Source organism: Mytilus edulis, chromosome 8 (genome assembly GCF_963676685.1).
Source record: "Mytilus edulis chromosome 8, xbMytEdul2.2, whole genome shotgun sequence".
Taxonomy (NCBI): domain Eukaryota; kingdom Metazoa; phylum Mollusca; class Bivalvia; order Mytilida; family Mytilidae; genus Mytilus; species Mytilus edulis.
In genome coordinates, this window is record NC_092351.1 from 39,702,681 (window position 1) to 39,774,769 (window position 72,089).

At 31.1% G+C, this 72,089-nt stretch overlaps 3 protein-coding genes across 4 annotated transcripts in view; 2 read left to right on the forward strand and 1 right to left on the reverse strand.

The window, feature by feature from the left end:
- The first annotated feature begins 1,228 nt into the window (after positions 1–1,228).
- LOC139485531 (P protein-like) lies at positions 1,229–35,565 on the forward strand. Its single transcript, XM_071270078.1, has 20 exons — positions 1,229–1,316; positions 11,879–12,178; positions 12,773–12,929; positions 15,589–15,661; positions 18,924–19,057; positions 20,571–20,671; positions 21,385–21,517; positions 22,371–22,442; positions 22,977–23,099; positions 23,726–23,850; positions 25,731–25,872; positions 27,194–27,329; positions 27,729–27,873; positions 29,690–29,741; positions 29,909–30,017; positions 30,600–30,727; positions 31,395–31,556; positions 32,253–32,340; positions 33,066–33,159; positions 34,377–35,565. Exons 2-20 carry the CDS (start codon positions 11,931–11,933, stop codon positions 34,483–34,485), a joined length of 2,331 nt encoding a protein of 776 aa, XP_071126179.1. The 5' UTR covers positions 1,229–1,316; positions 11,879–11,930; the 3' UTR covers positions 34,486–35,565.
- Positions 35,566–41,170: 5,605 nt separating this feature from the next.
- Positions 41,171–56,572, reverse strand: LOC139485532 (WW domain-binding protein 4-like). The gene is made up of 9 exons (XM_071270079.1): positions 56,462–56,572; positions 53,406–53,478; positions 51,384–51,446; positions 49,298–49,369; positions 45,531–45,615; positions 44,938–45,120; positions 43,866–43,969; positions 42,904–43,004; positions 41,171–42,426 (listed from the first exon to the last, which is right to left on the reverse strand). Coding segments are annotated over exons 1-9 (1,047 nt in total). The 5' UTR covers positions 56,464–56,572; the 3' UTR covers positions 41,171–42,062.
- A 128-nt stretch (positions 56,573–56,700) lies between these two features.
- Positions 56,701–72,089, forward strand: part of LOC139485533 (MBT domain-containing protein 1-like) — a 19,606-nt gene continuing 4,217 nt past the window's right edge. The window contains exons 1-19 of one of the 2 annotated variants that reach the window (XM_071270080.1): positions 56,701–56,886; positions 58,135–58,150; positions 58,644–58,780; positions 59,419–59,590; positions 62,489–62,634; positions 62,912–63,002; positions 64,122–64,201; positions 64,561–64,672; positions 65,000–65,134; positions 65,615–65,703; positions 66,066–66,209; positions 66,642–66,738; positions 67,431–67,510; positions 67,863–67,964; positions 68,339–68,486; positions 69,161–69,240; positions 69,580–69,644; positions 69,958–70,127; positions 70,641–70,754. In XM_071270080.1, the coding sequence (XP_071126181.1) occupies positions 56,884–56,886; positions 58,135–58,150; positions 58,644–58,780; positions 59,419–59,590; positions 62,489–62,634; positions 62,912–63,002; positions 64,122–64,201; positions 64,561–64,672; positions 65,000–65,134; positions 65,615–65,703; positions 66,066–66,209; positions 66,642–66,738; positions 67,431–67,510; positions 67,863–67,964; positions 68,339–68,486; positions 69,161–69,240; positions 69,580–69,644; positions 69,958–70,127; positions 70,641–70,754 (1,981 nt within the window). In that variant the 5' untranslated portion in view covers positions 56,701–56,883. The remainder of the gene's footprint in view (positions 56,887–58,134; positions 58,151–58,643; positions 58,781–59,418; positions 59,591–62,488; positions 62,635–62,911; positions 63,003–64,121; positions 64,202–64,560; positions 64,673–64,999; positions 65,135–65,614; positions 65,704–66,065; positions 66,210–66,641; positions 66,739–67,430; positions 67,511–67,862; positions 67,965–68,338; positions 68,487–69,160; positions 69,241–69,579; positions 69,645–69,957; positions 70,128–70,640; positions 70,755–72,089) is intronic. The other variant, XM_071270081.1, reaches the window with a different exon arrangement.

Consider the following 72,089-nt stretch of genomic DNA (forward strand, 5'->3'; position numbering starts at 1 on the left):
GTGGATTACTTTATATAGCGGATTATCCCTTCTCAATGCCGAGGGCGAAAAACAATTATCCACTGTTTATCTCCCCTTTCCTTCATTTATACAGTGCAAACTATCGTTGACTGAGCACTAAACAATTATTCACAGTTTATCTCCACTTTCCTTCATTTATACAGTGAAAACTATCTTTCACTGAACGCTTCACAATTATATACTATTTATCTCGTTTTCCTCTACTTTATGGAGTGCAAACTATCGTTGACTGAGCGCTAAACAATAATTCATTGTTTATCCCCCTTCCTCCACTTTATACAGTGCAAACTATCGTTGACTGAGCGCTAAACAATTATTCACTATTTATCTCCCCTTTCCTTCATTTATACAGTGCAAACTATCGTTGACTGACCGCTAAACAATTATATACTATTTATCTCCCCTTCCTTCACTTGATACAGTGCAAACTATCGTTGACTGAGCGTTAAACAATTGTTCTCTCTTTACCCCCCTCCCCTCCTCCAATGTATACAGTGCAAACTATCGTTGAATGAGCGCTAAACAATTATTCACTATATATCTCCCTTTGGATCTCAATGCTCTTCAACTTCGTACTTTATTTGGCATTTTTAACTTTTTTGGATTCGAGCGTCACTGATGAGTCTTTTGTAGACGAAACGCGCGTCTGGCGTATATATAAAATTTAGTCCTGGTATCTTTGATGAGTTTATTTACAACCACTGGGTCGATGCCACTGCTGGTGGAGATTTATTTCCCCGAGGGTATCACAAGCCCAGTAGTCAGCACTTTTTCTGCTGACATGAATTATCATTGATATTGATATATTTATAAATTAACTGTTTATAAAATTTAAATTTTTTAAAAATATTAAGGCTTTTCTACCTCAGGCATAGATTACCTTAGGTGTATTTGGCAACACTTTTAGGAATTTTGGATCTCAATGCTCTTCAACTTCGTACTTTATTTGGCATTTTTAACTTTTTTGGATTCGAGCGTCACTGATGAGTCTTTTGTAGACGAAACGCGCGTCTGACGTATATATAAAATTTAGTCCTGGTATCTTTGATAAGTTTATTTCCTTCATTTATACAGTGCAAACTATCGGTGACTGAGCGCTAATCAATTATTCACTTTTTATCTCCCTTGTTTTCATTTATACAGTACAAACTATCGTTGACTGACTAAGCTTAATGATAATTGTCATATTGGTACACCTGATAGGGAAAGATAACGTATTAAATAACCACATGATAAAAGTAAATAAATAATTTATATTTTTATTTGAGGGAAGTTATGACATCTGTGGATTAAAGGTAGGAAAGCAGGATAAATGCGAGTTGAATGTCAGGCCAGTGCTTAATCTATCCTTATATTCCTTCCCTTAGTCCAATTCCAATCATTTATTGACTCATTTGGTCATGATGATAATAAATTAATGTATAATATGATGTGTAGGAACAAACAAAACCAATTGAATTAATTTTGTAAGGTTATACTACGATTCTTTCCGTTCAGAAAGGATATTCACGTAAAAGAATGTTTAAAAACTAAAAAAAAATCATGGTCATATTGATATTCTTTTTTTTTCTCTTTGTCGAGATTTTCTTTAAATAGTTTTCAAGCCTTATTTATATTAATTTTCATTTAATTAATATATTTTCTTCTGTCGACTGTGTAAAAGTTATTCAAAACTGACTATATTCCATGTAATGCACTATTCGTGTAGTTCAGCCCTTTTCGATAGCTGTAAACCACACTGGAGCTGTATAATATATAAATATAGCTTGAAAACAAATAAACTTAGATGATGGATATTTGTTAATGACCTCACGATCTAAAGTTGCAAGGCAATTTCTATTGAAATAACGAAGAAACGTGTTTTTTTCTCGACACATTTGTATTTGTGTTGAAATTGCCTGAGTTATTTACTATTAGACTTCAATTAATTAACAAAATTCCACTCGAAGTAAAACTTTTAAAAGACATCTTAATCCGAATATTGATCCGACACTTTAATGTTAAAACTGTGTAAATCGTAAAAAACAAATACAGTAACTACTTAACACCTATAATATCAAAAGATTCTTGTATGTTGAAAACATCTCATCGATTCAATTTACTTTTCCTCAGGTCTTATAGAACCTACCTACATTACCACTGTTACTGTAAATACTACCGTTCTACCTAAATACATAATAATATAAACATATTTATCTTATAAACAAGGTTGACAAGCAAAGATTTTATCTGTTTGTATCTCGAATCAAATTAAAATTAGTTGTTTTGGGAAATTACACTCCATGTTAACCTTCGTTGTCTGTATAAAATAGTTTTTTATGTGCGTTTTGGAAAGGGGATGGGGCTTAATAAATTGTATAGTATATTATTACATTTTTTCCCTCACTTTGGAGTTTGCGTTTTTGGGATTCAATGCAGGTATAACTAAATTCATCCAAAAAGAAAAGTTTATTTGCATCATGGTCGAGTTAGTCTCACTCAATTGAAAGAGACACACTCTAACTTTGTATTCAAGTATTGGAACCGACGTATCGTCTCCGAAAGCGTTACATCTTAAACAAAAAATAGACATGGACGCCGCAACGAGCTGTATTTCAATTATAACTTTTTGTTGAAAGACCGACTCTCCAGATATTTGATGAAAATAAATTAAAAATTCCGGAACTTTTGTGCCATTAACGTTATCTTAAAAAGTTCGACTCTTGGTTTTTATTTATCGCATCGAATGTTGGGTTTTAATGTAGTCTTGTACTATGTGGTGATTTTTTGCGGTTCATTTTATATCTTTTTATGCATTATATCAAATATGAAGAAAAAAACGACATTTAATAAAACACAACACAATTAAATTGACACTGATCGATACGAACGCCATCATTTACCAGGGATGAACTCATTTGAACAAATTACATAGAAATATATTAGTGATAAATTATGATGTGTTTTGAAATATGCACGTTTAGGAGCAAATTTGGTATGTTTAACATCCTCCTTAGTACTTTATTATTCCTTAATTTTCATATCCATTATTAGTAATTTACGAAATGATACTCTAGTAATTTGTGAGATAATACTCTACATTATAATTTATGTGATAAAGGAATAGTCCAGCGACATTTTAAAGACGTCGTCAATGTCAGGTTGCTAAATATATATGGGAACCCTTACTTCTTATTAGTTTAATTGTATATTCATCAAAAGTATTGTTGAAGTATATATCTAGGTACAACGGTAGTATTTTTTCCTTAGATTTAAGTATTGATAAAAACATTTCAAAAAAGAAGTTTTTAGTCGTATTTTTATTATTTTCTTTTTTCTTCGTCAAATTTAATCCCCAGCTTCGGAAAATATATATGTTCTTTATATATATATATATATATATATATATATATATATATATATATATATATATATATCTTTATTACCAAAGTCTATATAAACTATAGATATACATTTTGGTTATATCAACATCAATAATACATATAATACATACATACACAGACTATATGACAGCAGAAGGTGTTGTAATGATAAACAAACATTAATTTAACATTTCGGATCTAAGCTTAAAAGATCTAAATATAAATTTACCTAAATTACACAATTCTTTTACATTATTAGTACTCATCAGTTTACTTAATAAATTTGTACATCGACGGTTTTTTTCCAATAAAATGGCTTGATATAAATTGTTCTAAAACCTTGAAAACGTGGACATTTGAGGATGAAATGAAACTCATCCTCTATATCATTTTTACAAAAAGTACATATTCTATTATTTCTTGTTATACCATAAAATCTTCCATTTTTTATAGCTAAGTTGTGGCTACTTAATCTTATTTTTGTTATAAATTTTTTTGTAAACATTTAGAATTGGTTTGCATAAATAAAATTGCAGACAAAAATGATCTAACATATATTTATAATTAGAACATTTTGGAGACATATGCAACTGAGCATCAAGTTCTTGTTTTAGACAATCGTACAAACGTTGCTTTATGACAGCAAAATATACATCAGGCAAGTCACATTTGGCTATACCATACATCACCTAAACCAATAAGAAAAAGTTCGTTCTTTATAAGATACAACCAGTTACACTTACTATTTGGACATCTCTCTAATTCACAATGTAAGTAGTTATAACAATTTTTCAATATACAGTTTGAAGTATTTAGCAATTTAAACCATTATTTGAAAATCTTACATTTTCTTGCGAAAATAAGAGGCAATCTACCTAGTTCTTGATATATCATAACATTGTTTGTAGACAACTTAACACCAAGTATATTTTTACAATAGTTCATGTGGACTCTCTCTATTGCCGGGGCTTTATGTGCACCCCATATTTCGCTTACATAACTCAATAAAGAATTTATATAAGTATCAAACAGTGATAACAAAGTGACATAGTTTAAACACATTTTTTTTTCACATTTCTTCTTAAAGCAAACATTGCTTTTCTACCTTGTTCTGACAATTTCTGTTGTAACATATTATATTTGCCATTAAAATTTAAAAGTACACCAAGGTAAGTAAAATTATCAACAACTTCAATTTTCTTATTATCATAATACCATTTCTCATCAACATGAACTCTTCCACCTTTCCTAAATACAACAATTTTAGTTTTATCAATATTAACACTCAATGACCATTTTGATGTATACTCATTTAACGTATCAAGCATATTTTGTAACCCCAAAACAGATTCTGAGAAAATAACCATATCATCAGCATACATAAGTAAAAATAAATTCATTTCTTTCATCTCATATGGTATGGCATTACTATTAATGAAAGCCATTTCACAATCGTTAACATATAATGAAAAAAAGTAAGGGAGATAACATCTCTCCCTGCATCAATCCCAATTCATTGGTAAAGTATTCAGAATTAAAACCATCAACACATACACAAGAAGACACATTAGTATACATAGATTTAATTACAGTTAAAAGTTTACCTTGCATATCAATTTGTGATAATTTATACCATAGCATTAGCCTTTGAACAGTATCGAATGCATTTGTGTAATCAATAAAGCAACAATAAAGACGTTTGTTTGCTGATAGGGACTTAAAAATTAGAAGTATGGTGTAGAAAAAATGGTACCGTTAATGTTATTCCAAAACCTTGGCGAAAGCCGAACTTGGCGTCAGTAATGACATCAAAAGAATCGGACCAGTCGATCAAACGTTGATTTAATACGGAAGTAAATAATTTTGCGAAATTACTTACAAGACTTATACCTCTATAGTTATTTGGATCGTCTTCGTTTCTTTTCTTGAAAATAGGCACAAGTATAGCAATGGCCCAGCTAGTAGGAAATATACCGGATTGTAAAATACCATTGAAAACCTTGACTAATGTTGGCATAAACACATCTTTATACTCTATAAAATATTCATTCAATATACCGTCTACTCCATGACTTTTATTGCGCTTTAAATTGCGGATGGCTTTTAAAATCTCCTCCTCTGTAATCACTTCATCAAGTTCAGGATATACACACTCGCCATCAGTGTTATTAAATAAATCTTCGTCACATGTATTGTCTATATTAACAGAAGACAATTTTTTTAAAGTGTTCATAGAAAGATTGTAACGGTACATTATTTTTCTTTTAGATACTGCATTTGTTTGTTCAATCACAGTGTTCTAATATATCGACAAACGTCAGGGTTCTTAGGAAGTAAATACAACCGTTCCACATTTTAACTAAATACATTTTTATATACATATTCAATTGTTGTTGGGTTTTTTGTCATGCAATAAGATATCAATTTGTGTATAAACAAATGCTAGTAAATTAGAAATATTAACTGCATGCTAACATTAGATTTAGAAAATGTTCAATAAGTGTATTTTCCATTACTTTCGATGTATAATTCATACGACAAGAGCGTAATACCTTATCAAATGTTATAAATATATTATTTAAAAAATTTAAAAGGGAAATACTTTAATTTATAACCCTTCAAATCAAATGATCAAATCGGCTCCGAAGAAATCCGCGAAAAGAAAAGACAATTTTCGTTTAGACATTTGTTCTAACGTTTACAATTTTCTGTTTTTGAAAAAACTGATGTTTACTGAGGCCAAAGTCCGAAGTGAGTGTCACATTTTTTTTTTTTTCAAAAGTCAATTACACCACATATTTACCGAAACAAAAGACATTATTTGTTTTATTTCATTATACTAGAGAGGAAAATATGTGTTCAATAACAATTATTTACCGAAACAAATTGTAAGTCAAACATTTTACTATTGTCATACACGTAAAAGCAGGCGACGTTTTGTGCGGTGAATTTACTTTTTCAACAGGTGAATATTTATTCAAAATCAAATTCACATAGAAAAACCTATTAAAGTTTAAAAAATATGGAATAATCTATATTCTACTTTATGTGATGATATGTTAAAAGTTCAGCGATATTTTAATAAAAATCGTCAACGTCAGTTTGTTTGATAGATATTAGTACCTAACTACTTAATTTCAGTATAAGTGTATAGTCATCAGAATCGTGTTGAAATCTATATTTCCAACGAATTTAAATGTTCATATGAATTATATCCATTCATTTATTTTGTTTGTCATGCAATAGCAAAATCAATTTATGTATAAACAAACGTTAGTGATAATAGATTAAACTTGTTAACTGCATGATAATCACGAGATTAAGAAAATGTTCAATATGTGTACTTCCATTACGTTCGATGTATAATACATAATATACATATATTATTTAAAAAACGAACAAAACTTAACAACCCTTCAAATAAAATGATTCAATCGGCTCCGAAGAATAATATCACAACAGCCATGAAGACGTGCAGGACGATTTTGTTTTTACACATTAAGGAGATACAAGAAATTAACGGAGTCCGGAGAACAATATGATCTTTTTCACGTACCAAATATTATCCATTTTGTTTTATGACTACATGATTTTTTCCCTATGTAATTATTTTTTTCCTTAACTAGACCAACTTATTGATAATCGCAAATGACGAAACATTTCACTTAAATTGTGCACTTACAGCAAAAAGCATAGTGTAAATCATTAACAGTATTCTTAGGCCTTTACTTTCAAATCCAGACTTGGTAATTTATGTGATTATACGCTACATTGAAATTAGTATAATTATATGTAAAGAGTTCAGCGACATTTTTAAAGAAGTCGTCAACGTCAATTTGTTTGAGATATATGAGTACCCTAGCTGCTTAATTCCAGTTTAATTGTAGAATTGTATAGTCTTCGGAAGGGATGTTGAAAAAATATATTTTCAACAAAACAAATGTTCATATACACATTCATTTATATTGTTTGTTATGCAATAACATATCAGTTTGTGTATAAACAAACGTTAATGATAATAGATTAAACATGTTAACTGCATGATAATCACGAGATTTAGAAAATGTTAAATATATATATTTGTATTACGTTCGATTATAATAAATATACATCTATATTATCCGTTTTGCTCTATGATTACATGATTTTTTTGTATGAAATCAGTTCTTTCCTTCACTAGACCCACTTATTAAGAATCTCAAATGACGAAACATTTCACTTAAATGGTGCACTTGCAGCAAAAAGACTAATTGTAAATCATTAATAGTATTCTTAGTCCTTTATTTTCACTTGGTTATACTACATTAAAATTAGTATAATGATATGTAAAAAGTTCAACGACAGTTTTAAAGAAGTCGTCAACGTCAATTTGTTTGAGACATATGAGTATCTTAGTTACTTAATTCCAGTTTAATTGTATAGTCATCGGAAGTGTTATTGAAAAACTATATTTCTAACTAAACAAATGTTCGTATAAACATTTATTTATATTGTTTGTCATGCAATAACATATCAATTTGTTTATCAAAGTCATATGAAACGAGTGATCGGTGAAAAATAATGTTATTCAAATTCTTGAACCAATGCATAAATATATCATCAACTTAGTCTTCTTTGCACGATTTTATCTTTTTTTCGCATACATTTCGTAAAATCGACGTGTTTTGAAACGAAAGTTTAACGATTGTCATCCCATTTGTAAACAATCAACAAAGAAGCATGGATATTCAGGTAAGAACGTGTATAAGAGGTACAATAAGATATAGTTTATCTTGATGTCGTCACGATGTTTACGTTTGGGTTTCCATTCGCACTTGCGTATTGCGATCACCGGATTTTTACGAGAAAGGTCACGCTGTATGTGGAAAACTTGTCGGCGAATTGTTTGCAGGAATTGCTTTCCAGCAAGCAATTAAAATAAAGTAAAGTTTTCTAAATTTGGACAAATTATAGAATTTTCTTGAGAAAAAAGTATACCTACATAAGTTTTAAAATAAAAAACTAGCCATTTAGTTATAAAAAAAACATATGTACAATTTTTTTTTCAAGTCAAGTTTCATATGACTTTAACAATAGTTAGTGATAATAGATTAAACATGTTAACTGTATAATAATCACGAGACTTAAAAAATGTTCAATATACTAGTATGTATTTTCCATAACTTTGGATATGTGATGCATAAGGTATGACAATCAACTGTGTATAGTTAATTAAAATAAAACGTAAAAAAACGAAAAAACTAAAATATATAGATATAGGAAGATGTGGTGTGAGTGCCAATGAGACAACTCTCCATCCAAATAACAATTTAAAAAAAGTAAACCCTTATAGGTCAATGTACGGCTTTCAACATGGAGACTTGGATCACACCGAACAACAAGCTATAAAGGGACCCCGAAATTACTACTGTAAAACCATTCAAACGGGAAACCAACGGTCTAATATTCAATCTGCTCCCTCCTAAAGGGACTTTTATTTTATATAAACCTTCATCAACAGCTATGCAGGCATGTAGTGTGATTTATGTTTAGACGTCTGTTACAATGTGTATAAATGGACATATAAACCGTTTTCGTTAAGGAGATACAATTGAAAATCGGAGATAAACTAACAAATTAAAGCCATGGCTAAAAAAGATAAAAACAAACAGAAGAAAAATCAATAGTATTCAAAACAAAAATAAAAACGACTAAGGAAAACGAACCCCATTAAAAACTGGGGACTACTTCAGGCTTTGGTAGGGTAAGAAGATCCTGCTTCATATGTGTTGCTCATGTTAGTACAAACTCGTCATTTATGAACTCAAATGACCACATACTTCTCTTAGTTAAAATACTTAAACAATCATTTTATATCCTTAGGATACACGTGGTAGGTTTAAATGATGAATACAATATTCTCATAGTAACCTAGGAATGTATTTGCAACCATCATGTGGTCTTGCAGTCTTCAATAGGATTACTCGTACCTTCTTAATGTTTCATATTTTACATGTAGGGTAAAAGTGGCTTATATTTCATACAACGTATGAACTATCGATTATAAGTTATAGAGTCAGTCAACTTTTTGTAAACAGACATCGATTTTAAAATAATACATAGCGGTACAATGGACATATAAATACCATTATGACTGAGATATACATGTATCATTTTTACTCGCATCTTTTTTTATACATTTCCTATATTCTTTGATTCTAAATCAGTCACTGAAAATTTCAAAATTGTAAACTTTTGTTAGTACGACTTTGTTTTAAATCATGAAAGACTTTATCAACGAACCGAAGAAATATAGAAAACAGCTGTCATATTCCTAATTTGGTACTGACAATGTCCGAAGAAACTGGTGGGAAAAACTTGGTTTTATAGCTAGGTAAAATCTCCACTTTTTTCACAGTTTTTTATAGTTTCGTTATGCTGACAAAATTGAGTGAGCAACCGAAAACAATCACAATAAAAGACAAACAAAAGAAATATTGGAAAATACTATTAGCCATCCCAACTCATGCTTTCTTTCTCAACGCTTCAATCCTTATCCATTATTTCTTCTGTATATAATAAGAGTGACGTTAAGATATTTTAGCAGTCATTTAGAAAAACAGCTTTCAAATTATTACTTAGTCGACTCATCATTCACGAATATTATTCTGTCGAGACATACGGTAAGCAAAATTCTTTTTAAAGGCAAGGTTTTTAAACATTGTCTAGTAATTCTAAAATTGAAACACAAATAAAAACAAAGTAACCCAAAGACATCTAGAGGTCAATAAACACTCTCTAACAATGGATAGGCGCATATACAATATATTTAGAGCTAAGTTTTACAATAAATATGGAAATGAATTCAACAGAAACATTCAGAGATTTGACATTTCAACACTATTTGGCTTATCTTTTCCCCCGCTCTCTTCCAAATAAGGAAAGCATTAACGTTAAGACACGGGACAACCAATAACAAGGATCTTGCGTAATGAGAGGCATTTGAAAATGTGGCTTAGTTTTTGAGATTTGAAAAGACTGAGTCATATCAGCACGACGCCTTTTGTAAGTAAGAGAAAAGAAGCTTAGTTATATAAATGTTATCAGCATTTTATCTGTACATATAAAATAGTACGCTATATGCCATTCTGCCTTTTGAAATAATATCGTTAATTGAACTGAAACTATATCCAACTCGGAATAGTTCATACATCCAACAACTGTAATGACCAGTGGCGTGCACATTAACTATCATGTAGATACTTTTAATTAGTCATTGCATAAATAGTTATCCCCAAGTCAGGAGCCTCTGGCCTTTGTTAGTCTTGTATTATTTTAATTTTAGTTTCTTGTGTACAATTTGGAAATTAGTATGGCGTTCATTATCACTGAACTAGTATTTTTTTGTTTAGGGGCCAGCTGAGGGACGCCTCCGGGTGCGGGAATTTCTCGCTACATTGAAGACCTGTTGGTGACCTTCTGCTGTTGTTTTTTCTATGGTCAGGTTGTTATCTCTTTGACACATTCCCCATTTCCATTCTCAATTTTATAAAGTCATGCTTTTTTCATACTAATTATGACATCTTCACACTTAAACCATTCGATATGTACTGCTTGACATATCAGTCTAGGTATCGTGGTTTTATATAAGATTAAAATGGAATTAGAGCTAGAGCACTCATCAAGTGTAAATTGGTAACTCTTTCGATTGTTGTTCTTAGTTTACTTGCTTAGTACCAATATGATGTGTAATTAAGGCAACAGTAGTATACTGCTGTTCAAAATTCATAAATCGATTGAGTAAAAAAACAAATCCGGGTTATAAAACCTATGCAATTTTACAGTTTGATCTCATGTTGTGTTGACAAAAGTCTGAATTATGCTGTACATTCTTTGTGTAAAGTAATTGACTCTAATATTTCGAATGTTTTGAAAGCCCGATTAAATAAAATGCTTAAATAAAGTCTGATAACTCATTCAACGAAGAAATAAATTTCGACAATTTTGATAATTCAGAACTGAAATTTAGATCGATGTAAATTTTTTTTGATCGTGTCAAAAAAATCCCTTCTAAAGAATAATTTCTCCCATTAAACCCAACTTGTTGCGACTAACGAGAAGCATGATCGTCACATAATCAAATGAAGGGAAGTAAGAATAATTGAACACACTCATGACGTGTTATACTCATACGGTTTATGACGTCTTAAAACTAAATTTGTTGAAGTAACATTGATAAACCTTTATTGTCTTGTAGAGAATATTTATCTATTAGATGGAATTGGCTCGAAAGGTGACGTGTTAATGTTCATAAGTTTGATATGTGGTCTTTAAGGGTTCGTTGTCTCATTAACAATCACATAACGCTACTTTATTTTTATGCTAACTACAGAATTGGGTAAAAAGCTTTAAATATGAAATGAAAGTACACAATATGTCTTTAATATGTAATCACCAAGTTTTGTTACTATTACTTTCTGTTAGATTTCATATAAGTGTGTACATTTGTTTTATAGTTTGAAGAGTTGATGACTTTAGCCTAACCTGACAATGTCCTGACATGTTACAATGGCTACAACAGTTCAACGGAAGACTAGACAATTATCGTCTAGCGACCTTAGAAACTTGGTACACTACAATTCTGAAAGACCAAAGTCCACGCCTATTGAAATAGACAATCAGGATGATGAGTCTACTTTTTCACGCTACGTCAGACCTGCTTCTGTTGTTCCACAACTTTCTCATAGTAATGACTTAAAAAATGAAAAGCCAGCAACCATTGTAGAAACAACACCATTGCTCACAGAAAGAAGAGAGTAAGTAGTTTTTTTCACATATGTTTATAATAGATATAACCCAATGTATTTCTGTCTCGAGATGAAGCCTTGGTTGCCAAATGATCTAAGTAATTGAAGAATAAAAAATGGTAACTACTGTGTTGTTACAGCCTGTCAGCATTGAGGTTATGAGTCCAAATTCCACATGCAGCAGTTTTGCTTGTCTGAAATTGAAACTGAAAAGAATTGTCGTTTTCCTACCGAAGGTGGTGGTTTCCTTTGGGAACTCCGGATTCTAATACAAAAAAACTTATCACGAGGAAATAGCACAATAACGATGAAAGTGGCGTTTAAAACAGAAATAGTGCCTCAAACTCAAATTTACCGAATGCGTAGCACTTTCAGAAGTTTTATAGTCTTGTTATCAAATTGATACATTATTACATTATATGGCAGAAAAATCGCTATACTATCTTGCTGGTTTAATTGTCAAAACCTGAACATTTTGATGATTATAAATAACACTTATATCTTGATAAGACTTCCATATCGTAAAATCTCAATCGTCATTGTTTTCTTTCAACTCATTTCATTTTTTGTTTGGTTGGCTATTTATTTTTGTTTCTTTTCCAGGTCAAACCTCACAAGTTCTGTAGAGAGTATTGATAGCGTTTTTTCATGGACTAATTTTAAAGAAAAAGGAAAAGGATATTTTAGTTTTAAAAACAAATTTGAAGTTCTGAACCACCTGAAAATTGTTGTGTTATTAGCTGTAGCAATTGCTTGTTTTGTAAGTAAAAATAACTATATATGATTTTATCATATGTTTAGTAGTAAATACAGTAGTTTTGCATATTTGATAAATAGCCTGCTGTTTAATCCATATCGCGCAACTTTGATGCGCACCCTTTATCGCATACCCTTTATCACACCCTACCCTTTATCACACCCCTACTTTTTTTTTTTTTTACATAGTCAGTTTTGTTTTTTTTTGCTAAAGAAAAATTTTCCTCAAAATAGGTCAATTTTTTGAATGACGTCATTGTTTGGTATGTGACGTCACGAACGTCAAGTTTTCATATTGTATGTGACTTCACGAACGTCAAGTTTTCATATGGTATGTGACGTCACGAACGTCAAGTTTTCATATTTTTTTGGCACACTAAATGCAACTATAAAAAATACAAAACACAAAAATAAATACAATAATAAACAAAATATTTTTAAAACAACAGCACGCAAATTGTAAGGTAACCCAGGTGCTTCGGATAAGTAATTGAGCAGTTCTTTTAAGGCCTTTGAAACAAGACAAAAGTAGAACTCAAGGTAACCCAGTGCTATGGATCAGAAAACAGTTCATATAATATAATACTCTTCTGTTAAAATATATGATAAAGCGTATAATACATGGCAAAATCCTTATCACATGCCGTATCACCCTCGACTAATATCATCCCTCGGGACTAAAGGCCCTTGGGCTGATATTGATATCTCGGGATGATACGACATATGATACGGATTTTGCCATGTATTATTCTCTCTATATATATTGTATAACGAATGATAATCAAGTATAAGTTTCATTTGAAATATAAGTCTGATTACGGTATTGACAAAATCAAGTCAGGAACTTGTCTTTCTTTTAACATCAGACGTTTTCAATCTTCAGAAAGAAAGAAAATTTGCAGGTGAAATATAGGAGCGTCAATTAAATTATTGACAATGGGAAATGTAATCTTTGATCGAACGTATTATGAAAATGTCGTAATTTATTTAGTAATATATTTCAGGACAGAACAACCAAATTAAACCAAGTTAAGATATCTCTTTAAGAAGGAATAAAAACTATATATGAACGTATGCAATCACCAAATACTTAACACGTTTAAAATCATGTTTGAATATTATTATTGCTAAAAGGGACAGACTCTTTTTTGGGTCCGGAAATAGTAAGTCTACTGTTAAAAAATGTTAGGTAAGAGACATAAGATCCTAATACAACATTGATTTGTTGCCAAATAATTGCAATAACTTTTTTCATAGGCTTATTCTATTACAAGTAAGTTATCAATGAATTATCCTTTCAGCAGAATTATAAAGAATGAATTCTACTCAATATGAAGAATCTGCTATTCATGTATACGAACTTGTAATGCTATTCATATGCAACCCGAAGATGATGAATAAGATTGTTTTATCACATCATTAGTTGATAATTATTACCTTAGTCTACGGAGAGGAATGTTATAAAATAAAAATCAGAAACAGAACACAATGTAAATCCGCTTTACATATTTTTTTACACAAGGAAATCCTGTGTTTTATTGAAATTGTAGACAAATAATAACTTCATTGTCAATTCATTGATGATACAGCTTATTTGAAATTCAAATTATGTAATAGCAATATGTTCATTGTCAATATGGTGATCGTTTTCACAAGAAATGTCAAATTTACAATTAACTGTCATGATTTCGAAATTGATTAGGACGATAAATTTCCATGATAAATATGGACATAAATAGGCTTAACATAAACAAAAAAAGTTCTGTATTAGCATAGAAAACTAAGTTTTAAGTTCATTGCACACGTTCGACGTTTGAAACATGCTTTAAAATTGCGCACTTTACAATGGCCATAAATTCATACATTCATATGATAATTTCTGTGGTAATCGGAATGATCTATATATCCATAGTTGTTTGTCTGATTTTAGTCTATCCCATATCATTCCTTTTCCATTATCTATTTGAATTGAAATTCTTTAATTTCAAAACTTTAGAGGTTTCAATTTACTTAAACAGATAGAAAATTTCGTAGAAAGTTCATCAGAAAACCAAATACTAGTACACTGTCTAGTAGCATTTGGTTCTCATTGCTGTTTAAAACTAAAATAAAACTTCTTTGAGAAAAATTTGTCCTTTCGTGAATCAATAATGAAAAAGTTGCTGTTGCAAGATATTAGATAACAATAAAAGAACTATTAGATTATACTTTAAACAGGATTTGAAGAAATAAAGGCTATAAAAATATGACTATAGATTAGTCTTTATGTAAGGTTGTTGTTATTGAATACGAATTAAACGGAAACACATTAAAAACGCATAAATATGAACATGCGTTTATTAATGTCATAATGATTAAGAAGAAACGTAGAACAGAAAGATTTAATACTGTAAGCATAACAATGACTTCGATTGATCATTACTATTACATAATGTTTAGAGGATTCTTGTCTGTCGTTATAATGTATTTGATGAGATGCTAGTTATCGTATATAAGATAGTTAAAAATAAAAGATTTTACATAATAAAACTTCCTGGTATACATATCGCTCAGTTTATTATATTTTACTATTTTGTTTTTGTCTGTTAATAACAATGTAAACTTTACAAATTCTTTTGAATATTCTGTTGTTCTGATTATCAATTTACATGCTATCTATTTAGATCGGAATTATAATCAAAGACGAGAAAGACGAAGAGTGGCATCTTATATCGGTTGACAATGCACATTTAACTTGTAAGTAGAACTGTTGGTGTGTTGAATCGCCTGTAAATTAGTCAGAGATTCTAACCTTAAGAGTTTCGGCGAAACGACAAATGATCAAACAGGGCTATAAAGTATTGAAGTAATGTCCAATATTTGCGACGTTCCTCACGACTATTTACCATTTAGAAATGCCCATATACATCTGACAATTGACAAAATGTCCACCAGCAGTGGCATCGGCATATTGTACTTATTTAATTCAATGATTGAGGTAAAAACAGGGATTGGAGCGTAGTTGAAAAGATTTAACTCCAGGAAATCTTAAGACAGTTATTTCGTCAATGTTTTTTCGTTATATTTTAGTATTTTGTATCCTTTCATAAAATATGGAATATGATATGGCGGAATTTCTGGTGGCCTCTGTTTAATTCACCATGTTATGACTCTTGACAATTAAGAAGTAAAATAACAAAAATACCGAACTTCAAGAAAAGTTCATATCACAAAATATAAAAAGCTCAAACACGTCAAAGAGCTTGACATATATTGTGTTGAGTATTGCCTATTGTAAACAAAACTGTTTTGTTGACTCCTATGTGTTTTGTGATTTGTTTTTGTCTTCTTCTTGGTTGTAATCATTTCTTTCACTACAATTCAATTGATCGGTTACGCACGAAATTTATAAAATGTCATTTTCATTTACTTCATTTATAGCTTTTTAGTTTTTTGTAAACTTTTAAACGAAAAATGAAAAAAGAAAAGAATTAAGAATATCCTATATGAATATATATATATATATATATACATTTTAAGGTATTAATAAGGAACAACTATTTACCAGGAAACTACAATGTATAATGGTTAACCATCAATCTTTTGTCGATAATTTTTACAATATAGTTGTACATTATAAACGGCTTGGTTTTATATTCTTCGACATAAAAGCAAATGATGTTTGATTTGTTGAATTTTTCGGGAAATTGAGTTTTTAAATCTTCTTGTAGTTTACAGCTTTACACACTAAAGTATGCTTATCAATCAAAGTCACTATTGCAAGTACATGCATGGCAGACGCATTATGAAAGTGTTCACTCCGTCGTCATAATTAAACGCAAAAACAGTCACCAATATGTCATTCAAAGATGAAACAGTTTTCTCACAGTTAATTTATTCAAGAGGCTGAGCAACTATTTATTTTCAACTTTGCATTGCATCATTTCATGGGATTTTGTTGTTCTCAATTACCACATTCGTATAATTTTACATGACATGCAGATAACATGTATTCTCATGTGAAATAAACCTATTCAGAAAATAGAAAAATCCATATAGCATACTGGCGTGTAATTATATTAAAATTTCTTATTGTTTTGGTGTGAAAACTTTGTCATCTTTGATAAAGACATAAGTGTTCAATGCATTAGATTAACTCTGAAACTAGATCGGTTGTAATTATTTTTGATAGTTGGCCTTCAAAGTTATCTTTGCAAAAGTGAAAATCTTAAGATAAAGGTCGAGCCAAGGACATTACAGTATAAGTGTATCTACGCCTAATGATACCAAAGATCGAAACTACACTTGTTTTGTGAACTATAATTGATCTTTCAACCGTTTAGGTAATTGCTGATCCTTTTGCCAAGTAAAACAAAATTCATTAACTCGTTTTATATGTCTGGTAGATTGATATTTAAGTAGACAGTCAGCATTCCCAGGGTATTATGTGTGCCCACATTACTGATCGACTTGATTTTGTACTTTTACAAAGCTAAATAAGCACATGGCCTTCTAAAGACAAAAAGAAAAAGCGTCTTGCTCAGTCTGTTTTTTTTTTATCTAAATTTTAGATATATTGATGGTATACTGTCAATTTAACCCTAATTTTAGCTTCAAACTCATATATCTCACTGACCTTGATGATACTACTAAAAGCAGAAGGTCAGCTTCATACTTGACATTTCCCTCAACATTTAGACAGGTAGGAAATTTTGAACTATAATCTCTGACAAACCTGATGATTTCAACTTTCCAATTGTTAACTTTCCATGTCTGATCATTCCCTTTGTTCGATTGTATCACAGTTAGTACGCTATGCCCGTGTATGTTAATATCACAGTAATTGCGTTATGCTCGTGCATATTCGCCCTAAACTGACCACATTAACACAAGCGTGCTCCTTGTATAAGAACTGATCTTACACAGTTATGTGAAAAAACGACCTGAATCGACACTTCATACGACTTACAGTTACAATTACAAATTATTTTTCTGATACGATGTTTGTCGATATGTCTACTTATAGCGACATGTGTTCGCAGTATTAGATCTTTAGATACCTGTATTGATGTTTGATCTGTATTTTACCGCATGTGTTTTATTCGCGATTTTCGCATATTGATTGAGTATGAATTCGCATAGCGGGTGATGATAGCGTAGCATGAGACAATTATCATATCGACATACAATGTCTTGCTCCTTTTAAAATTACCTGCTATTACCTCAGTTTCAGGTTGTTGTCCTAATGTTTCTCTTCAAACTCGTTGACGGGATTTGAACATCGTTGATTTACTGTCTCCTTAATTTATATTCAATTTTCCTTGTATGGCGACGCTACAATCCCGCAAGCAAGAGTTAAACCAATACAGTTCTAATAAACGTCGTACAATTAAAAATGAAAACCTGGGCGCGATTGTTTGTTGATGTATTTACACAACTCTGTGTGACCTCATGTGTGACATGATGAGAGGATTTGTTTAGTTTGGACAATTGTTTTATAAAAAAGATAATATAGTATATGATTGTTAAAAATTAAGATGGAAGATTGCAAATTTGGTGTCTTCATTTTCAGTAATAAAAAAATCTTTCGAACTTGCATTTTAAAAGAGTACACTTCAGGATTTCGAGATCATTCGCTGTCTTTGAAGACTTTTGCGTTTAACTTGAAAATAACCCCAAAAAATGAAAATTTTTAATTAATTGAAGACAATCGATTGGATATTTTTGTTTCATCCGGTCATTTTTACGTATAACCAATTTGAAATATTCAGATTAAAAAAATCTACCCAAAACATAGATTGACTTAGCTATGTCACAGCATATCAGGTTTTTTGGTTTGAGAAGCTCATCGGCATTTATTATACGTATTTAATTTGGTTTTCCAGCCATTACGATTCGAGCGACACTGATGAGAATTATGAAGGAGAAACGCACGTCATGTATCCAAAATTATATATTATTATATTAGTATTTTATGAACTTTTATATCTATATTCAACTTATGTATTTATATTTTAAGATGAAGACCTTCATATTCATGACATAAATAATGTGACAGTTAAGATAAAAGGTCCGTTCAAACAAGGAAACACAAGTGCGTTACCAGTACCAATCCTCCGTGTTAACCTTTCGGAGACAATGGAGCCAAATCAGGTATTGATAAATCATTATAATTAGAAATAATCTTGAGTGTTTTTCTGGATTAATTTTCACAAAGAATGTTTAAATCAAAGTTCAAAGTCGAAGATTTAGAAGAACTTAGCTATATGTGGAGCAGGATTTGCTTACCCTTCCGGAGCACCTGAGATCACCCCTAGTTTGTGGTGGGGTTCGTGTTGTTTATTCTTTAGTTTTTTATGTTGTGTTATGTGTACTATTGTTTGTCTGTTTGTCCTTATCATTTTTAGCCATGGCGTTGTCAGTTTAATGTCGATTTATGAGTTTGACTGTTCCTCTGGTATCTGTCGTCCCTCTTTTCATGACATTAAAGCGAGTTTGAACTTTAGTTTCTTAATAATTTCGTAATTTTTCAAGTCTTTTTAATTTACGTTCACCAAAACCAGATACTTACAATCATTTTTTTTTCTACATAACCAATTTTGATGTCAAAGAAATGTTAATATTAAGCCATCACTCAACTCAACATCATCTTATAAATAGCGCTTTGATCAATTTGTAAGGTAAAAAGTTGAAGACATCATCATTGTCAAAACATAAACACGACTGAGTGATAAACTTCAATCTAAAAATCATTGCACAGAGAGAAAAGAAATGTTGTTTTGTTGTTCATGTAGATTTAACTATGATTGGTTCATGTAGGTTTCAGACCATAAATAGTTTAACTGTTAAGCTACGTTTTGTTTTGGATCTAAAATTAAAGTCGGTTATTTCTCTCACTTCAATACTTTTATCTTTTTCTTTAGAAACATGTATAGAAATAAAATTAATAACGATGTTTATTGTTACTAATTTCAATATTATAAGGTTTCAAACGATGACATGGTTTCAAGAGTACATGCTAAATAAGTTGAGAAAGGTCTGTTGAAAAAAAAGTTCCTACCTTATTCAATATGTGGCACAAAATAGCCTAAAATATCAACTTTATCATAAAACATATAAATGGTCATAATTTGGTTCGTAAATGGGTCTTTTTCTCAAACCTTAATGCTAAATACATCAATTATTTCTATAAAAGAACATAATATTCTCCAAAGTAAGCCCATTACATTTTGTAAAAGTATGACGATTTTGTGCAAGTTTCCGACCTAAACGCGTTTGGAAAACCTTGGCCGCCATCTACGATCCAAAATGTTATGTAGCCAAAAGTTTCCAGTTTTAATATAGAATTCATCAGTATAAAAACTTTTTGGATCGTGATGGCGGCCAAGGTTAATTTTTCCAAAATACAATTAAAATTATTGAAAAAGAATACCAAAATTGACCTTAATATAGAAATATTGTTTATTTTTAGGGTAAAGCTTCATATATTATTTTTATCTTAATAGTATTATCACAAGTATTTCTATGTAAAACTTGTATTGTTTGGCCCTGTTTAAAGAAACATCCAAAATTTAGGGCCAATTTTAACTTTTCGTGAACCTTCTCTTTTAGTAAATAATGCACGTTTTCGTCATTAGGTGTTATTTCGTTACGGATATCTTTTCAGAGTTCGCAAGATCTGACTTTCATTTTGAAGAACATGGACAAGAACTTCTATGATGAAAATGACCTGACTGTTTATCAACATGACTTTAAAGTTCGTACAAGGTACCGTATTGCTTTTTCAAATTAAATAAACTTATCACATTATATGACCACATTATATCTCGCTCCTTTTAGAAATCATGCAATTCTTTCAGTTTTTGTTTGTTATCTTGATGTGTCTTCTAAAGTGAATTATGAAAATTAAACTTTTGTGAGCTTTTAATTAACATACAAAGTCCATATAAAGTTGACAAAAATGAACGTGATTAACCAACGGAACAAGTGAGAAACAACTGTCATATTTCTGAATTAGTTAATGAACTTTCAACGAAAAAAATGGTGGATTGAAACTAGTGTTATAGCTAGCCTATCCTCCCACTTGTATGACAATTGTAAACTATTGTTGAATATATTTCTTTAGATTATTTCCTTAGTTTTTCCGAACTCTGTTATTCCATTCTTATAATCTACTCAAGAAATTTACCTGTCATCAATTAAGTGAATAGAATTGAGAATGGAAATGGGAAATGTGTCAAAGAGACAACAACCCGACCATAGATTAGACAACAGCGCAAGGTCACCAACAGGTCTTCAATGCAGCGAGAAATTATTGGTTTAAAACAAAATTAAGCATACAAAATGAAGTAAGTTACTTTTTCAGGTGACCCATTGTCTGGTGTAGATTTTAACCTTAATCGAGATGAAAAGGTGCGTTTTTATATCAATATTTACATGGTCACTGTATATTTTCAATCGCTTCTCACATCTATTTGTAGAAATAGTAGCTTATTGTTTGAGACCAACTCAAATCACAGTATACCGTTGTACTATAGCGTACATGAACACGACCAACGAGTTATTCTTGCAGTCTTAGTGTTAGTTGGGGTTTACATTCTTATCATATTTGATGTAAGTATAAAAAGATAAGACAACATGAATATTTATGAACTTTAAAATGCACAAAAATATCAGCATTCACTTCAAAAGCTAACCAAACCTTTAAACATACGTATTCAGTAATATAACTTAGATTTCATATGCAACGTTTTTTTTTCTTTCCAAAAGTGACTAGTTCGTACTCATCCTTAATTTTATTCCATATGCAAGAGTTTCATTTCAATCAAGCAAGGGACCTACAATCCGCATCTGGAACCTAAATTTTAAAAATAAATAATTTTGTAACATTGATCTTGTACTCTATCATATTGACAACAAAATAAAATATCGGCTTTCACTTGAGTTATTTTCCGAAAATATTTTTTTAGTAAACACCGTCCAATAAATTTCACCTATTAACCCTTAAATCCATAGTTTTTTTTTTTAAATTGTTTCTAGGATAGATGTTTTATACTTATTTAATATTTTTATATCATATCTCCGTCTGAATCAATGTTATCCCAATAAGGCAATAAATTCTCAAACTACAGTCTGGCATCACCCCTCCCACCACGAAAAAAACAACCCCCAACTGTATAAGTGACCTTGAACTTTGATCTATTGAACCTAAATCAATAGACATCTTCCCATTCATTTTATATATTTCGTGTAGATAAGCTGAAATCTAATCAGGGAAAGGAAGCTCGAGTTACCTTCCGAAAATATTTTCTTAGTAAAGACCGTCCAATAAATTTCACCTAATAACCCTAAAATCCATAGGCTTTTTTTTTAATTGTTTCTAGGATAGATGTTTTATATTTATTTAATATTTTTATAATTTCCTGGTTATTCATTAACTTACAATCATAAAATATTTTATCTGCAGTTAGTACACAGAGCCATGGCAGCTCTTATTGGTTCCCTTGCGGCTATTGCAGTGCTTGCTCATTACGGAGAGGTAATTTATTTATCTTATTTACTGGAATTTCATGTGAATATATTTTCTTATAAATTCAACGTTTTAAAAGATATTGGTCGATTTTAAAAGAATCGTTTTTGTCAAATGTTGTCAAAGTCTTTAAAATAACATTATGTATTTTAATATAAAAAAGAAGATGTGGTATAATTGCCAATGAGACAACTGTCCACAAGAGACCAAAATGACACAGACATTAACAACTATAGGTCACCGCATGGCCTTCAACAATGAGCAAAGCCCAGACCGCATAGTCCGCTATAAAAGGCCCGAAATGACAATGTAAAACAATTCAAACGAGAAAACTAACTGCCTTATTAATGTAAGAATTTGAAAGAAAAGCAAATATGTAACACATAAACAAATAGTATTCTCCTCTTTTTCTTCCATTAATTTGCATTCCATTTCTAGTGTATAATCTTAATCATAATTATTTGAGGAATACGCTTTTGAAATAAGATAAAAATTCATAATAGAACAATATTATGATTATTTATTACGTAACTATTATTATAGAGACCCGATTTAAACACCATAATCAGTTGGATTGATATGGAAACATTAATGTTGCTGTTCGGTATGATGATACTGGTGTCAATATTCTCAGAAACTGGCTTCTTTGATTTCTTCGCCCTAAAAGTAAGTTTAAACATTATTGTTGAAAAAATGAAAATAAGACTAAAGTAGAGCTTTTAAAAACTATCTTTAATCAGGTACGCCTAACGTCATTTTTAAATGCCAAGAAGATGTGGCATGATTTCCAATAAAACAGTTTTCCAACTTAGATGTAGTGGCACATCATCTGTTCAGCTACCTAATTTAATTTTCAGTTGCATTGAGATTATTTATTGTTTTTACAACTGACAACAAGAAAAAAATCAAACATCGTAGATAGTTGCATGTCAGTTCTGTGTCAATAATATCAAAATCAACACAAATACAAGAACGATCAGTACTATTGTACATACAATATCATTATGACAAGTCCTCTTTTTACTGAAGGACGCTCATTATGTTCTAAAAATCCTCCATAAAAATTAGCGCAATCCATGAGATATGTGGCTTAAATCAGGCCACAACTTTCGACATACACAGGAAAAATTAAACTTGGATGTCAAACATTGCTTTAAGGTTTGTGATAATATGTCGTATAAGTTTTTAGTTTCAGATTTTTAAAAAAAAATTACAATAGCTATTAGGTACATAAGTAGTGATGTCTCGTTTTATGCATGTATAACACATAAATTTTAAATTCTTATTGACAGGCATACAAAACAGCAAAGGGGAAAATATGGCCACTAATTACTTTGTTGTGTGCATTCAGTGCCATAGTATCTGCTTTCCTGGACAATGTCACAACTATTTTACTGTTGACACCAGTGACGATACGGTATATATAACACAGTAAAATATAAAACAAAAGAAATAGCACTCGGCATTTACTGATTTCATTAAAGGCAAGTAGAAACTTAACGAAAAGAAAAACAATTATAAGAATGTGAAACATGACTTTCAAATGCCTTACGATTTGAATCACTATAGCAGAATTGGAATTCTGAAAATAAATTGTGCTTGTAATGAAAGACATTGTTGAAGAAAAAAAAATGTATTAAGTAACGATGATACGTGCGTTCTTTCTCAACAAATAGACGACATGTGAGGGGAATAAGTTCTATGTTATGTTCTTTTACTCTGTTAATAAAGTAATAACCATACTAAAATTGTATTCCTGTACATATAAAAGAACGTGTTAAGTAATATATATATATTGAATGACGAAAATTAAAATTGAATTGAAAGTAAGTACTTCAATGGAGTTCAATATCATTTCAAAAAATTTGAATCATCCGGATTTTTTAATCTTTATATATGTAACACTCAGAAACGTGTCCTCCCCACAAACGTGTCCGATTACCCCAATCGTGTCTACATTGACGTCACTGAACTGCAAGAACATGTCTAGGTGTCAAAGGGCGCCAAAGCTTGTCATTTGTATAAACGCCCAAACGTGTCCATTTTTTAATAGACACACAAACGTGTCCCATCCCCCAAACGTGTCCATATCAAGCTTTTTATTTTATTGGAACTATCATTCGTGTTCATATTATATAAACGTAGGTTATTTGCGACTATTGATTTTTGTATATATTGTTATTATTATCATATACTTATTTTATGATTTTTTACTATTTCATTAAAAAATAAAAATAAATTACTTAAATTCTTTTTCTCTGCGCATTAAAATCTTTGTAGCATTTCACTCTTTATCATGTGCCATAAGTTGTATTTTGGAAGGCTTTTTTTTTTTTTAAATTTCCGCAACTTTTATTTGAAACGGCCTCTATATTACATAACATACATTGATTTAGTTTCTTACTGAAGTCATTCGAAAACAAATCGGTCTTTACTCGCATCTTTTTTTTGGACTAAAATCCCAACTAGTGGTGGTCCCAAATAACCGTAAAAATTAAGGCTCAATTTTAAATTCCCGGTATGATAATATCGTTAATATGATTTGGTTTAAATAACGAATGAAATATTTGGTATTGGACGTTATGTCTCTTGTTCGTGTGTCTTTAGTGATACTTCTAACTTAAATTTTATAAAAAATCAGAACTGTTAAATAAAAAAGGAGGTCCGGCAATAAAACTGAAAGCCCACCGTGCAATATTCTGATTAATATAAAAGGCATCATAGGAGTTAATTAGTATAAAATAATTTACATATTAATTCAACTGTACTAAAATTATTTGTATGTTCTCTCTAACCTAAATGAGCATGAAATACTTGCAACTGGTCAATAAGCAAAATCAGTCAAAAGTTAATTCATGTTACATATTAAATTTTCAGTAATGATAATCATTAACAACCGGCATTGAACAAACTAACTAATAAATGATCACTTCATCAACTGTGTCCCGCGTCATAGAATAGCCTTGAACGTTATTGATGTCGCGTTTAGGATCTGTATTAGCGCTAAATGACGCGAAACGTTCGGGCGTTTAAAAATGGACACGTTTGGGCGAATAACAATCTTCGGACACGTTTGGGGTAATGAATCGGACACGTTTGGGGAATAATGAATATTACGGACACGTTTAGGGAGAATAGACACGTTTGGGGAAATCGGACACGTTTGGGGGAATCGGACACGTTTGGGGGGAAGGTTACGTTTGGGAGTGTTACATATATAAACGTTGCATGCATAAAAAAAATTGAGTTAAAATCTTATTTGATACAAAAGTAATACACGTTTTCATTTGTTTACAGTTTATGTGAAGTATTAAATCTAGATCCTAAGAAGATTTTGATAGCTGAGGTACTTTTCTCAAATATAGGTGGCACAGCAACAGGTATAGGAGATCCACCGAATGTTATTATAGTCTCAACTCCAGACTTCAAACCATACAAGGTCAGTTTTGAACACTTATATAGGTAGTTTATATATAACTCATCAGACGTTCATTTGAAATAAAACTCTTATGTGTGCGTGTTATGTATTTGATGCATAAATAATTAAAAATGTTTCGATAGTAAACCACTGTACCCATAAAGTTGTCGAATATTAGCAAATTATGAATCTTCTTCCTAACCAAACGATCTAGAAGTACTTACACTCAATTTTTCATTCACCAACCAATATTTGTAAATGGCTGATCTTGTCAAGGATCTGAGTCATAGCATGTTTATGACATTTATGCACTTAAGACACTAGACTATATTATCATCATTCATAGGAAAAAATAACATTATGAACTGCTTCTATTCATAATGTTTTATTTGAATGTTTTGATTTCAGTTCGCTTTGTTAACATAAAAATAAATTAACTAAAATATCGAATTAAGGAAAATTCGAAACGAAAAGTCCCTTATCAAATGACAAAATCAAAAGCTCAAACATAAAAAAAATGGAAAACCCCTGTCATATTCGTGACTTGTTACTTATGTAGTAAATGGTTGATTAGACCTGGTTTTACAGCTAAACCTCTCACATGCATGACAATCGCATTAAATTTCTAGTATAAATTTTTATAATATCTTTATCATAATTGACTATAGTATGACTTTTGAAAAATTATAAATCAAAATGGAATATCATCATAGTCATGAATCACAAATGATCAAAATTAACACATTAGTGTAGGTAACTGTTGATCAATTATAACATAAGAATGGATCATAAGTAATTAATAAACATTATATGGGGTCTCTGTTGATCAATTAGAACCCTCTGTACAAAAAGAGCAATTTATAATTACTAGAGTTGAGAATGGAAATTGGGAATATATCACAGAGTACATTTATGAATACTGAATATTGATCTTTAAGAATATTGGCCATGGAGGAAGAAGCTCATTAACGAATATTCAAATCCTTTATACGTATACTGTGCTTGATTGTTGTAATTTACGAGATTTCTACACGTGAATTTAACAATACTGACGTCTTGAGCGTTATGGTTTCACCGGGACAAATGAACCTTTCCGAGAACCGAAGTTTATTTTTCTGAAAAATTTATCAATAAAAAGACTAATAAGTACTTCGAATACCAAGTGCGTTTGCGACTTCAACTTCACAAAATTAAAGTTATCTTTTCCCATATAGGATTGAGTTAAATTAATTTTGCAGTTAGGTACTCTTTGAGATGTATTTTTCTCTCTGATGCATTTCTTATATGACATTTTTAGTCTTTCAGCAAAAAACGTAAATACAACATATGAATATGTTTGCAGGATACAGATTTTAGTATGTTCACATTACACATGTTCCCTGGAATAATTCTAGTTTCCTTTGTTGGTTACGGTGTCATGAGATTGTTTTATACTAAAATGGATTCACTTGAAAATCCTGAACCAATTGATGTTGCAGGTAAGATAGATATAAACAATTGATATATTTTCTACTTGTAGATGTTTGAACTAATTCGGGAATAGGACTTGCTTAAACTTAAAATCAAATTCATTATTAACTTTAAACCAGTGCAAACAAATGGCTTATTACAAACATTATTAACAATATGTATTAACAACAAAAGGTGACGTCAGAAATTTCAAGATTTCAAAAGATCTTTAAAATAAATTGTTTCTTAATTCTAAAAGGGACACAATAAAGGATTAGACAACTTCAATTTCGTCCAATTCAATGTCTATTCTTGAATCTTACCCTGCTTGTACAAGAGACAATGTCCTTCTTTTTCGTACTGTACTTATATTTTGTATTATTCTTGACAAAGTATTTATGTATGTTAATTTCTTAAATTCGATTTAGAAATGAGACACGAGATAAATGTATGGAGAAGAGCAGCAGCCCGTGTCAACATTGCCTCTAGAGAGGAAAGCATAATGAAAGCACTGTTTCTACAAAAAGCTACAGAGAAAGAAAATGCATTGATACGACTGATGTATAATATGAGGTAATTGTGACGTCACTTTGGGCGTTGCATTGACTATGGCTAACAGGGCTGTGATTTTGTACTGTATTCGTTTTTATAGTATAGCTAGTCCCCACTTCAGTGTAATCATGTATATTAATTATATAGTCATTTTATACAATTTCCTGTTTGCAAAACTAAGTATTATTCTTGATAATAATGATGTTTTTTGTCCCAGGCGGATAACCCTGGCCTCACAACGTTTTGGAACTTTTGGTCCTCGGCGATCTTCAACTTTGTAGTTGTTATGGCTTTCAAACTTTTTACATCTGAGCATAGTTTTGTGTGGACGTAGCGCGCGTCTGGCGTATTCAAACATTTGTTAACCTGTTATCTTTTGACGGCTATTATTCGTTTGTTTCTCTGTCCTATATTTTCTCCCATTTATCTGTTTATTTATTGTAACCCTGTCGAGTAATGTTGTCATTTTATTGTTATAATTAACACTGCCATCAAAGCGGGGGGTTTGGCATGCCACAAAACCCGCCATTTGTTTCATCAAATACCCTGTACCAAGTCAGGAAAATGGCCATTGTTACATTATAGTTCGTTTCTGTGAGTGTTACATTTCGTCGTTGTGTCTCTGTTGTGTCGTAGTTATCTTATATTTGATACGTTTCCCTCAGTTTTAGTTTGTAACCCAGATTTGTAGATTCTCTATCGATTGATGAACTTTGAACAGCGGTATACTACTGTTGCCTTTATTCATCGTTGCGCATTCCTTATTCGTTTGATTCTGAGCTTTTGTAAACATTTTTTTTCTTCAGTTTAATGAATTTTCAGAACACAGACAAAATGAGCTTATGAATTACAGTAAATGTTAACAAATAACAGGTTTTTTTAATAATAAATTTTAAAAAAAGATATTGTTATGTTGATCAAAGTAGGACCAACAATCCAATAAACTGTTCATCTCAGGTTTTTGACTCTGCCAAAGTATTTTGACACCAAAAAACTATAATTTTTTTCTATTCTTGTTTTCCAACTCGCGCGGTGCTCTCATTTTCCAGACAATTGAGGTTGTGACTTGCTTGTGATATTTGATATATAGAGAATAATACATGGCAAAATCCATATCATATGTCGTATCATCCCGAGACACCAATATCAGCCTATAGGCCCGAGGGATTATAATGGTTGAGGGTGATACGGCATGTGATACGGATTTTGCCATGTTTTATATGCTTTATCATCTATTTCAACAGGAGAGTTATATTATATGAACTGTTTTCTAATCCATAGCACTGGGTTGCCTTCAGTTCTACTTTTGTCTTCTTTTAAAAGCCTTAACAGAACTGCTCAATTACTTATCCAAAGCACCTTATTTACCTTACAATTTACGTGCTGTTGTTTTAAAAATATTTTGTTTATTATTGTATTTTGTTGTGTGTCTTGTATTTCTTATAGTTGCATTTAGTGTGCCAAAAAATATGAAAACTTGACGTTCGTGACGTCACATGTACAAACCAAACAATGACGTTATTCAATGAATTGCGTAACGCCCGAATGACCGTTCTATTGGACCTATTTTTGAGGAATAACATTTCTTATAATTAAGCTTACATAAAAAAAAAACTGACTATGGAAAAAAAATAGGGGTATGATAAAGGGTAAAGGTATGATAAAGGGTAGGGGTGTGATAAAGGGTGCACATCAAAGTTGCGCGATATGAATTAAACAGCAGGCTATTTATCAAATATTCAAAACTACTGTATTTACTACTAAACATATGAAAAATGAATGTTCACAATCGTGATAATGGATTTATTGTAATTTCTCATTTATATCATCATTATAGAAATACAAAACAGACCAATTTCGAACAAAATGTATCAGAATTAGAGAGAAAGGTAAGCCTGATATCATTTTTATTATTGTTCAAGTGAAACATTTTATTTTGAAGTCAGTTAATCTTTTAACATTACAAAACAAGTCACATTGGTATAAATATAGTGCAATCAAATTATAATACCTTTGAACTGATTTTAAATATTGCATGATTTTATTTATATTTCAGTATTACATAACGGATCATTGGTTACTAGTTAAATGTACCCTAGTCCTGTTTGTGGTCATTATCTTCTTTTTCCTTCATTCGTTTATAAATGGTGTTTACATTAGTCTTGGTGAGTAAGTCCTGCTTACAGCACCATTTGCACTATTCTCTTCACTCTACATGTTCCTCGAACCAAAGAGAAGCCTGAAAATCCACCTCAATCCATATTTTTAACTGAACCCCTTAACTCCTCTTATGATGTTGGTAAATTATTCTTCTTATATAGTCAATATAATGCCTGATGATTTGAATGTTCCTTAATAAAATAAAAAAATAACATTTTTGAAAATGTACGATATCCGAAAGTTGTGTTTCGTGAAAACAGTGTCGGGAATTGTCAATGTAAGTCAAATAGATTTCAGTGGCCGAAAATGCATTTTATCAAGTATACCACTATGAAAGTTCTATATCGTATCTCTATTCATAATTTGCTTAATCATATATCATATCATAATCAAGAAATAGTTTATTAATGAGAACCATGTTTTTCTCTATCGATTTATGAGTTTCGAACAGTGGTATACTACTGTTGCCTTTATTTAACACAATTTGTTATAGTAAATCTCTTTCAAATGAATTGAATCTTTTCCGTATCCCCCCTCGGATCTAGATGTTATAATTCAAATCAAGCTCTTTTTTACTGCTCTTTCAGGCTGGATTGCTGTTGTTGGAGCTATAATTTTAATGATCTTGGCTGACATTAAGGAATTAGAAAATATCTTCCACAGAGTTGAATGGGCAACGCTTATTTTCTTTGCTGCTTTATTTGTCCTCATGGAAGTAAGTACTTCAAAATCATTTTTAAAAATGTATCTCGTGTTTCTATCTAGAAAAAAAAAAACATTTTTTCCTCTGGGACTTTGGTACTAAAATGATGTAACTAGCAATCGTGTTTTATTTTGTCCATTGACTTCATTTTAAAATAACGTGTCTGTTCTCAATATTTTTAACATATGGATTTTGTTTATAACCATAGTTAACAACTCCTATAATATACGAAACATGGTTAGATAATTCAAAACATAAGTTTTTAGGTATATATAAGCGTCATCAATGTCTGATTGATTATATAGGTGAAAGTGCTCATTTACTTCTATCAAATTTTCTGTTAGAAGATATATTAGTCAATCTACAAATAAGATGATTGCACTTGAGACAACTATGTACCAGTGTTCAATTGATGCAAGCAACTGTTAACCACGTCCGACCTTTCACAATGAGCAAAACCAAACCTGTATAGTGCGCTATAAGTAACCACTACATGTAAAACACTTTATACGAGAAAAGTCTGTCACGGCATTGTCGTCCGTTTGATGAGTTTTGAATGACACCTTGTAATATCCCGCTTCTTTTCATATCCCTAAATGATTGAAATCATATGTTGGATACCATATTAAAACACATATGCTTTTCCTACGCTAACCAAGTGAAATTAATTCTTGTATAGGCACTGAAAGAATTAGGTTTGATTGATGAAATCGGCAAAGCAGTTGGAGAAATAATTGGTAATGCTGGTGACAAAAAGTTATTGGTTGCAGTTTTGTTAATTCTATGGGTATCTGCATTCGCGTCAAGTTTCATAGACAATATTCCATATACAACAGCAATGGTAATATATTATATGTAAATCATAAAAAACAAATCATGTTAACCGGGCTCCTTTGACGTACAAAAAGTTAGACACAAATGTATACTGTGACATGTTGAAATGAATACTCTTGTATCACTTTTAGTAATACATCCTATATGATAAAGTATGCTTTTTTGCATACTTATAAATTTTTAATTCCATATATGCGTTTACAGGAAAAAATATATAAATATATGCAGTTTGTTTTCACCTAATAACATTAACGTTTACCAATTTTACAAACCAAATGCGTATTCGACAACAAATGTCTCTTTGGGCAGTGATGTAGAAAATGGTGGATTGAACCTAGTTTTATAGCTAGCTTAACCTCTCACTTGTATGTCAGTCGCATCAAATTACATTATATTGACAACGATGCATGAACAAAATCAACAGATTTTCTATTACTAAGTATGGTTTGACATGAGCTTATTAGTAATTTCTATCTTTGAGATGACTTTCTTTCTGTGTTCGATGTATATCTATGTTTAAAATGATTATTTGTGCTCTATTCATATATAAACATATATTTCTTGATACTGTTATAATGAAACGCATATCATAAATGTTAACTTTGTATTGAAATAACGGTTGTTCATTAATTTACTTCAGACAAAATACTTGCCATGTAGTATTAGGATCTTTTTGTTCATTTGATTCTTTCGATTTCATTAGATACCAGTTTTAGTTCAGCTTACAGAAAATGAACAGGTTCCTATACTTCCTATGATACTAGCATTGGCATTTGGTGCTTGTCTCGGAGGTAATGTAGCAATGTGTGTTATGTAGTGTAGTTTTAAGAACAGTAGAACAGATTATTTAAATAGAACAATCTACACAAAATAAAACTAACTTAACACATCTGATCGATGAAACATCATAACACACTTACTTAAAATTGTCTCATTTTAATTTTTACATTGCAATATGAATATTGTGTATTGATTCATGACACAGAATCGTTCTGGATGAAACCTAAAAAATAAGAACAGAGCTTTCTCTTTCATCATTTGATATAAGTGTCACTGAAACGCGCGTCTGGCATACTAAATTATAATCCTGGTACTTTTGATAACTATCATCAATATGATATAAAACAAGTAATATCAAAACATTCCATCGATACATACTTAAAATAGTCTTAATTATTTGCCGAATAAATGCAAAATTTTACCTAACAATTGATTCAAATGTGTTACCAACTTCTATACAGAGATCTTTAATAGAGTCGACTATTGTATGAATTCCGTAATTACCTTTCTCGCTATATACGATGGCAAGGATTTTTTGAATAAATGATAAAGCTTTATTATGTCATTAACCACACTTAAAACTACACAAACTTTAAATTTTAAATCAATTCGGTGGTATTAAAAAATTTCAGCAAATGCAACAAAGAAATTAATAAAATATATTATAAAATTGAAAACATATGTTTATCACTATGTATATGTTGTTGTAACTTTATGTTGTTGATTATGTTAATAGGAAATGGAACATTAATTGGAGCCTCTGCCAATGTTGTATGTGCAGGAATAGCAGACCAACATGGATATGGATTCTCTTTCTGGGAATTTTTCAAGTAAATATATATTTCACAATATTCATAAACCTTCTAAAATATAGATGGCATGATAGATTAAAACTAAGATTGCGGTTGTAATGCCATAGAAGATCTGCATAATATATATTCTATATTACTGAGAATCAACAAAAAGTAGTCGAAATAATTCTGTTTGTATCTAAATTAAGGTTACAGTAGTTTACCGGTGTTGAAATATTAAAAATCGATTAAGAAGAGACATATCAAGGCAACTTAACATCAACTGAGAAAATCGCATAAACTGTAAAATATCAATCTAAATGTGACAGATGAGCATTTCGACAAATATTAATCTGAAATGATACTCGATTCATAGATATATTGTAATTTCAAAATATTATACAAATGTTGAAAAGTGGATCAAAACAAAAGAACCTAATGTATGGCCAAATTCGGACAAGCCATCAAATCGAGGAGTAAGCTCGGGTAAGCGTAACTTAGTTTTGAAACCACTAAAACGTCGATCAACGATGAAAAAACAAAAAAACACTCCAATTACACAGCAGCCTAACAACATAAGTAAAACGGGTTTGTTCAAGGGCCAGCTGAAGCACACCGCCTGGTGCAGGATTGTCTCCCTATGTTGAAGACCCATTGGTTGCATTTGGGTTGTATTCTGCTCTTTGGTCGGGGTTTTGGCTCTTTGACACATTCCTCATTTTCATTCTCAATTCTATCTGTAAAACATCTGCAATTCTTTCGAACGTATTTATTCAAGAAAAGTAATAAATTGAAGTGTTTTTTTAATGCTTAGTGCTAGTAATCTTCATTATTAAGATTTGCTATTTTTTTCAATGTTATGTTTTAACTAAATTGGAATAAGCCATTTTTGTTTTATCGTATCTATTTATAATAAGAAATTTAGAAGCATTCACATCAAACTATAAACGTGTTCAAGAAAGATAGAAAAAGGAGAGCAAGAAGCCATTCCTGTCGTATTTCTCGACAGTTTCGTCTTGAGAGGGTTAACTAGCTTTAAAACCAGATTTTAATCAACCATCTTCTACTTCATGAAATGCATGTATCAAGTAAGGACTGTGATCGTTGTTTTCCATTCGTTTTATATATTTTAGCTTTGATTTGTTTTTCATTTTATAAAGGACTTTTCATTTTGAATATACATTGGTTTTTGCGATTTTTGTTATTTTACTTTTTTCTTTGACTCTTAAATTCATTACATACAATCATTTTTTCAGGGTTGGATTTCCAATGATGGTTGTATCAAATATTGTAGCAATGGGATATCTACTCCTTTTCCATGTCGCTATTGAATGGCATCCAAGTGTACAGGATCAATTAAAATAAGTGTTGACTATTCATTTTTATCAAATGAATGTTGACAATAAAGATGTTACATACCAATCTGACAGTTGAACACATGGTTGTTAAACCATAACTGTGGTAATATATGAGAATATTTGTACTTAGCATCACTCCTGTGTTATAGTGAATTTCTAGTAAAAGGTTTGCTTTTGCTGGAAAAATAGAAACAAGTTTTTATCGTTAATCATATGTTATTTTGAATTTGTCAAATATTGCCATTTCTTTATTGCAAACCAAGCAAAAGTTATTTATATCTCATTTGTAATGCTTATTCTCCCAATTTGTCATTCTATTACTTTGTTTGAAGTTTTACTTCGAATTATTTACAAGAATGAACACATGAGCGAATACGTAATTCAGTTTACTAAGTTTTACCAAAGTTTCACATGCATCATAGTGAGACACAATTAAATAAAACATTGTTTAACATCTTAATGAGGGTTGTTCTTTTCCTTGAGGAAAAAGTATGACTTACAAATGTATCATGTGATATGATTGATTGTGTCTTTATGTAGATATACATAAAACAGTAAAAATAATAACTAATTTATTTTCGTATTACAATGAACTTGACAATGTTATATCAAATAGTGCTATTCTTGTTTTTGTTTTTGTAACTTTTTTGTTATCTTATGTTATTATTACTTTGAGATTAAAATGTGATTATTTCAAGGATCCATATGGCAACAAAGTTCATCAGTCTCAATATCATTAATTTATCGGTTGATATTTATGCTAATATTGACACGATACTACTATAAATATTTAGAAATTTTGATTTTGATGTTTCGGAGTTAATATTTTTATTATTTTTATTATATATCAGTATCTTGCTACAGTAGTAACTATTCACTTGTATACAAGAAATTAACACAAAAAACGTGATATTTAGAGTAAATTGAGAATTGACTTTTTGTTTGTTAAAATAATATGTATAATGTCTTTTATTCTATTCTTGATCAGATTCTGTGAATCTTTCAAAAACCGAACCGAGAATATACCATAGAAGTTGTTGCTTATGTTTCCATTTTACTGTTTTGAATAAAAGCATCATGAGGTTTATACTTGGTGTTTCTTGATTTTGACACAATATTATTTAGTGGTACTCATACATCTGATAGTAAAGGATAATGTCTTTTCTAATTCCTAGGTAAAAATATGAGGCGGTAATTTGGCAGACATTATTTGTCCACAACCAATAAAAAAGGTTCTACTATTCTTTTTAATCCGACTATTTTACATCATTGGCTTTCACATTTTATGGTTTTAATGTTTCTGATCAAGGTTTACCGAGAAAAGAAGTTTTGGCCGCATCAACTCTATTACATGTTATTTTCATTTTAAGCACTGAGTCGATACAGTTGTTGGTGGTCTGTACAACTCCGGTGTATCATCGGCTCAGTGGTCATTGCTTTGCTTCTGACACGGTTAACAACATGCAATTATTGTGACAGTCATGGATAACTTTAAATTGTTATCAAAGGTACCACGATTATAATTTAATACACCAGACACGCGTTTCGTCTATATAAGACTCATCAGTGACGCTCAGATAAAAAAGTTATCAAGCCAAACAAGTATAAAGTTGAAGAGCATTGAGAACCCAAAATTCCAAAAAGTTGACCCAAATACGGCTAAGGTAATATATTCCTAGGATAAGAAAATCAATAGTTTTTCGAAAAAATCAAAGTTTTGTAACAGGAAATTTATACAAATGACCATATAATTAAAACTATAAGATTTCAAACTCCTTTACACAAAGTCGTTCTATTTGGCCTGTTCAACAATTTATTTGATTCCATTGTCACCGATAAGTCTTCTTTGGACGAAACGTACAAAATGTCAATCCTGATATATATCTAATATGACGAGTTTAATTGAGGGCTTGTCTATTCCTTTTGAGGTCCCTTTTTCGATTACATCGTTTAGATCACTTCAGTGTCCTAGTCATTTGTTTAAATGATACATAAAATGATTGCATATTACTGTTTCATTTCATAAAATATAATGGCTGGTCGTATGCTACTGCAAAAAAAAAAAAAAATTCTGCATTTCATAAAATACCGAAGAATCAAATTTTGCTCTTAAATCTTTCTTTTGGTCATACAAAGATACTCTCCGAGTTATAATAACTATAAAACCAGGTTTAAATCAATATTTTCTACACAAATGCCTGCACCTATTGCTAATAAATAAATAACTTTACGGATAAAATTTTACTTGCAGTTTGGAATTGTATTTATTTTTTTCTACTTACAATATCAATACATCTGTTTTTTGGCTCACCTGGCTTTTCTCATCACTTGGCGTCCGTCGTCGTTAACTTTTACAAAAATCTTCTCCTCTAAAACTACTGAGCCAAAATTAACTAAACTTGGCCACAATCATCATTGGAGTATCTAGTTTAAAAATTGTGTCCCGGCCAACCAACCAAGATGGCTGCCATGGCTAAAAATAGAACATAGGGGTAAAATGTAGATTTTGGCTTATATCTCTGAAACCAAAGCATTTAGAGCAAAACTGACATTAGTAAAATTGTTTATTAGGTCAAGATCTATCTGCCCTGAAATTTTCAGATGAATCGAACAACCTGTTGTTGGGTTGCTGTCCCTGAATTGGTAATTTTAAGAAAATTTTGACGTTTTTGGTTATTATCTTGAATATTATTATAGATATAAATAAACTGTTAACAGCAATAATGTTCAGCAAAGTAAGATCTACAAATAGGTCAACATGACCAAAATGGTCAGTTGACCCCTTAAGGCGTTATTGCCCTTTATAGTCAATTTTTAACAATTTTCGTAAATTTTTGTAATCTTTTACCAAAATCTCCTCCTCTGAAACCACTAAGACAAATTTAACCAAACTTGTCCACAATCATCATTAGGGTATCAAGTTTTAAAAATGTGTCCGATGACCTCGCCCGCGAACCAAGATGGCCGACATGACTAAAAATAGTACATAGGGTACAATACAGTTTTTTGCTCATATATCTGCAACCAAAGCATTTAGAGCAAATCTGACGCGGATAAAATTGTTCATTAGGTCAAGATCTATCTGCCCTGAAATTTTCAGACCAATCAGACAACCCGTTGTTGGGTTGCTGTCCCTGAATTGGTAATTTTAATAAAATCTTGAAGCTTTTGGTTATTATCTTGAATATTTTTATAGATAGAGATAAACTGTAAACAGCAAAAATGTACAGCAAAGTAAGACCTACAAGTAAGTCAACATGACCAAAATGGTCAATTGAACCCTTAAGGAGTTGTTGCCCTTTATATTCAATTTTTAACAATTTTTATAAATTTTGTAAAATTTGTAAAGTAAGATTTACAAGCACATCATCATCACCAAAACACAATTTCGTCATGAAACCAGCTGTGTCCTTTAATATGCACATAGACCAAGGTCCGTGACACAGGCTCTTTAGAGCCTCTAGTTTGTGATTCTTATCAATTCACAACTTTGCAATCATACAAGAGGGTGAAAAATAAATGTTGTTTAACTTTTATTTTCAATTCATTAAAATTCTGTACAAATGGACATAGGCCATTGCAGAAGATCATGTATAAATCTTAATGTATGAAATCAAAAACATTGATAAACGTGTGGTATGAATGGTTTAAATTTATGTTAAAAAATAAGCAACTTTGGATCAGCAACTAAAATATATCAGACTTACACTTGCGTACCGTGCATAGGCTGAATGACTAAAGACCAAGATACAAAAATTAAACAATACTTTTAGATATTTGGATGATATATTGGTTCTCAATAATGACGACTTCAGTATGTATACTAAAGAAATTTATCCTGTTGAACTTAGTTTAAATAAAGCTGATACTAACAATGACCACTGCCCTTTCCTTGATCTTGATATCTATATTATTAACGGGAACCTAAATACAAAAATTTATGATAAAAGAGATGATTTTTTTCATTCCCTATCGTTAATTATCCATTTTTAGATGGTGACGTTCCCTTGTCACCATCTTATGGTGTATATATATTTTAACTTGTACGATTCGCTCGTGTATGTAATAGCATATTAGATTTTAGCGAGAGAAATGTATGTAATACTGAAAAATTATTACACCAGGGTTTTCGATATTACAAACTAGGCAAAACATTTACTAAATTTTATCATTAGTATAATGAAATAATTTGTAAATATAACTCAACATGCAGACATCTTATACGTTCATGTTTTTCACATCCAATCTTTTATGGTAATATTTTTTACAAAGCACAAAAATGTCAGTATTCACCTCAAAAGCTTACAAAATCTTTGAACAGACTTATTAAGAATGGATATAGTTACGATACTAATGTCAGGTCATTAAAAATTGCATATTTTGGCTTCAATATTGATTCACTTATAGGGTCTTTGCATCGGAACTAAACACATTTATTCCAAAAAAAAAAAAAAAAAAAACAACAGTTGTTGGCATGTCACGGGTTATGTTCTTCCCATATATTTTATGATAGTATGATAGTAAACCCCTAACGGGAGGGATTGTGCCTGATATTCATATGATGAAGACATAGTCTTTCAATCAGTTTAATTGAGGTCTGGATCTGTCATGTCAGTTAACTGTGGTATGCATAAACTTACTTAAGTCGTCACTTCACTAAGGAATACTTAAATCGGAACCTTTCTCTAATTACCGTTTGATTTTTAACTATTTTTGAAAAGGTACCTTAGACTTAAGTGTTATCTTAGGTGTTTCCTTAGTATAAGGAGTTTTATGCATACTACTTAAGTTTTGTAGGCGTGACTTAAAACAACTAAGATTTTACTTAGGAAACACTTAGTTTAAGATTTTTTATGCATACCACTTAGATAAAAAGGGCGGAGTTTCCTTAACTTACGTGTTTACTAAGGAAAATCTTAACTTAAGTAGCTTTATGCATACGGGCCCTGAATTCTATAGGGGGAGGGTTAAGATCTCATAAACATGTTTAACCCAGCCGCAATTTTGCGCCTGTCCCAAGTCTGGAGTCTCTGGCCTTTGTAAGTCTTGTATGATTTTTAATTTTAATTTCTTGTGTATAATTCTGAGTTTAGTATGACGTCCATTCTCACTGAACTAGAATACATATTTTTAAGGGGCCAGCTGAAGGACGCCTCCAGGTGCGTGGGTTACTCGCTACATTGAAGACCCATTGGTGGCCTTCGGCTGTTGTCTGCTCTATGGTCGGTTGTTGTCACTTTGACACATTCCCCATTTCCTTTCCCAATCTTAATTAGCACAACTTAAATTCTTATGAAGACTAGAAGATCTAGACCACTATAACTCACAGTAGTATCTAATTCGTTTAAAGGCAAAATAGATATTGACACATCACGTTTATACTGTATACACATCTCAAATATGAGACAATTAATTCTTGAAAGGTCTACTGTAATGAGAGAGCACTTTTATGGCCTTCAGTTATCCTTATTTATTATATTACTGAAACACTGTCTTGATTTCTTTAATTACTGGGTAACTTAATATATCTTATAATTAGACAATTCATTTTTTTTTATATATTTTTGAATTTACCTGATAAAGCTTATTGAACTTTCCTGTATATTGTTTTCCTCAATATGAAAAAAAAGAAAACTATCAACGTCTTATCAATTTAACAATGTAAGTGTTAACTCCAATTAAAATATTAACAGAGATGTCAGAAGCTTCTGTACAGGTTTGGTAAAAATCCAGAATAGTTTAAGAATCTTAAAAATGTTGTAAAAACTTTAACTGCAGACTGTATGTAATGTTAACTGGAAGAAAAACTTAATCCATTTATAAGTAAAATACAAGAAAATTGGAATTTTATTTTTACAAAATTTACTTCTGGATACTATCTTATGATCATAAACAAGCTTCTGTCCAGGTTTGGTACAAATCCAGGATAGTTTAAGAAAGTTATTAAAATTTTAAAAACTTTAACCAAAGAGTGAATGTTATGTTTCCTGGCAGATAAAAATAAGTCCATTTATAAGTAAAATATGGAAAAAATGGAATTTTCTTTTCACAAAATTTACTTCTGGATACTAACTTCTGATCATAAACAAGGTTCTGTCCAATTTTGGTACAATTCCAGGATAGTTTAAGAAAGTTATTAAAATTTTAAAAACTTAAACCACAGAGAGAATGTTATGTTTCCTGACAGAAAAACTAAGTCCATTTATAAGTAAAATATGGAAAAAATGGAATTTTATTTTTACAAAATTAACTTCTGAATACTATCTTCTGAACATAAACAAGCTTCTGTCCAAGTTTGGAAGAAATCCAGGATAGTTCAAGAAAGTTATTAAAACTTTTAAAACTTTATTCACAGAGTGAATATTTGAGGACGCAGAAGCCGACGGAATGTAGGATCACTCTGTCTCGCTTTTTCGACTAAAGTCAAAGGCTAGACAAAAAATAAAAAATGGGGTCCATTATCATTGAGCTAGTTCATATTTTTGTTAAGGGTACAGATGAAGCACGCCTTTTCTCGCTGTATAGGAGACCCATTGGTGGCCTTCGGCTAATTTTTGTTTTCTGCTCTTTGGTAGGGTTGTTGTCTCTTTGACACATTCCCCATTTCAATTCCCAATTTTATCTTAAACACAACGAACCTCCTGGCGAGTTTACAATCTAGTCTGCTATAAAACAAACAACACAAGTATGTTTTACAGTAGCATTTAATTTATCAAATGACAAAATATATTATGACATATCACATTCATACTTTTATACAAATCTCCAATATCCAACATCAAATATGAGACATACAATTCCTTTGTCTCAACAGTTCTATTGTACTGAAAGAGTACTGTTGGGTTCTTTAGGTATACTTATTTTCTTATTTATTGAAAAACTATCTAATTCCCTTAATTACTGTGTAACTTCGAAAGTTGTGGTAGTTACCTGATAACACCCTATTAACTTCCCTATATATCAAATTACCCAATATGAAATGTGGAACTCTCTCAAGGTCTTGTGATTCAATTAGCCTTGATAACTCAGATTAATACAGATTTATTTATTATCATATCATTGTGTATTAAAATGTATGGTTTTGATTACACACTTTTAAAATCATCAACAAACACAGTGCCATAAGAAAATTCAAAAACAATGTTTACAATATATGTTACCATTGGCGGATCCAAGGGGCCCTGCCCCCCCCCTTTTCGTGGGAAAAAATTGGTTGATTATATAGGGAATCACTAAAGCATGACTGGAGCAGGCAGTCAGTGGACCCCCTTATGAAAAGTTCTAAATCCGCCACTGGTTACATTTATGGTACCCAAATATAGCAATTAAAAATAACACCCCTAAAGAAGTAATTTTAGAAACCTGCAGACATTTTAACCTGTACAACATGTTTCACACCTCCCCAAGTGGCAATTTTAATTTGCCTTCTCTGCATCACAATGATAAGATGGTGCTATACTATTCAAGTTTTGTTTTGATATTTCAAATAATGATGCATATTTGACATAATTCCTTATATCAAGAATTTTTCCTGATAATGGGTAGCTTTGTCATATTAAATATCCTAATACAATTCAAATACAATCAATCATCATCTCTCTGTCTTACATTTCTTGCTCCAGAGGCCAATTTTCTTTTCTTAAATGTCACATTAGTGTCTTTACCAAGAGATGTCACAGTTTTCTCCTTAAATTTAGATCGTTTTTCCTGTGTTTTCTTTTCCTCCTGAGGTGGAGGAAGTTTTACCTCCTCTGGTGGAGGGAGTTGTATTTCCTCTGGTGGAGGTGGTAATGGTATGTGTTCTATTGGCAGAGGTTCTGACGGAGGTAGTGGAATAATCTCTGGTTCTGTGGGTAGTGGTGGGGGCGGGGCTTTTGATGGTATTGGAAGGGGAGGAGCTTCTGTTGGAAGTCCATAGAATTCTGACGCAGACTCTTCCTCTTCTTCCCTGGAAAATATAAATAGTTAAGTGCTAAAATGACTTTAAAATTACTACTGTGGATTCATTTTTTTTCGTGTGTATCAATTTTTGTGAATTACTCTTTGTTGCTTCTTAGTATCTTCGTACTTTTTTTTAGGAAATGGCTTACCTTAGCTAATACAATGTAAAAAGGCTATTTTGGGGCTCTTTATAGCTTGCTGTTCATTGTGAGCCTAGGCTCTGTGTTGAAGGTCATACTATGACATTATTGTTGTTAACTTTTTATACATTGTGACATGGATGGTGAGTTTTCACTCATACCACATCTTCTTATTTATGTATAGATCTTTGTAGTATTAAAACACAAATATTGTTTGTCCATCTTTTAGTTTAAAATCCAAATTATATTGTTGTAATTAAAATATTCCTACACTGTATGTATTTTATACACATTGCTCTCCTCACAAACAGAAAATGGTTGAAGCTAACAAATTGTGCACTTACTGATGAGCAATTGATTGCCATCTACCATAAGCTGACTGGGGTACTCTAGGCATTGGTCCCACTGAAACTCCAGCCTCACTTTCATCTTCTTCTAGATTTTGCTGAAATTACATAACCTTTCAAAATATATTTTTCAATCATTTAAAAAAATCAAAGTGCTTGAAAGCACTGAGCAGTAGAGATTGCTTCAATTTATCAGTGGGAAGTAAAGTTAAATATTGCTTTGGTTGTTGTTGATTTAATAGCTATTCTACACAAAGGAAGATAACTCCAATTTTAAAGATGACGTTAACAATGACATAATTTATATTTTTAGAACGGATATAGACTCCTGCACTTTGCAAAAGTTTGTAATTTTCTTGACAAGAGAAACATCATTTTGTGCCTTGAATATCTGAGTGTATATTACATTGATAAATTTCTGGAAATGTTCATGGATAGTATGTATGGAATGTTATGGTTAATGCACTATATTTTGTGTATCAAAAAAGGCAGCGGTCAGCCTTGGAACATTTAGATATCAAGTCAGTCCTGTAAGGTATTGATTGCATGAAATGCAATCTTTACCTAAAAATCAAAATTTCAAGAAAGGTCATTGTTGAAAATTGTACTAGATGTTGGTTCATGTAGTTCTTATTTGTTTTTTTCTGTAATTGGTTTGTAATAGTTAGGCCAATTGTAATGATGAGAGCTGTGCGGTGGCCTATAAGTGTTTACATCAACTGCATTTAATCTCTGGTGGATAGTTGTCTCATTGGCAATCATACCACATCTCCATATATAATTTTTTTCAAAAACTTACTGATTTCTTATCTAAACATTGCTACTTTAGTTTTATTTTATTAAATATCCTGAAACATTTAAAATTAAGAGTGAAATTATCTACAAAATTTGAAGTTTTACAGTATAAGTTGAAATAATAAAAGTATGTTTAATTTCCTTCAAAAGTGGGGAAAACAAACCTCTTCAAAAGCTTTTTGTTTTTCTGCTTCTTCTTTTGCTTTTTGTTCCTGGGCTCTAACTTCTGCTAAACTGACAAATTCCTCTGGTGCTACCCAAATTGTTTCTAAATAATATTATAACAAATAATTTCGTTATTATTTCATAACCCCTCTATGCACAAACATTAAGTAAAAGATAAAAGTAACATAACCTGTTATATACTGTAAACCAACTAGTTTTCTTGGATACTTTATTTCACATTTAGTCCTTTAAAGTCCGTTTCAGACCAATTAAATTTTGTGATTATGAAATATTTGTGATGCAGATAAATAGCAAAGATCTTAGTTTCACGTTTATGTGCTGATTAATATTCCCATTAATTTTTCTTCTTGCAAAAGTCAGAAAGAAAAAAAATTACACTAAAAAATTAGATGGTTTACAGTAACTTTAGACTTAGACTTGTTTTTATCTGTGAAACCTAATAAAAAAACACTTTAACCCAAGAAACAGCAAACTGAAGTTTTACTTTCATATATAACTAATGTTGCAAGAGAGAGAACTTATTTTTAGAAATAATAATATAAGCATATTGTAGCATACCTAACTACAATACATGATAAATAAATGGGGAATGTGTCCATGGGACACAGATGATGCCCCCGCTTGCATATCATATGAATTTATACAGGAACATAACTGTAAGTGACACTACCAAAATCATTACTTGATTTGAGTTTTGTGGTCATTAACATTTTGTACACGTGCCATAACATTTGCATTGTTTGAGACAAACTTAAGTTGTAAAACGAATATAAAAAATTCAGCATTTTGCCATTTATAAAGGGGCATAACTCTAATACAGTATATGTGATTTCAACACAATTCAAATTTAGTCTATGTTTTGTGGTAATGAGCATTGTGAATAAGTTTCATAAGATCTGGTTGAGGCAAAATTAAGTTAGAGAAAAAAAAATTGGGCGAGTACAGACAAAAAAGAGTAAAATTCAATGCATTCTCTACTACGATGGAGGCATAAAAATGCTGATTGACATTTTGTTCCTGGTTTCCAAAATAAGTATCATTTCATTTTACCATTAGTTTCTACATTCCAGTAGTAAGAGTAACCTTCTGGTGATTTAGCTTCAAACCATTTACATGTAGCTAGTTTGGTCATCAATTTCTCCTCTGCTTTTAAAACTGCTTCTCTCTCTTCTTCCTCCTTTTTCAATTTTGCCTCTCTCTCTTTCCGTTTTGCTTCTTTGTCAGCTAGCTTTTCTGTAAAAAATGTAAATAGGTGAGCTATTTGATATCAATTTAAAATAGAATGTTTAGAATAGTCCAAAACTGAAACAAAATCAATAATATTAAAGAAAACAATAATATGCAAACATTTATTAAAATAATATCATTATCAAGTATATTTTTTTTTATTTAACAAACAGTTAACTTGCATGAATTACATGTATATTTTATTATGGGAGAGTATTGCTAGTTATATTATTCTGTTCAATGTGTGTTTTGAAAGATTATCTATTAAATCATATGTGATTTGGTGATATTTCAGATTTGAATGAAATCTTGATTTTTTGATTTTTTCAATGTTGTGTCTGATTAGTTACTACCACCTGATATTTTACCACCGATATCATTTCACCCACAGTTACCTTATACAAATGAGATTTTACCAGCATCAGTTCTAATTTTTACACCATATTTTGCTGCAAGTTCAGGATTATCCTTCAAATCTTTCTTGAAAGCTTCCATAGCTGCCTGTAATCAAATTATCAAACATTACATTATCATTCAAGAAAAATTAAACAACATTTAGCTATAAAACCGGTAGATTTTCCTGTTTGAATTGTTTTACACTAGTCATTTTGGGGTCCCTTTATAGCTTGCTGTTTGGTGTGAGCCAAGACTCAGTGTTAAAGGCCGTACTTTGCCTATAATTGTTTACTTTTTATACATTGTGACTTGGTTAGAGAGTTGTCTCATAGGCACTCATACCAAATTTTCTTATTTCTATTTATAAGAGTAAAGCTCTTAATCACACCAAGTGTAGACAACTTTTGAATGAGACGCCAATTCAAAACACTAATGCGCTCAACCTAAAACAATTAAGGGCATATCCAACAGTTTATTTCTGACGGTGAGAATTTTTTCCCTTTAAGATATTTTATTCTTCAATTGACAGAGAATCAAATTTTGCCAAAAAAAATATATGTTGTCGATTTCGTTTTTGCAAAAAATGCTGCTGAAAATTGAACATTTTTGCAATTTTGGAGTATAAAACGTTTTTTATTTAAAAAAATTAAATATGATTTTTTAATCAATATATACTCAGTTTGAAGCAAAATAATTCAAGATGGTAAGAAAAATATAACTTTACCATTTAAAGCATTAATTCTTACTCAAATAAAGCCAAAAACATTATGGTGGACCCAAACAACGGCAAGAAATGAACATTTGAAATGCACATTTTTGATTTTTTTAAATATTTCTAACGGTGTCGATTTGGCCAAAGTAAGATATGTTATTCTTTGAAAAAAATGAAAAGTCATAACGTTTTGAAAAATATTTGTCATCATACTTGTTTTTGAGAAAAATTGAGAAATATAATATTGTTTACTCAATTCCTCCTGTGAGCCTCACAAATTGCGCCAAAAATTAAGACGTTTCCGAAAATAACGTTATATTTCCCCGCTAATTTCCAAAGGCAGTGCGACGGTGTGGCAGACAAATGTATTTACAGTGTGACTTTGTTGGATAGTTGTCTCGATAGCACTCATATCGCATCTTCTTATTTCTATTGAACCAGTATCTGGACGAGAAAACAATTCAGTTCGTTTTATTATTGTGTTCGTCAAAATTTTGAAACCCGGGTGTGAAACATACAAACCGTGGAATTACAGACTATTAAAATAGTCCCTCTGGTATCTTTCATCCCTCTTTTAAAATAAGAGTATTACACGTTCGAAATCCATTTCTGTGTCTCGGTCTATAGTACAAAGCAGGGTTAATTTTTATGTTATATTTCCATTTGATGTTTTTGTTCTGAATATTCATTTAGTATGCCATTTGACGTCCGTCATCAATAATCATTATTCATTTTACCGTTACTTTACAATGAAGCGTTTTGCTTATACTGATTTATATTACACCGTCTATAATTTCACATCTCGAAATTAACAAAGAGCACGTGAAATTTTGCAACAAAACCCTTGTCTAAAAACTCACTGACTCCGTATTATTTATTCATTTTGCAGTTTCGGGCTTTTTATTCTTTATAGGCTTCTAGCTATAACAAAAATGTATGTTGACTCTTAAGTGTTTTGAATTATATGATCGTTGGGTTGCTGTCGTATTAATGTATACCTTTTAAATCTTTTTCAAAACAAAAGGATTGATTTGGGTATGGAAATATTCACATCTCTAGACTTCTTCCGTCCGACAGTATATCTTTGCTAAAATTGGGTGAGGCTGTTTAGCTGCTCGGATGTATAAATTTGCAGCCTTGTTTAGTCGAAATAAAAATGTCGTATATCCGATGCATAGTGCAGTGTTTCGCGCTATCTATACATTAAAAAACTATCTAAATAAATGGTTAAAGGGATATATACGAACTTCGAATAAAACATCTAAACAACAACAAAGGTCACATGAATCTTCAAATAAGACACATTGCTGATTTTAACACATCTGTTGCGCCTTTTGCAGTTGTAGATGAAAAAAATAAATTTATTTAACAAAAGAGATCAGTAAGACAATACATTGAGTATAAACGAAAGGGCCGTTGTTTTCCGCTTCAATATATGAGTTATTGCATATGCACACAATGGAGATTGTTTTCTGTTCTACTGCCTTCCACCTAGTTTGGCTGCATACAATGTAACCACTGACGTAGACTACTATATTATTATTGATTATTCAAACAGATGAATTCAAAGAAAAAATGCGGAAAGAAAGTCTAAAATTTTCGTTTAAAAAAAATAAATAAAAAAAAATAATAAAATACCAAAACTGAAAAACTGTTTGAGACAATTATCAGTTGAGACCTAATGATTATGCATCACTATATGAAACTAATAAATTGATTGCTCCTGTGCTCCAGTGGCAAATATATCACGCATATTTACGACGAGGCGAAAGTGGATCTGAAGTAAAGCATTGATACATTATTAAGATAAAGAGTTTGCTAGCGGTAAAACGTATGCTGTACTAGAATAAAGTTGAATAAGATCAAAATCTTGAGGTAAGCTATTAGCCTCCCCTTCCTAATTTTGAAATATAGTATTTCGATAACTGGTTTTTTTTCCCTATCCTATTATGTACCCGCTGATTTTATGAGGGCGTGTCTAATAAATCAAGACCTACATCAACTCTACACCGGTTTTTTTTTTTGCTAAATTATATTTGTGTCCTCATACATAAGTATACACCAAAATTGTCAGATTTTTTCTACTTGTATGTCAGTGTATATATGACAATGTTTTCCTATTTCATGATTTTTTTTTCAGTGTCATCTTTTTTTTACATTGTTTTTTACTAGTTAAAGGTCATCTTCATTTAAAGAGCTATTGTACATTAATAGCACTTCAACGCAAAGCTATATGCATGATAAATGTTAGTTTACGCCTTATTTTATTTTTCTCAAGAAACCTTTTTTTTCATCTTTCTCAAGTAAAACCAAACTTTGAGTTTTCTATTCTGAATGACAAAATCTCGGAAAAGTTTGTTAAAGAATTAATTACAATTTGCATTCTAATGCAATAATAAATCATTACGCATTTGTTCTCGTTGTTCCCTACTGCATGTATTGAAGATAATTTCAATAAAACGGAAACTTAAGTGAGTATGGTCTATAATGATCAAGATAATTGCAGTTCTTTTATGATAGAACAAGAGGACAAAAATATCTTTACGATTTGAGTTCTATTTCTGTTAATATTCTGTATGAGTTTTTTTGCCGATTTCCGCCGTGCCCTTTCCTTTGATGAAAGAACCCTCCCTTTCCAGCAATTCCAATGGTGATTTCGTTATGACGTCATTGACTCAACGTTAAATTACGGGAAACAATAGACGACGTTTACGTTTGTTATTACCTCCCCTGAAACTATTGGATATGCCCTTAAAAGGAAACAACAGCAGCAAATGATCAGGTTCCTCTCTGAGATGGACATAGTATTTTTTATACTGTTAAATCCAAACGATTTTTTTGTTTTATGTATATGAAAGCTCAATTCTTGTGTCAGAAACAAGAACAACTACTCTATATGATGGTCTGGATGGGGGGGGGTCTGTTATTCTGTAAACATTTAATTTTCACCCCTTTTTTCTCTAATCTTCATTCTTTTTGCCCGTTATTCTCTAATCTTCATTTCTTAAGGGCATTATTCTTTAATCATTTAACCCCATCCAAGCCCTCCTATATCAGTTGTGTATTTGTTTTTACCTTTTCCATCTTTTTCATGTCATCTTCCAATTCTTCCCTCTCTTTAGCTTGTTCAGTACTTTTCTTTTTAACCTGAAACAAAAATGTAGATTCAATTTTCCCAAATTCATCAGCCATTCAATGGAAGATATCTTTAAAGATAGACGGTTCATGTTGCATTACAGGCTTCTTTACCTTAATTTGAGATATAAAATGGGTATTTTGGCACTCATACCAAATTTTGAGTTCCATTGGTTTTTAAAACAGATGGGTATAAATATAGTTACCCTGTGAAATATTTCTGAAAAATATATTTATAAATATAAACAGGATGAGAAAAGTTACCAGAGACTTTCAAAGTAATTCTTTACACAGGAAATGCTAAACCCGACAATGCAGATTATATCTCAAAAAAACATCTGAAAGGGAACTAGACTTGCACCTTACTTATCTAAAAATTTGAACAGCCAACAATTTAAGGTTTAATATTTACAAATCATGATGATATTCAGGTTTATTAGATTTTAGTTTTTTTTTTTTTACCTTTTATGACAAATAGGAACCAGTAAGAATTAAAAAACAGGGGGCCTCAAAATTTAAAATTTGTTTTACATTACAGACAAAAAGATGAGGGTGTATAAATATATAATCATTTACATAACAAGAGGCTCTCTAGAGCCTGAATCGCTCACCTTAATTCTTTTGGTTAAATCTCTCATCAATGATTATTTTGGCTTTTCAATTTATTTAAATGTTTTTTGGATCGTCCTATTTTCTTCAAAAGCCAAAAAAAAAAATAATCATTTTCTCCTATGTTCTATTTTAGCCATAGGAGCTATGTTTCTTGACATACAAGGAAATAAAATATAAAATTTATACTAGATACTCTGAAACTCATTTAACCTAAGTTTGGCTGAAATTGATACAGCAGTTTCAAAGGAGAAGATTTTTTAAAGTAAGTCAACATGATGAACAAATTGTGAAAAAAGTCTTTAAAGGGCAATAACTCCTTAAGGGGTCAATTGACAATTTTGGTCAAATTGACTTCATTGAAGATCTTACTTTGCTGAACATTATTGCTGTTTACAGTTTATTTCTATCTATAATTATATTCAAGATAATAAACAAAAACAGCAAAATTTCCTTAAAATTATCAATTCAGGGGCAGCAACCCAACAACAGGTTGTCTGATTCATCTGAAAATTTCAGGGCAGATAGATCTTGACCTGATAAACAATATTACCCACGTCAGATTTGCTCTAAATGCTTTGGTTTTTGAGTTATGAGCCAAAAACTGCATTTGACCCCTATGTTCTATTTTTAGCAATGGCGACCATGTTTGTTGATAGATCATAACTTCGGATACAATTTACAAACTAGATACCCTAAGGAACATTCAGTTAAAGTTTGGAAGTATTTGGCCCAGTAGTTTCAGAGGAGAAGATTTTTGTAAAAGATTACTAAGATTTACGAAAAATGGTTAAAAATTGACTATAAAGGGCAATAACTCCTAAAGGGGTCAACTGACCATTTCCGTCATGTTGACTTATTGGTAAATCTTACTTTGCTGAACATTATTCCTGTTTACAGTTTATCTCTATCTATAATAATATTCAAGATAATAACCAAAAACAGCAAAATTTCCTTAAAATTACCAATTCAGGGGCAGCAACCCAACAACGGGTTGTCTGATTCATCTGAAAATTTCAGGGCAGATAGATCTTGACCTGATAAACAATATTACCCCTGTCAGATTTGCTCTAAATGCTTTGGTTTTTGAGTTATAAGCCAAAAACTGCATTTGACCCCTATGTTCTATTTTTAGCAATGGCGACCATGTTTGTTGATAGATCAAAACTTCGGATACAGTTTATAAATTAGATACCCTAAGGAACATTCAGTTAAAGTTTGAAAGTATTTGGCCCAGTAGTTTCAGAGGAGAAGATTCTTGAAATAGTTTACGACGACAGACGACGGACGACAGACGACGACGGACGCCAAGTGATGGCATAAGCTCACTTGTCCCTTCGGGACAGGTGAGCTAAAAAAAAGTTGGGAATGTTTCTTGTTGTTCCTACATTGTACAATACCGATTTTATTAACAAACCTCATTAATCTTTCTTTTGACATTTTCCTGATGATTTTTGCCTCTTTCATGAAAATCAACACTCTGAAAGAAAACACCCAAAATAATTATAAAGCAAAGAAAAATTATTCCATATAGTACACAAATTGTTACATCTGACATGAATATAGCATATTGAAATATAGTGACTGCTAATTTGTACACAAGTCTTTCATTTTATTGCACCAAACTTGTGTGCTTAGTTTCAAATCAACATGAACATGGTTTGATAGTAAACTAGATGTATCTCATATAGTTATATAATAAACCAAAAACTTATAAGCACAGACCAGAAATAAAATGAGATATTACTGTTGTAGGTGTGGAATATTAATTACATAGATCTTTAATCATAATTATGGCCAATTAAATTCAGTAGTTTAATCTATCCTTATACATATAAAAAAGAAGATGTGGTATGATTGCCAATGAGACAACTGTCCACAAGAGACAAAACAACACAGGCATTAACAATTATAGGTCACCATATGGCCACACGAAATCCATTTGAAGTGTACTGATTGATTTTAAATTTGTAAACACATGATATTTTATAAGTTTCTTGTTGGCTTTGAACTGGATGTAGCTTTTAGTAACTGTGAATACGCTCTGATCTGCACCTTATGTTGTTTTTTTATTTTAAGGTTTTCAAGTGCAGTGTATCTATCTGATGGGTTAAGACCTTTTCAAGCGATTTTTATAGTTTATAATGTTTTTTTCTTATGTTGTACTATTAGACCACTGTCCCAGATTACAGGACCTTTTGATGTCAATGAACATGTTTACCCCCTCCCTCCCCCCTAAGTGGTTATCTTTTGTTGATGTTTTTCATATTTGTTTTTCATTAATTTGATTTTAGTAAAATCAAGCTGCAAGTTTTTACCTTTTGAATTATTAAATATTTGTCATTTTTATAGCTAATCCTATATGCTTTATAGGTTTTGATTATTGTTGAAGACTGTACAGCAACCCGAAGTTGTTTACTTCTTTGTCATTTGGTCTTTATACAGAGAGTTGTTTCATAGGCAATTATGCCACTTCTTTCATTTTTATTATAATTTATATGTCATGTATGTAGAAGTCAAGTACATTTTACTAAGATCATGCTAATTCAGGGAAAATATGCAAAGATATATTGCATACAACTGGGTTTCCGCTGGCGGTCGCCATTTTCGCAATTTGCGAAAAAATAATAATTGTGGCGATAAAAATTCGTCATTTGCGAAAGAATTTGGCGAAAGAAATATATAAACCGATTTATTTTCCTCCATCTTGTTTATTTACTTTTTTTCGAGTTTCTCGGACTTTACCCGATCAGACAATACTCGGAATTCACCTTGACCTCATTAAGACTTAGACAGAAAATCAATAATCAGCTGATTGCATTTTATAGCTATCGACAACAAAGGACTAATTTATAAAGGTGTTGATTGAATTGTTTCACAAAATGATATGGTCAAATGGCTTCCGCTATAAATGTCACATACAGAATTTATTTACATCTTTGCGACGCACGTGTTTGAAGCAAACTTTAAAGATAGTTTTGAAAAGAAAGCTGTTGTTGTGACGAAAATTGTTCAAAAGCAAGAAAAATCTCCGATTTAAAACTTTGATTCTTTTATCCTTTGACTTTAATAAAGTCGTTTGAGTAACACATGCACGTGTTTCAAGCATAGTTGTACGTCTCAACTTTTTCATTTACGATGGTCAAGAAAAGAAAACTGTCGTTATGAAAAAATCTATCCAAAAGGCTGGGAACAACCCCTCGAATGAGAGTAACCCTTCAATGTAATGACTATACATGAAATGAGGGATCAATTTCATGTGATAAAAGCTTTTGTTTTGTTGTAAAAATTACTTCTTAGTACAAAAGGGCACAACAGGAAAAATATATTTATGTTATTTAGCAAAAAATAATAAAGTGGCGAAAAATATATTGTTTTGGCGAAAGAGGTGGCGAAAAAAATAATTCACCCAGGGGAAACCCTGGCATACAATACTCACAGGTTTATTATCTGTTATCCAACAGTTACAAAATTTGCAGTATTTCTTTGGTTGTGACTTCCAGTATGTTGCCCTGAAAAATTTCAAAATTATGTAAAAAAACATTTTTCTAAACACAATTGACCATAGTCTTTAGATTCAAAGGCTTATGACTGATAAATAAAGGATAAATATATTATAAAGACATTCTTGTTTTTGATTCTGACATGATCAGAAAAAATATTCAAGCAAGCTGGCTTAAATATTGGCTATTACTGAGGACATTCTCACCTTTATACAATAACAACATGATAATTGAAATACAACAACATGATAATTAACATTTATACACTATTTTAATGTCCTCTTGATATAGCAACATATTGCAACCTTATTATAGCAAATATAACAAAAATTAAAATTGACATATTTTGGAAATTCTGGTAAACCACTTCAAAGTCTAAGTAAATTTTTGCTGGGTACACGACAACTCGTACTTTCGGCAAGTCGTACTCAACCAACTCGTACCCTATTTTTACCAACTCGTAACCATGTTTTATATGATATTATTTATCAAGTTTATATGCATAGTTATTGTAACTTTCTTTTGTATATCATTATATAGCAAAATACAAATAAAAAAAAACTTTCATTGTTAATAAAATTCAATCATAATTGTTTTAAATAAGCTTATAAAATGCTAATCGTTATAATCATTAGTATTCCTTAGAATTGATTGTTTGAAATTGTTTGCACGGCAATTTATTTGATATGCACATTAAAATAATTATGAGTACACAATATGCTAATCAGTGGTCATTAGTGGATAACATACCTACAAAAATAGAATGGATTTGTTAAAAGTAGAATAAACAGAGAGAAGTAAATGAAAACAAAAAATCGGAATGTTCTGCATTATACTCAGAAAACGTTTTCCTTACATAAAAATTCCAATTTTTTATACACTTATGTTTTTTACTCATAATGTCTGCCCATATGAAAATTTTTCTGTTTAAACGATCAGAACTCATATTGTTCAAACGGCACCATAGTCGAATTAACCATTGCCATTGTTTTTGAAAGATAGGTATCCACCCCATATCCCCTGCAACTGCAGCATTTGGAGTATATTTACCCACTCCAAGAAAAAATCTGCAAGCTCTATTATGGATGGCATTTATAAAAGAAAAATTTTTACAACCCCAAATACCAGCACCATATTCAACAATTGGAAGCACCAAACTCTCATATAATTTTGAAAAGACATTATGAGTAACACCACCTAAGATTTATATGAAATGAATTTGATTCAGATAAATCAAATTATTTAATGTATTGTTATTCTTATCTGTTATTGATTATAGTATCTAATAAAAAATATATAAATCTTTTGCAATTTGCTTTATACATGCATGTGCTTTATGGTTTCAAAACTATTAGAAATGCATTCATTATATACATAAAATATACGAAATAAGACATATAAAAAAGAAGATCTCGTATGATTGCTTATGAGACAACTCTTCACTAGAGACCAAAATGACACAGAAATGAACAACTATAGGTAATCGTACAGCCTTCAACCATGAGCAAAACCCACCCATACCTCATAGTCAGCTATAATGACCAGTAAAACAATTCAAACAGAAAACGAACTGACTGCCATACTTATATAAAAAAAAAAAGAACAAAAAACAAAGTGTTAACACATCAACAAACAACGTGTTTATCGCAATATTCAGTAAAAAATCTCTTCAAATATTCTAAGGATCGAGCACACCTTGACACTTGAGGATTTTTTTTCAGATACAAATCCTATCAGTAGATAAATCAGTAGGTAAATAATAAAATATGAAGCATTATAATGTTAAAAATATTTTCTACTAACACGAAAAAACTAAGACATGTTCAACGCAATGTTCAGTAAAAAATATCCTTTTCATATTCTATGGATCTACCTCAGGGTGCACTGGGATACTTCAGGGAGTTAAAATATCCATATCTACGGATATAAACGTAGAAAACTTATATTATAATGCTAAAAAAATATTGGGTACGACATAGTAGAATTACGAGTTGCCGAAAGTACGAGTTGGCTGAGTACGAGTTGCCGAAAGTACGAGTTGACATGTATCCTTTTTGCTCACCTCAAATGGAATCGTATCTTATTTTATCTTTTCTCTTTTATATTGCTGATATTTTGCATCAATGATATATATAGAGAATATCATATGGCTTTTTCAATATCGCATCCGTATCAACCCGAGACACCAATATAATCCCAAGAGCTCTGCTCTCCCTAGGGATTATATTGGTTGAGGGTTGATACGGTGTGTGATATTGAAAAAGCCATATCATATACACTTTATTATATACATATATCTCGAGTAGATGTTTTTATGTGACATGACATCATACAGATAAAGAGGATTGAAATGACGTCATACAGATTAGGGTTTTGATAAAGCCTTTGCAACAGTGACTGCAATCGATGACGTGACGTCATAGATTAAAGGTGTAATAAAGCTTTTGCAACCGTGCTGATATCAATATCATCACGGGTGGCTGATACAGCCCGCCTGCCATTGATTGTATTGATTATATATATCATAGAATTTATTAGTGCATTTATTTATTAGAATGGCAAATATTTGCCTCCACCTAGAGCTCTTCAATCCAAAGAATTGCCATATTTGTCCTATTAGAATCAAATGAATTCATGCCCGGGCTTGAATATATCGTGGTTTTACCTTGAGTTGTCCCTTTATGTTGATATTTTACCCCACACTGTAAAATCATGATATATTCAATCCCCATCATGGCATCAATTATTTCTTAAATAAAAGTTGCCAGTTGAATAACCAATATGGCTTCACATGTCAAAAGTTCAAATGGTGCCGCTTTGACCAGGTCACAGGTGCCGAAATGACCAGATCACAGATGCCGAATTGACCATGTCACAGGTGCCGAATTGACTTGTACCCTTAAGAAATTCCCAAAAATACATGTTCTTTTTGTTCCTATATTCAACTAATTTTAGATAGATCTCACTTAAGGTAAGCATAACATATCATTACATTTTTGCTGGGTTTTAGTTTACTGAGGCTATAATTTCTACGCTTTAACAGCCCTTCAAAATTAGGTCAATGGCACATGTCTGTTGTTTCCGGAAGTTTACCTTTTAACGCAAGCGTGATAGCAACATTATTTCGCGGTGATAACCTTTTATGGATCGGTTGTATGGGGTTCTTTGATTGGTTGAAACTCTAACATTCTCAACTTTATGAATAATTTGTCCAATTAAATTATTTGTAACGTTCTCACCGTAAATTTGTACGCATGCGTGTTGTCCTACAGAGACTTGTGTTTGTCCCTGAAATCCAGGCACCGTGTAGCAGACAATGTTATTTTGAGTCTACAAAACACTGTTAGATGATTGCATATATACAAATTTATTGTGCAACGTCTAGAATTCATTAAGTGTCTACCAGATAATCAAATGGTAAGGGTTTTCGATTGAAAATGGGTTTATGCATGGAAATAAGGGTTTGTTTATGTTGTGCTTTGCGGTCGTGTCAATTTTGCTGAATGTTTACATTTTGACAAGCTGTTTTCAACTGACAGTTAACTCCATAAAACGGTGATTTTAGGGTTCATTTTAGTCATACATTGTAAACAAATATGTTTCAGATTAATTTTCATGTTTTTTGTGTGTTGTACACATCTAGGAAATCATCAGACGAAATTGGGTAGTTTTGGATGCTTGCCAACTTTTTTTTGTCCAGCAGCATTTCAAATCTTGCAATAGAAAGTTTATAAATGTAATCCATTTTGTATTAAAGCTTGTAAATGTGTATTTGTAAGAATTCAAAAGAAAAAAAACAGCTTAATTTTGTTGGGGTGATGCAATTTTGAGTTGGGTAATTGAACTTCAAGGCAGCATATGGATCATTTAATATACCTTATCTCTATTTGTTGGCCATATCTGGACATCACAAAGGGTCCTGTCAAATTTCGAAGTTGCACACTATAGAAAATATCTGATGCCACAACGGAAAGTGATCAATGTTATTGTATGAAGTCAAAAGTTAAATTGGCAAAGATTTGTCAAATAGCTATAAGGTGTGTTGTACCCCTTTTGTCTATATAAATTAAAAGAGACGAATAGTATGCATAACTGTGGGTTCTTGGTCTAGTGATGAAAAAGAATAGCTTAAATGCTGAAGGTCCTGGGTACAATGAGCACTGGTGACTGGTCTCAGTTGGTCAAAGTGGCCCCTGACTTTGACAAGGAGATAACCTTCAGCTATCTCTTTGGTTTGTCTGCTCCAACTGAGTTGCATGGGGGTTCTCTCCCAGTATTTAATATTTCTCCACCATAATTAGTGACTTCCCTGTGTTGAATTGGGGATTTGTCCTTGGTGTTAGGTTGAAAATAAGTAAGTGACACACATCCATCGATCCTGTTCAAGAGTTTACTTGGACATCAGTGTACCCTTGCACTACATGTATTCATTAAGCATTACTGGTACAAGTTTGGATATAGTTATAAAATAAAAAATAAATGACAAAAATAGCAACAGAACTTTTTAATTTTGTATCCTTAATTTATTTTCTCAAATACCTGTATGACTTTTATACAATTCATAGAGTTTTTTTTATTCCAGTAGATAAACATTTAAAAGGTCATTCTAAAGAGAGCAAGATTATTGTTTACAAATAAAATATACAATTTTCTATTCACTTTCAGGACCCGATAGAACCAGGTATGTACATTAAATTTTAAAATAAAATAGTAATCTTTAAGTTATTTTGTAAAGAAATTTAGAATTATTAAGCAACTATTCGTGTACATCTTCACATTTTCTATACACAAAGATTTTTATCATGTTCATGTTTATGAATTCTTTCCTAAAATTAAGTCTTGTTTCGATATATTACATACCACCAAACGGAACTTCCACCATATTGCAACTGCCGATGTGTAAAGTTATATTGTTGAACCTCGATTTTGAAGCTTCGGTCTCCTATTCTGATGAAATAGTATAGTGTTTACAACTGATAATTTGGTGATTGGTTAATAACTGGATTGACATACATTGTAGCAAGAGGTCAAACATTAGTCTTCATACATGTTGTCATACACACATGACACACTAAAACATTAAGGCCATTATTGATAATTGACAATCTAATTTCATGTCATTGTAATAAACATTATGTTGTATATATTATAATATGTATTATATTTATCTTTAGACTGGGGTGGATGGAGTTCTATAACAGAAGCAGGAGAGTCTAATATGTCTGTAGACTCATTCCAGAAACAGGAAGATTCCAATATGAGTATAGGTGATTCCAGATCTGATTCTGTATATGGAGGCAGTAATGTAGGAGTAAGTTTTTATTTTAAACCCCTCTCATGTGAATTGCATATCAACATTTTGTATCTGTTTTAAGGTTATTAATTCATTTTTGTAAAACTAGATGATACCTGTTTTACTCAAGGTTGGTCTGCAACACCATATACTAACGATTCCTCAATGTTCCTAGGAATGAGACAATTTGATTTTGGAAAAAATTGACACAATAAAGGTTTTATCATTAATGCATTTAATGGCTCATTAACCAAAACATCTTGTGGCCTCTCATCTGTCAACTGAAACACCAGTTTTAGCATAGGTTTTACAAAGAATAAAATGATCCTAGCATCCTTATTTGGAAATAAATGTCAATACAAGATAAATATCACTTGGCTAAAACATGAAAATGACACATAATCATTAGTGAAACTGAGTCAAATAATGCAGAATTTTAAATTCAATCAAAGAAGTATTGTGGCACATGAAAACGCCTGTTAATCAATTCTCCCTTTATCATACCATATTTCAAGGCATTCCAGCACTTCAAGTGTAGACAAGTTATTGATATGTTTTATAAAATCTTCCAAGATATAAAGCAGGACAACAACTCGTATATAAGTTCCTCAGTGTTAGAATATGTTATATAGTTTTAAACCAATTTCTGTTTGCAGGGTGAAGAAGAATATTTTTCTGGACTAGGTGTGTATGATGGGTATGACAGTTATCAAGATGGCAGTGGAAGTTCTTCAGATGAAGGTGATGATGAGGACGATGAAACATATTTTCCAGCATCAAATAAACAGAAAACTCAGTATCGCTTCATGAATGGCAAAGATGGAATGGGTAGGCTTTAATGGCAATACAAAACTTGAAATCTTAAACTTAATTCTTTTCAGGCAAAATGTCTCCTGGTTACCTGTTGATATTAAATGTGTTGTTCTTTTGAGTTTTTAGTGGAAGAAGACGTCAAGTCTTCTGAAGACTTAAGGGGCTGACCTTTGGCATTGAGCCTCCGTATGCCGCATTCGTTTCGTGTATTACAATTTCATAACAACTTAAGATTCCTGACACCGATTTTTACACATGATTAGGCATCTGAATCATTTAATTTGTAAATTAGGATTGAAAAACAATCACTATCGTAAATATGACCCTTTTATTTATGTAAATTATCAGATTTCATCTCATCCACATGAACGTTATTTGTTTACTTGTCACAGGATGTTTTAACTGTAGATATTTGTATTACGCATGCGTGTATTTGGTATCGGGACAACTCGCCCTGTTTACAAGTTCGCCCTTGAAGTTACGAATTTGCAATCCTGCAGACAAGAAGATTTTGGTTTTTTTTGTAAATAAAAAGGATATATTTCTTATTAAATTGTTGTCTTAATTCATTGTTTTCCTTTGTCATGTGAATTAGATGCCCTTCTACTCCAAATGGTTTGAATCTCCAAATGTTTGGAGAATGTGATTAAAATCTAAGCTCATAGAAAAAGAAATATAATTGAAACTCAATGTACCTCCTTATGAAGAATGCATTGCAATATAAATATAAATTCCTTTTGACAAGAGAAATCTGACTTTTGTCAGAAATATTTTTTTCACATGTGCAAAGGTAATCAGTGTGTCGGCCATATTGGTTTGTTTACAACTATGTGAAGAACCATGACCTAAACATAAATAGTCTCTGAAAGCGTAAACTTCAAGCAATACTATTTTATCAATCATGAATATTTTCATAAATTTAAATTTGATTATTTAAAGAAATAAAATTATAACAATTACGATTTTTGATAAGAGATTCTACACAGACATGCTTTAATCTATTTATAGCCAAATTAGTTTACCTGTGTGAAAATGTAAATAATTTGTTTACTAAACAAGTTAAGACAAAGTATGGATGGAAGATAATAATTTACATAAATACTTCAGGACATTTAATTGATTTTAATAAATATAGGATTTAAAAACTGCAAGTGGAAACAAATTTATTCATTAGCTACATAATCAGCTGATAATTTTATTTCACAAACATCGTGGTGATGTTATTGATAAAAATCACTCCATCAATCCTCCAGCCCTTTCACATATTAAGCAATAGATCTACTCATTATTGTAGAATATTTAATGAATATACATTCATCGTCTTATTGAATATATCGGGTAATCAGATATTTTTAGCTGACAATCTGGGTATCCCATTGGCCGGAGTCTACTGTACTACCAAAAACATGATAAAGATAGTAAATAGTATTTTTTCACTAATTTATTGACATAATACTGGTTGTAACATATTTTATTTTTGTATTTAGGTTGGGACCCCCCACCCCACCCCAATTATGAGTGGTGTCCCTTAAATGAGGGACTGTCCCTAAAACAAGGGGTCATTTTACTGTTGAATAAAAATAAAGTACATTTTGAAGATTTTTATTAAACTCAAAAGTGGGAAAATTCATATTTGGAACAACTTTTCTAAACGAGGGGTCAAATTATTAAAAAAGATATAAGTTTAGAAACAACAGAAAATTCTTTTGACATGTTTTGACTATTCAGTACTTTATAGATGCATAGTTCTTGGGGTAAAGTTTCATCAAATAATATGAATATAAATGACTTTTTTGGTGCTCATTTTTTACAGTGGGTTATACTGATCTTCCAGTTAGGTTAATCTCATTTGGAGTGTTGTTCCCAACCTGTTAAAGGTCCATCTTTGTGCATAATTTAAAATTGGAAATTTCAACAAGCATCTAATATTCTTACTCTGGAAAATAAACCCTGGTCTGCTAGCTTCATGTATATTTTTTCTACCGAATTAAAACTAGAATCATGCAAACAGACTTAAGAAAAAGGCATGTAAGTTAATCATACAAATATGACACTTTTTCTAGACAATCAAGATCGTGCAAAATACATCGCTAAAAATTGTAACCTTTAAAAAATAATTTGTGCAGGAAAAACCCATATAGGAAGTGGGAACTTTCAAAAGTTGGCGGGTATGTAACGAGCCTTACTTTTTTAAGCTCCATTTGTGGGCAATATGTTTTCTAGTCTGTCCGTCCGTCCTGCTTCTGGTTATAAAGTTTAGGGTCGAGGTAGTTTTTGATGAAGTTGAAATCCAATCAACTTGAAACTTAGTACACATGTGTTCCTTATGATATGATCTTCTTAATTTCACTGCCAAATTAAAGATTTTACCTAATTTTCATAGTCAACTGAACATAGAAAATGATTGTACGGATGGGAAATCCATGTACTTATGACCTTTTCTTGTTTGAAGAAAAAAAATACATAATAACGATAATGGAACAAAGCAGCCTGGGTTAGTGGGGCTGCTTTTATGGTAATTCAAGTTACCTTTTATTCACCTTCTTCCACTTCAGAGCTATCAGCTCTTTGATTAATGTTTTATGGTTGTTCTCTCTTTGACATAATTTTGTTAATTTTCATTTTTGCTGTGAAAATAATACTTGGTAGCATGAAAGATTAATTGATTAATTATGTGTTGCATTATGTCCAGTGGCAAATATTTCATGCATGTTAAAGATAATAGCATGTAGGTTTTATCTTTGGTGATCTTTTTTTAAATGTAGAGAGAAGTGATGCGATAATAATAAATTAGTAAAAAAGATTGTAAAATGTATATCTATATTATTTGATTGTGAAAATATTGTTAAATGATGTTATGTCATTTGAACATCATACCACATTGAACCTATGTTTGTTTTTTTTATTGTTTAGCTACATGTGAGAGATGTGGATCAGTTGGCATAAAACATGCATTCTATTCAAAGTCCAAGAGGTTTTGTAGTTTATCATGTTCCAGGAGCTTTGCTACAGCCAAACGGGAAGGGAAACCATTGACCACATTTGACAAGACCCAACAGGTAGGTTAGAAAATATGTTAATCATTCATGATTGAATTCATCATTTATAACTAAATGTAAATTTCTAACAAAATTTTAAACTAAAGTGAGAGAAACTCTGTAATACCATTATTGTTGCATGCTGCAGAAGAGTCCATTACAGTTCATTCTAATATGTTTAAACTTGAATCACATGCTTCTGGTCCTTGATATTTTAACTGAATTATATATATAAATAACTGTTCACAATTACACATAAATATAAAAGAACTTTACTGATTTGCTTTAAATTTTACAGAAAAAGATTCCAGGAAAAAAGATGAATATTCCAAGTAAACTGCCACAACCTGTTCAGAGTCTGTATCCAAAAACTGTAACAAAAAGACCAGGTAAATATTCATGTTGATACCATATGGGTATGAGTGTTCATGTTTAATTATGTAATTGTTTAGAACCTTAATACATGCTTTGACGTGTGAAATATAAGTTGGGCAGTACATTTTCTATATTAATAGTTTCTTTAGGCTATCTATTGTATTGTGAAATCGATTTATAAAAGGAGTAGGTCCGGTAAGGACCGATTTTGGCCTCAAATTTCATGTTCATCTGACGAAAGATTTTGACCACTTTTTAAACACATAAGTGTCTATTTTATTTGAATCAATTACTTTATGTGAAAGATTTTAACTGATTTAGTCATAAAAAACGCACCGATTCAAGCTGAAATATGAAAAATCTACCAAATATGCCGAAAAATGCAATTTCTTAGATGGTTTTTGTCAAAAATGAAAGTGGCCGCATCCGTGTTCATCCTCAACCTTTATATATGTTATGTATTATCATAAAATACAACTTACATTTCAATATTAAGGATGAACACGAATGCGGCCACTTTCGTTTTACACGAAAACCGTCTAAAATTTAACTAAAATGCTAGAATTGTGAATATTTCAGTAATTTAGCATGACTTAATGGTGCTAGTACCCGATATATGTGCATTGTATTGTCAAAATCAGCCCAAATTTATGTAGCAGAAGCATTCTACTGTCCAATTAATAACTAAAAGTTTACATTTTAACAATTTTGTAAAACTGCTATATTTTGGGGCCAAAAAGGGGTCTTACTGGACCTACTCCTTTGTACCTATTCAGTCTTTTGGCATGTTTTGTGGTTGAAATCATTGGCGGATCCAAGGGTTTTTTTTTTGGCCGATCAATGCATTTGAATGGGAACATATAGTTGGAACCCCCTCTTTGTCCTGGGTTAGGAACCCCCCTTTTTTAAAAGGCTGGATCCGCCACTGGAAATAGTGATAATGTTATAAGTTAAAGTACAGACTCCTAAAAAAAAAAGGTAAAACAATTTAAAATAAAATTAACTGTCAGATCAGGTAACAAATTTCAGAGCACTTTTTTTTTGGTAATCCTGTATTTTTAATGATATACTTGAGAGATACGTATACCCTCTTGCAATAAACTGATACACGTGAACATTAATTTTTATTTCAGGAGGAATGAAAGGCTTTGACTGGGGCCCTTACTTGGCACAAACAGGCAGTGATGCAGCACCAATCACATGTTTTAAACATGTAAGTTATTATTAAAGAAATTGTGTTAAATATTGGCTGATAAGTTCATGGGCACCATTTATGTAATCTGTTTGTTTATAGAGAAAAAAGTGGGCTGAGACATATCCTGTTATTTTTCTTCATTGAAAAATACAACTGAAGTGACTGTTGAATTTCTGTTATATCATGTATATGACCTACCTATCTTATTGAACAATGTTGAATCATATTGAATCAAAATACATGTAATATAACAACAAATTTAAGTTTCAAACTTTAACTTTTCCCTTTTGCATGCACAGCTAATACTGAAAAGGAAGTTCAAGTCACATGATGATAGATGACCTGCACTATTTATATACTTTTATATACCTTTTTAGTGTCCAATGTCTGACCACTGGCAGAATATCAATACTGGTATGAAAGTTGAGTTAGAGAATCATCTGTGTGACATACATGCATTCTGGATAGCTACAGTTGTTAAAGTAGCAGGTAAGATTGTGTGATTGTTTGTACATTCAACTGAACCCATGAACCATTATCTTTACAAGAATCTAATCACATTATACATACTATTGTTACAAGTTTGCAAAAACAAAAGGCAGTTTTACTTTAAATAAAGTATGTTAGCCTGAAGTTGAATCATTACATTAAAGTATTACATGCTTTGAGGTATAATATACAGCAAGCTAATTGTATTCTGGAATTGATAAATTAACTGATTAAAACTAGGTTGTGTGGATGCATGAATAAGTTTTTTTCAGGAAGCATTTTCTTAAATTATTAACAACATGAACAAAATTGTTTGAAACTTTGCAGGATACAAAGCTCTGATGAGATTTGAGGGATTTGGAAATGAGTCAACATATGATTTCTGGATTAATCTTTGTACACAAGATGTTCACCCTGTAGGATGGTGTGCAACTGTAGGCAAACCATTAGTCCCACCAAAAAGTAAGTGGTGTGGCAGAAATGAAAAGCATTTCATAGGAAACTGTCAACATAGTCTTATTTCTTGATAAATGTAAAAAGATTTTGTCTATATCTTGTTGATTTTTTTATGCACAAACACAATTCTTAAGCAAACTTTTTTCTACACTGTATGATGATGTATATTTATTCAGATTAGTATTTTGACAGGGCTGTTCCATTGAAACATGCTGTACAGCAAGGCCTGCTGCATGAAATTCTACCTTTAATGTTCTCTACCATCTAAAATTCACCCTGCATGTGATGCATATCTCAAAAACAGACCAGCAAGGTAGATCTATCGAATAAAAACAAATTGAAGTTATATTTTTATAAGCCTCTAAAAGTTTGCCTTTATTCTAAAAAAAAAAATACTTGATAAGGAAGACCCTTTCTGCAAATTGGCTCTGTCAAAATGTTGTTTCAAGGTAAACTCCTATTTAAAAGTTTATTATATTTTTCCAGGTATCCAGGACAAATATATTGACTGGAAGGAGTATCTAATCAAAAGGTTGACAGGAGCTAGAACTCTTCCCAGTAACTTTTATAATAAGGTAAGTTAGTACAAAATGTATGATAGGAAAATATTTAAGCTGTCTAAAAATTTTGAAATATTTAAAATTGTATAAATGTATTAGTTATTTATTGATTACTGGTATTAAATGTATTGTCCACATAAATAATTTTCATGTGCTACATTTTTCTTAATTCTTTAGTTTTCAGGATAAATTAGAATATGCAGAGAACAAATATAAATAGTAACTCCTGACAAGTATTACAAAGAAAAAAAAACACACACACACACACACCATGTAGTAGTAGTGGTGGTGAATATTTTCACTTGGAAGTCAAGTAACATAACTCAAATTTGTTCTTTTTCAGTTAAAAAATTAACTTTGTATTTTACATATTTAAGGTTGTAGAATGTATCAATGACATTCCAATTAAGAAAGGTATGCAGTTAGAAGTAGTTGATAAAATGTGTGTGTCTGCAATGAAGGTAGCTAAAGTTCAAGAAGTTGTTGGAGGAAGACTAAGGTTACATTACACAGATTCCAAGGTAGGTCATTTACACATTGAATTATATCACTCAAAAAATGTAACACAAAATGTAGATCAAAATTTAGTTAGATGTTATATTACAATCAGAAAAGTATAGACAAAAAATATTGAACCAAAGAAAGATGTTTTATTTGATAAGAATTGCAGAGATAGTTTTGAATGAAAAATATTGTATCTTTTAAACTACAATACAATATTAATTATGGTAATAGACAAATTAACTGTGCTTGAAGGCATGTGAATTATTTTTGTTCGGTTGGGGAAGGTTCAAATTTATGGTTATGTGTGCAAATCAAAATGCAATTGTATGGGAAATGCCTAAAAAAAGAGGCCCTTCCAACCACCAATATTGTTTATATCTAGTATAGCTCTTATATAGATCTAATGTGTGAAATCCTTGAATAAATATATAAGCATTTTTTTCTTGCAGGAAGAGATTGATGAGTTCTGGTGCCATATGAGATCTCCATTAGTTCATCCTATAGGCTGGTCACAGACATCTGGACATAAACTGCATGCTACTCAAGGTTAGCTGGTCATATATTATTACTTTTAGATGAACATTGAACATTCAAAGTGTATAAAATAAATATATGAGTTGCATTTAATTAAAATTATTACATAATCAATTTGCATAGTTAAAGTCAATGATTAAGGCTATCCGCTCTGGTGTTCTCTTTAAAGATGTCACCTTTAAGCACTTGTTTAAATGATTTTTGGAATAAGATTTGTATGCTGTTAGAAATGAACTTCATATTGATAAACATTTGGTGGAAAGTCAAAATTACAAAACAACCCATTGAATGATACTATCTCTTGACAGTTTAAAATCACTCTACACAAATGTTATTGGATTTCAAATAATAAGAAAAACTAGGTTGAAGTTGATGAAATATTTAAACAATAATATATAGAATATACAGAAATCATATGATGGAATATGAAAATAAATACATAAATATGAGTCATTTGTTAAAAATTATTAAATTTAAAAAAAACATATATATATGTATTAAAATGAAATGTATGAGTGATGTCTCAGTAGATAAAGGTTATTGAAATTAAAACAAACCTCAAAAATGCTTTCTATAATGTGGTTTTCAGTGCAACATGAAATGTTTCAATTGTGATTTTGGTATAGAGTATAAATTGTAGAAAGTTACTTTTTTCATAGATTCTCTCTAATAAGTTGACAATTTCTTTTTGTATTTTCTTTTAGAATACAGATCAAAATGTTTAAACAAAATAACGATGGACAAGTACGATCCTGATGATGTCACACCTGACATGTTCGAAAAGGTCAGTATGTAGGACAAAGTGATAAACTAGTCAGTTGACTTTACTTTTATAAAATTATTTCACAATTTTTGGTTGATTATCTATTTTCAATTTCAATCAGGATTCTCAATGAAGAATACCAATATACTAACTCCTACGGTTTTCAAGATAAGAGTATTTGATCTTTCTAGAATGTTCATTCATATATACATCGAAGATATATATGCAACGGTCCCTGTTTACACAACACATTTAGTGAAAATATATTCAAATCAGTATAGAGACTTCTTTCATAAAATGAATGAAGAAAATGATCCTCTGAAACATTATTGCTTATTATATATAAATTGCTAAACCAACATTTCAATTACAGAAGAAGGAACCACCTCATGGAGCCAAATTCCAAGAAGGGATGAAGTTGGAAGCCATAGACCCACTTAACCTTTCTGCAATATGTGTAGCCACTGTAATGAAGGTAAATAAAGTTTGTGCATAGAACCTTATTTTAATAATGGTTTAAACAGTATTATTTTAATAATTCTGTTGATCTCACAAATTATTTGTCAAATTTTGAAAATTATATTAGAAAAAGATAATAATTAAGTTCTTGTAAAGCATGCTCGAGAAAGGGAAATTATTGCAGCAAAAGATAATGAAATCTTATTTTAAAAGAACTAATAGTGTTGATGAAAATTTGTTATATATATAAGTGGTGACTTTCAATTCCATAAGAAATGAAATTTACAGGGTCTTCAAACTGGATTTTTTTTGGTTTACACTAATGACTTTTTGTTTCGATGATTTATAATACAATCCACATGTGATGCATATTGATAATATCTTTTTCAGGTTCTGAAGAATAACTATTTGATGATTGGAATAGATGGTTCTATAGCTCAGAATGGAACAGATTGGTTTAATTATCATTCTACATCACCATGTATCTTCCCTGTGGGATTCTGTGAAGTTAATGGAATAGAATTAACACCACCTAGAGGTTTGTAAACATACAATGATTGCAGTTGGGAAAAAATATTGATGAAAAAAAAATATGGGGTAAATCATTACAAGATCAACTAAAAACACATAAAAAGCAAAGGAAAAGCGCTTTTATTGCTGTTTTTCATCTCAAAGTCAGAGTGAGGCATTCAACATGGAGCAAAAAAATCTCTGTTCTTACTGCAATACTTAGTACATGTAGATAAGTAAATTTTGAAATAAGAATATTATACTATGAATACTTCTAAACATGTATAATATTTTAATTTATAGTTGTCTTGGTGGCAAGCAATCACTTTCCTTTTCTTTTTCTTTAAATTTTAATGAAATTTTAGTAGTAAGAACTGTATCTACATATCTTTATTTAACGTCTCTTGAATACTACAGAATCCTCTTTATAATAATTCAATGTTTGCTTATTTAAGATAGATTATGAGACATCTATATGTAAATTGTGGACATTGTATGTGAAGAAACATAGCCAAAGAATTTGCATGAAAAACTAAGGTTTGGTAGGGCAGCATGCAATATTTATTTTATTATATGTCCAAAATAAAAAATGATCAATTTTGGTGAACTGAGAAGTTATATAACTCGTGCTAAAGAAATCTCATATTTTAAAGTTTAAATTCATCTGCATCAAATACATTCAATATATGTTTGTTATTTCAGGATATAAAGGGCAGTTCAAATGGTTTGAATATTTACGACAGACGAAATCATCAGCAGCTCCAGTCAAACTGTTTGATAAGGTATACATTTTTATTCTTTTTTTTTCTCCTGAAAATCAAACGCATGATAGGTTGTTAAAGTTTTATCTATCTTAAATTCTTCAAAGTTTCATCTATTTTGAAAGAGAACATTTCCATTGAAATTGCTTAGAGTTTTGATAAGGATGAACATACAGGGTGTGTTTTGAAATAGGAGGTAGACCTGAAAAGGTAATCATGATCAACTATTGGAATTCTAAAGAGTACTATCTGACTCAATCTCACTATTTCAGATTGCCTAATTGATGATCACTTTTTTATTTAACTCTCCATAGCGTTTTGGTCACGTCTGTATAATATGTCATTAAAATTTTTTTGCAGGAAATACCAAAACATGGGTTCAAACCTGCTAACAAAGTTGAAGCTGTTGATCTGATGGAACCAAGGTACTGTAGAAATATCAGTTTGTAATAATATGTTAATTTCTTAAGGGAGATAATCACTTGATTTATAAATGAAGGCATTTGTTCATATTTGATTGTTATTTCAATTTTGCAACATTTTTTTTAGGGCTATTGCTCTAAAATGGGTTTGGGGATGTAGTATTGGACCTTCAAAATCCAACAAATACTACTTTCTGATAGACATTTAATCGAATTTTACATGCAACCCATGAACACACTACCATTTATCAAACTCACTTTCAACTTCCCTTCATTACTCCTCTCCTTCTTATCTAGTTTTCATGTTATTTTTCAGATTGATATGTGTAGCTACTGTGAGTCGAGTTGTAGGACGATTATTGAGAATTCATTTTGATGGTTGGGAGGTTACATATGACCAGTGGGTTGACTGTGAAACAGCTGATTTATATCCTGTTGGTTGGTGTGAGGTCATGAACTATGGTTTAGAAGGGCCAAGGGTTAAAAGTGAGTAATATGTATTCCAATTAAGCTTAGTGTGAGGCAATGACCTATTGGTGAGAAGCCAATGTAACAAACAGCCCCCCTTGGCAATACAATCTTACCTTTATCATTGCTTTTCATCCCTTTTATCGTGTTTTACAGGGATATTTTTACATGCATTTTGTCATGATAAGGTAATATTTCATGAGCCAGTTGTCAAATTAAATATCTTTTTTAGACTTGATTATTTTTTATGCAAACCACAACTGAACAGGATATATCGTCAGTGACCTATAGTTGTTAATTTCTGTGTCAATTTGGTCTCTTGTGGAGAGTTGTCTCTTTAACAATCATACCACATCTTTTTCTTTTTTTTATATCTGCTTATATATTTACATCAATTTCATTACCCAGACAAATATGGTCTTAGAGCAACAACATACATGTATTTAACATTTTATTTGTGTATATTTTTCAAAACCTTATTGTGAAAGTTCAGTACTAGTGAGGGTATAAAATCTGCCATTTCTCTTACAGTTGAACCAATATCTCCTGTACCAGTTGTACCCAAACTGGTAAAAGAATCCCCTTTTAGTAAGAAAAGAAAAGGAAAGACACAGATCTATAAAGGTCCAAGAAAGAGTAAGTCAAGTAAGATATACAATCATAATTATATAAAGTTAATAATAATAATATAAAGTTACGGTGTTTATATATCTCAACTTGTACGATTCGCTCGTGTATGTAACAATGTTTTAGATTTTAACGAGAGAAATTTATGTATTACTGAAAAATTATTACACCAGGGTTTTCGATATCACAAACTAGTCAAAACATTTACTAAATTTTATCATCGGTATAAAGACATTATTCGTAAATATAGCTCAACATGCAGACTTCTAATACGTTCAGGCATTTCACATCCAATATTTTATGGTAATATTCTTTATAAAGCACAAAGGTGTCAGTATTCACCTCAGAAACTTACAAAACCTTTGAATAGACTTATTAAGAAGGGATATAATTACGATACTGTTGTCAAGTCATTAAAGATTGCATATTTTGGCGTTAATATTGAGTCACTGATAAGGTCTTTGCATCGGAACTAAACACATTTATTCTAAAAACAGTTGTTGGCATGACACGGGTTATGTTCTTCTCATATATGTTATGATGGTATGATACTAAACCCCTAACGGGAAGGATTGTGCCTGATGTTCATATGATGAAATCATAATCTTTCAGTCAGTTTAGTTGAAGTCTGGAGCTGGCATGTCAGTTAACTGCTAGTAGTCTGTTGTTATTTATGTATTATTGTCATTTTGTTTATTTTCTTTGGTTACATCTTCTGACATCAGACTCGGATTTCTCTTGAACTGAATTTTAATGTGTGTATTGTTATGCGTTTACTTTACTACATTGGTTAGAGGTATAGGGGGAGGGTTGAGATCTCACAAACATGTTTAAACCCGCCGCATTTTTGCGCCTGTCCCAAGTCGGGAGCCTCTGGCCTTTGTTAGTCTTGTATTATTTTAATTTTAGTTTCTTGTGTACAATTTGGAAATTAGTATGGCGTTAATTATCACTGGACTAGTATATATTTGTTAAGGGGCCAGCTGAAGGACGCCTCCGTGTGCGGGAATTTCTCGCTACATTGAAGACCTGTTGGTGACCCTCTGCTGTTGTTTTTTATTTGGGCGGGTTGTTGTCTCTTTGACACATTCCCCATTTCCATTCTCAATTTTAATATGTGTAAAATTTAAGCCATGTTATTGGACATTATTTAAAGCAGCAAATATGATATGTGTTACTGTTTATACAAGATTTATTCAAAACTGATCTCCATTTTATAAGAAACTTTAATTTTAAACCTTGAATTATTTACATCAATGATCTGTTAGAAAACCAGCTTGTTTCCAGTAGAAAAAGATAAATTACAAATTGCATTCCAACTTTTTAAATGCCAATGCATTTACAGGACTTAAA

Bases quoted from the DNA above. Each gene is read 5' to 3' on its own strand.
- LOC139485532 (XM_071270079.1), bottom strand. The intron at 45,121-45,530 runs GTAAAATCTCAT...CATTTTTTACAG, and splicing joins AAAAATTAGAACTGATGCTG to AAAAGCTAGCTGACAAAGAA. The intron at 42,427-42,903 runs GTAAGTGCACAA...TATATTTTCCAG, and splicing joins TGGCAATCAATTGCTCATCA to GGAAGAAGAGGAAGAGTCTG.
- LOC139485531 (XM_071270078.1), top strand. From the start codon at position 11,931: ATGGCTACAACAGTTCAACGGAAGACTAGACAATTATCGTCTAGCGAC. The intron at 23,851-25,730 runs GTATATATAACA...ATTTGTTTACAG, and splicing joins TTGACACCAGTGACGATACG to TTTATGTGAAGTATTAAATC. The intron at 27,874-29,689 runs GTAATTGTGACG...TCATCATTATAG, and splicing joins CGACTGATGTATAATATGAG to AAATACAAAACAGACCAATT.